The 69,639-nt window shown below is 49.5% G+C and overlaps 3 protein-coding genes and 1 pseudogene across 6 annotated transcripts; 2 read left to right on the top strand and 2 right to left on the bottom strand.

The window, feature by feature from the left end:
- Nucleotides 1–27,971: 27,971 nt before the first annotated feature.
- On the top strand, nucleotides 27,972–28,886 carry LOC118588616 (annotated as a pseudogene).
- Nucleotides 28,887–39,179: 10,293 nt separating this feature from the next.
- On the bottom strand, nucleotides 39,180–48,434 carry Il9r (interleukin 9 receptor). 2 transcript variants are annotated; one of them, XM_036194515.1, is made up of 9 exons: nucleotides 48,407–48,434; nucleotides 43,911–44,024; nucleotides 43,464–43,575; nucleotides 43,202–43,380; nucleotides 42,569–42,714; nucleotides 41,997–42,210; nucleotides 41,431–41,536; nucleotides 40,342–40,426; nucleotides 39,180–39,614 (listed from the first exon to the last, which is right to left on the bottom strand). In XM_036194515.1, exons 1-9 carry the CDS (start codon nucleotides 48,432–48,434, stop codon nucleotides 39,180–39,182), a joined length of 1,419 nt encoding a protein of 472 aa, XP_036050408.1. The 2 variants fall into 2 exon arrangements, with proteins under 2 accessions (XP_036050408.1, XP_036050409.1); XM_036194516.1 differs by having other exon boundaries at nucleotides 41,997–42,207.
- Nucleotides 48,435–51,892: 3,458 nt separating this feature from the next.
- Nucleotides 51,893–55,207, top strand: Snrnp25 (small nuclear ribonucleoprotein U11/U12 subunit 25). The gene is made up of 5 exons (XM_036197056.1): nucleotides 51,893–52,127; nucleotides 53,181–53,271; nucleotides 53,858–53,963; nucleotides 54,547–54,621; nucleotides 54,914–55,207. The coding sequence occupies exons 1-5, from the start codon at nucleotides 52,086–52,088 to the stop codon at nucleotides 54,969–54,971; spliced, it is 372 nt and encodes a 123-aa protein (XP_036052949.1). The 5' UTR covers nucleotides 51,893–52,085; the 3' UTR covers nucleotides 54,972–55,207.
- Nucleotides 55,208–55,937: 730 nt separating this feature from the next.
- Nucleotides 55,938–69,114, bottom strand: Rhbdf1 (rhomboid 5 homolog 1). Of its 3 annotated transcripts, none has more exons than XM_036197850.1 (19): nucleotides 68,818–69,114; nucleotides 62,336–62,476; nucleotides 62,136–62,266; nucleotides 61,775–61,876; nucleotides 61,133–61,346; nucleotides 60,599–60,808; nucleotides 60,392–60,514; nucleotides 60,162–60,319; nucleotides 59,442–59,699; nucleotides 59,252–59,363; nucleotides 59,057–59,131; nucleotides 58,811–58,972; nucleotides 58,112–58,212; nucleotides 57,924–57,987; nucleotides 57,467–57,561; nucleotides 57,178–57,253; nucleotides 57,009–57,109; nucleotides 56,746–56,899; nucleotides 55,938–56,566 (listed from the first exon to the last, which is right to left on the bottom strand). In XM_036197850.1, exons 2-19 carry the CDS (start codon nucleotides 62,450–62,452, stop codon nucleotides 56,147–56,149), a joined length of 2,673 nt encoding a protein of 890 aa, XP_036053743.1. In that variant the 5' UTR covers nucleotides 62,453–62,476; nucleotides 68,818–69,114; the 3' UTR covers nucleotides 55,938–56,146. The 3 variants fall into 3 exon arrangements, with proteins under 3 accessions (XP_036053743.1, XP_036053744.1, XP_036053745.1); XM_036197852.1 differs by having other exon boundaries at nucleotides 56,257–56,566; nucleotides 57,059–57,109; XM_036197851.1 differs by lacking the exon at nucleotides 61,775–61,876 and having other exon boundaries at nucleotides 68,818–69,113.
- Nucleotides 69,115–69,639: the final 525 nt, after the last annotated feature.

Genomic DNA, 69,639 nt, shown 5'->3' with positions numbered 1-69,639 from the left:
AAATGTTCTTAATTTAACCACTGCACCATCTCTTCAGCCTGTCAAGCAATCAATGTATGAGAAAAAAAAGATAAAATGGATAAAACATATTAAGTTATAGAACATTACATGTCCTATATAGTTATATATGAAACTCATTTTAGGATTCTTGGACAATAATACATGGTTTCTTCCTCTTCTTCCTCCTCCTCCATTACCTTTTTACACTCTTCCTGGGTTACCTTGAAGTTCCACATATGATTCCATAGGAAAGCAGGAACAAAATTTAATAGTGGAAAAAAAAAAAAAAACAAAAAAAAACACTGAATCTGGTGGAATAAAAGAAACCTGTAACACATGACTTGGTGAAAAAAGAAATTCTATTCCAAGAGAGAAGAGGCTCCAAAATCCACCTGGTGGGTTCCTTTTGTTCCCTGTCGCTGTGGTAAAATACCATGACGAAAGCACCTTAAGAGTCACTAGAATGACTTACAGGCTGTGGTCCAGCTAATCCAACGACAGTACCTATGAATGGAAGGTCCAAGAATCCAAAATTGTTCAGCCAGTCTTCAGTATACACTGGAATCCAGGAGAAATACACTCTCATGCCAGTGAAGGAATGAACTTGCTAACAAGGGCCAGAGCAAGCAGTCAAGAGCAAAACTTCCTCCTTCCATGCTCTTACATAGGCTTCCAGCAGAAGGTGTGGACCAGATTAGAGGTGGGTTTTCCCAGCTCAAATGATCTGGATTAAAGGTGTGCCTTCCTATCTCAAAGATCCAGATTAGAAACGGCTCTTCCGTTTTATATTAAGCAGAAATCCCTCACAGGTGTACACCTCCATTTCTGAGTTTTAGTTAATTCCAGATGGAGTCAAGTTGACAACCAAGAATAGCCATCAGGGGCGGGGCCTTACTTTAGCTCACAATCCCAGTCACAGCCCATCATTGAGGGGAAACCAAGGCAGCAGGAAGCGGAAGCATCTGGCCACACCCACAGTCAGGACAGAGAAAAAACGAAAGTGAGCATGCCTGTGCTTAGCTCAATTCTCCACTCTCGGGTCGTCCTGGGTTTCAAGCCCAGAGAATAAGGCCACCACAGTGGGTGGGTCCTCCCACATCAGTTAACATCCTTAAGACAGTCCTGAATAAACAACAAATCTACAAACCAAAAAAAAAAAAAAAAAAAAAAAGTATAGAGAGGAAAAAGTGAACAAAGTCAAAAAAAAAAGAAAGAAAGAAAGAAAAGGCTCTGCCTGGCTGGGAAATTTTTTTTTTTTATTTTATTTTTTTTTCCTTTTGAGACAGGGTTTCTCTGTGCAGCTTTGCGCCTTTCCTGGAACTCACTTGGTAGCCCAGGCTGGCCTCTAACTCACAGAGATCCTCCTGGCTCTACCTCCCGAGTGCTGGGATTAAAGGCGTGCGCCACCACCACCCAGCCATAAGTGAACTCTGTTTTTTGTTTGTTTGTTTGTTTGTTTGTTTGTTTTGTTTTGTTTTGTTTGTTTTTTTCTGGAGCTGAGGACCTAATCCAGGGCCTTGCACTTGCTAGGCAAGCGCTCTACCACTGAGCTAAATCCCCAACCCCGGGAAATTTATTTAAACTCACATTTTCTTTTTATATTCCCCTTTCTACATTTACCTAATTTTGGTTTTTTTTTAATTGCTATAACAGGTAAATCTTATTTCTTTTCCTTAAAAATAGGAAATCTGGCCGGAAGGCAATGGTGCACACCTCTAATTCCAGCACTCAGGAGGCAGAGGCAAGTGGATCTCCATGAGTTCGACACCAGCTAGGGCTACAGAGTGAGATCCAGGACAGGTACCAAAACTACACAGAGAAACCCTATCTCAGAAAAAAGAAAAAAATAGAAAATTTGTCTTTCCCTTTTTCTTCCACTCCAACACACTTTTTTCTGCTTCCTACGTTTTTCAGTTAAACATTTTTTCCAGTATTCTCTACCACTCTATCTTGCTTTGTTGAATCTATGTAATATTTCCATGTTTGTGCTAAAGATTTTTTTAAGAATTATTTTTTTAGTTTATGTGTTTGGGTATTTTGCCTGTGTACATGTCTGTGTGTCGCCATGCATACCTGGTGCCTAGGAGCCCAGAAAAGGCACTCCTGGGAACTAGAGGACCAGACAATTGGGAGCTGCAATGTGGATGCTAGGAGCCAAAGCTGGGCTTTGCAAGAGCGCCCTCCCTAGTCCAAGTAATTTTTAACTGAAACACTCTACACTAGTTTTCCCATTTTGTGGTTTCTGGTAACTAGCCACATATGGGGGCTAAAATCAGTAAATTATTTCCAGATCTTAGGTAAACTGCTGCTGTATCTATCATTTCATTTTCTCAGAACTGAGTGATACTGGAGACTGAGCCCTCAGGTGTAACCTGGTTAATAAAAAAATCCCCCAAATAAGACTGACAGAGATATCTTAAACCAACAGGTACACAAATCACACCACAGGGAAAAAGGTTTTTTAAAACCAAAAACATATAGAATTTGTTCAGTGAGATTGTACAAGAAAAGTTCTCAAATCTAGAAAAACAAGTGGAGACAAAAGAGGCATTTTAAAATGCCAAACAGACATGGCCAAAGAAGGTCCTCTGCATGATAGGCTATAATCAGATTCAAAAACACTAAACAGGTGATTTTTTTTTTCCTTCCCCTTCTCCCACCTTGATCTCTGGGGGCTGGAGGAGATACCCGGGAGCTGTTTTTCCCAGAATAAATACTTTCTCAAATAACAAAAATACTAAACAAAGAAACAATATTAAAAATTGTAAACAGAAACTCACCAAATCCCATGCAAAGCTGACACACCAGAATAATATCAGCTATTTTATCGGCAATGCTAAATAAAAGTCAGGAGAGTGTGAAGGATACATGCCAAAGACTGTGACATGTGACACAGTCATCTGGCAGAAGTCTCAAGTGAGGAATTACCTCCAGCAGATTGGTCTGTGGGTGTGTCTGGGGGGGCGGTGCCTCAATTATTCACTGATGTAGAAGGCCCAGCCCACTGTGGGAGGCACCATCCCTAGGCAGGTGGGCCTGGATTGTATAAGGAAGCTACTTAAGCTGGGCATGGTGGCATACACCTTTCATCTCAGCACTGGGGGAAGGGGGTGCAGAGGCAGGTGGAATTCTGTGAGTTTGAGGCCAGCCTGATCTACAAAGAGAGTTCTAGGACAGCTAGGGCTACACAGAGAGACCCTGAACCAAAGAACAAAGGAAGGAAGGAAGGAAGGAAGGAAGGAAGGAAGGAAGGAAGGAAGGAAGGAAGGAAGGAAAAAAAAACATGATCCTGTGAGTGAGCAGAAAGCCACTCAGCAAGCAGTGGCCCTCCATGGTTCCTGCCTTCAGTTCCTGTTTTAAGTTACTGCCCTGGCTTCCTGAATGACAGACTGTGCCCTGGACATGTAAGATAAAATAAGTCCTCTTCTCCCTAAACTCCATGGTGTTTGTCAGCAAAATGAAAAGGAAACTAGACTAAGGTTACCAGAGGGAATTCCACCATCATGGCAATTGAAGACAGGTCTATCGGGGGAAATCAGCCATATTTTTTTATTTGCTTTATTTCATAGTATAAGAGTTTTGGATGGATACCAAGTGCAAGCCTGGTGCCTCAGGAGGCCAGAAGATAGCATTGGCTCCCCTGGAATTGGAATTAAAGATAGCCACATACCACCATATGGACAGTCCTGGATCCTTAGCCAGAGCAACATGTGTTCTCCAGCCCCTCAGCCTTTAATCTTGATTTCTCACCATGTCAGTATGAGTGATTCCATTTTCTGAGTTTTCAGCTTGGTCCTTTGGAACCTAACAAGGGAGTTTAGTTCCAAACACTTGCCTCTTGGAATTTTTATCAGATGCCTCTAAAATCAAATGGTCTAGCCTCCTCTCCTGTCCTGTTCCTTCCCTTCCTTCCCCTCCTCCGGTTTTGCAGACCTAGGGGGAACCGTGACCAGCACTTCTCATTCTTTCTTCATCTGCCCATGACAGCTCTCACGACCCTTATGCAGAGACGACACATGGGAATGAAGACAAATGAGAAAATGTGAGAAAAGACAACTGAGCTCAACTGGCAGGTCCTTTTCTGCTTCCAAGTCTGCAAATGTAGCCACATTCAAGGCTTACAAGTGACTTTCAGTGCCTGGTTCTATGTCTGCTGACAATTACACGCCTGTTCCAGATGCCCTTGACAATGCTCTATGAGGAAACTGATGCCCGTCGAGGACTGTGCCATCTAAGCAAGCGGAACACCTGCTCCTCAGAGGCATTCGGCCTCTTCATTCCTGCATGAACTCTCACACACATACACGTATGCACGCCACAGATACTGGGAGCTTTTCTGTAAAATGTTTTCATGTGGACACCTGTTTGGGGGCTTTCTGATATCATCCCCGGCTTTGGGAGGTACTGGAAAGCTTACAGGACAAGACAATCAGATCTCTTCTTACAGGCTATGAGATATTGAAATGCTTAGTGCGTAAAGTGGCCAGATCCATAAAATATATAGCTGCCTTCTGTATTTTCCTCTAAGGGACACAAAAGCCCCAGCTCCGAGTAGCAGATGAAGAAGTACGGGGAGGAGCTCGTGCTTAGCCCGGCTTGGCACTCTCTTGTCTCTGTTTGAAATGTACACAGGGAATCATGTAGAAGGAAGAAGGGCCGGGACGAAAATATCAGGGTCTAGGATCTGCCTAAGGGTCTAGGACCCACAGGAACTTTGAAGTCAGTTTGTGTGGTTTTGCTTTATAAGGTATACAGAGTTTACCTATCCCAGATGCAAGCACGTCTGTAAATCTCTTCTGTTTGGCTCATGATTAACCTACGTGACTATCTGTACCCTCCAATCCATAGTCCACTCTGAAGAGTTTCATGTGAATGCAGACCAACTCAATCAGTTCCGGGTTTCCTCACCAGGTCAAGGGTTTCCTCGATTTCCCACCAGTCTCTGAGTTCATAAGCAGCGTCGTGTGGAGTGGGCTGTGAGTTTCTGGGTCTTTCTAGATAACATCTGGACATTTGCTGAATGCCTACTACTCCAAATGATCCTTGGCCATGGTGGAGTTAAGTAATCAACTTAGAAGACGAAGTGGTTGGTTTGGATCACAGTTTTAGAAGATTTTATCTATGGCTAGTTGACAATGTTGCTTTGGGCCTAAAAAGAGGCGATATATTCTGGCCGAGGACACATGGTAGAGCAAAGCCATTTACCTAACTGCCTGGACACACACACACACACACACACACACACACACACACACACACATGCTCTCACACACACACTCACAGGCATGCACACCACAGAAGAAGAGTAAAGGTGAGCAAGCTTAGTCTCACAATCCTCTTCTTCGACACACCCTCAGAGACCTAACATCCTCACACTAAGCAACATCTACTCAAGTGTGCCCCCTCCCGAGGTTGCCAAGGGCTGAGGTCAAGTCTTTAATATCTATGTGCCTTTGGAGGGAATTTCAGGTTCAATCTGCAGCTTCAAGCATGTCGCTGTGCGTGTGTGTGTGTGTGTGTGTGTGTGTGTGTGTGTGTGTGTGTATGTTCACTCTCCCAAACACACTTTCACCAGGCCTAACCTGTTTCCTGTCCAGTCTCACTCTTAAGAGGAAATTTTCTTTTTGTAGTCCTGGTGTTTGCTTTTTTATTTTTGCAGCATCACTGTGTAGCCCAGGCTGGCATCAAACCTGCAAGCCTCCTGCTTCTGCATCCCATGAACACCACCACACCTGCTAAAAGCAGAAAAATGTCTGACCTCAAATGTTGAGGTTTGTTTCTGATTTTTTTGCCCATACATGGCAAATTCCATTCCCTGCTTCACTGAGCCTGGCACTTCGGAGCCATACAAACTTCCCAGTTTCCCTGGAGCCATAAGGAAAGCAAAGGGCGGATTTGTTCTCACTCAGATGCCCCATAATCAATCCTCATGCCTGTGGTCTGTGCCAGCCCCTATTCAGCTGGGGAGTGTGGGGACTGTGCAGGTCCATCTCCTAAAGATCACTGATGTCTTTGTCTCTAACCATCACCCAGCTACATGATTTGCCGTGTCACATTTCAGACAGGAGGCAAGAGGGTGCTGAACCGGACCACACATGAGTTCTTGCCAATGCTTTTCATCCGCTTGGGCTCCCATCTCCTTGTTCTACTGCCTGGGTCTTCTCTTGAGACATTTGTGGCCCGCTTCCTGAATGGATAAAGCATTTAGGGAAAAAAAAAATCTGTGCATATATCAAACTCCGTTTCAGCTGTGGTTTTATGTATGGGGCAGTGAGTGAAGTGCCCACTATTGCGTGTGACATTTCCCATTGTCTCACTCGCTCGCTCGCACTCACAGGTTCCTAAGCGGCAGTGAAACCCACAGGCAAAGCAGCATTTGCCAGAGGGCCATGCACCATTCTAACCTGGCACCGGAGAGCCAGAGCTGAAAGTGTGAGGAGGAGGGAGAGGAGGAGGGAGAGAAGGAGCTCTCTGCCTTCACCCAAGGCTATATTGCCACACCATCTGGAGCCAGGAGGAGAATGGGGCTGAATAAATATAAGGTGTAAGTGTACAGAGCGGAAATGCATGAAATTGGCAGGGACTCATTCATCATCTCATAAATCTGTCTTTACAAAGTGAAATAAAAATCAAGCCAGTTTGAACAATATGGAGGGTGTGCAGCTCTTCCAAGAATAGCTAATGAAAGGGAGGGGGAGGGGAAGGCGGAACCCTACAGAAAATATGCAAATGTACGAAATTGGCAGATTCCGTTGACACTTTTGGGTGATTAGTATGCTGATTGGTGTGCCTTGGAAAGCACTAAAGAGGGATCATATTGTTTTATAAAAAAAAAAAATAATAATAATGAAACTAAATAAAGAGACCAGCTCTTCCTAATGAGAGGCTCCAGTGTGCAGCCAGCTGTGGATGGGTGAATGGGGGAAGAGTCCTGTGTGAATGCTTTCTACACCACAGAGCCTCCCGAGAAACAAGCCGGCACTCGATATTTATTTTATTTACTCATTCATTCATGCGTTCAACAAAGGCTGATGGCATCTACCCTCTGCCTAGCACTGTGCGGGATGCTCAGGACACAGAAAGACCCAGGTGCCTTCTCTGACCTTGATGAGCTCAGGAGATGCTCCATAGAGAATGTCTGTTGCATCCCACAGAATAACCACCACCCTGAGAGTCCCAGCCAAGTGATACGGATGCCCAGCAGAAGGGAGAGTTCACATGAAGACAGTGGAATATATTAGGGGTGATGGGCAGGGCCATGGAGAAGATTCACAGAGCATGACCTTCAAAGGAGCAGACTTGCACAGGGAGCTGCAGGCTAAGGGCATTTGAGGCGTGAGTAACAGAATACAAAAAGGCAGGAAGTCAGGAAAGTGCTTCCCATTTCCTGGGCATGGTGAGGTGCCTGTTGAGTATTCCTGAGAGTCTTAAGTGAGGGGCAACATCAGTTGTTTGGCAGTTGTTTCAGCCTTTGGGATATCTGGGTCTCTTTGGAGATAATGGTGACTATTATCACTACACATTTCTCAAAATCCCAGAGGCCAACTGAAAGAGAAAGCTACACACTCCCTCCACAATCTTGAGTAGGAGGAAATAGAGATGATTCAATTCACACATGAACCATTAAAAGAATAAAAGTTGGCACTGAAGCAAGGCCAGGGCAGGAAGAACTTCCTGTGACTTCCTGTTTGGGGGCGGAGGCATCAAGAGCCTCTGGGCAGATGTTCATGTGGACATCTCAGGGCACACACCACCCAGGAACTGCCATTTTCCGTGTTATCACCACAGAGGGGATCTGAGACCCCTCATGTCCCGGCATCTCATTCTCCGGCGATATTGATGGACCCTCCAGTATGTTGCAAGATAAACCCACCAGAGACCACCACACAAACATTCATAAAACCAAAAACAAAGTCTTTATTGCTGAGTAGCAGCTGCATAAGGAATATGCCCAAATCACACAGTCCCACGCTCTACAGTCCTTTGTTTTTTTCTGTACAAAAACCACATCCTGCTTATGACACTTGAGTTAGCAAGAAACAGCACTATAGAAACCAAACAGCAAGGTCAGTTCACTTATGGACTTTCCTGGAACTACGGACCAGGTCTTTGATGAACTAGTTTTTCATTCTCCTTTTGGCAGGTGTTCGGACCTGCATGCTGGGTCCTAAGGTCAGATGGTGCCTCCAACAGGGCATCAATTGTGCTAAGGTCTGAGGTCCTGTTACACTTGTTTTTCTGAGCCTGTGAGTTGCATCATTAAATTATTAATGATGGCCCACTGCAAACAGAATCTTCTCTAGCCATAGTGAGAGCGGCAGTAACCTATGGGCATAAACATATGAATGTAGAAGGCAATTTGACAATACATCTGTCCTGACTAGTTTTATGTCAACTTGATACAAGCTAGAGTCATTAGAGAAAAGGGGGCCTCTATTAAGAAAATGCCTCCAGAAGAGCAGGCTCTAGGCTAGCCTTTGGGGCATTTTCTTAATTAGTGATTGATGTGGGCGGGCTCAGCCCATTGTGTGTGAGGCCACCCTTGGGCAGGTGATCCTGGGTTCTATAAGAAAGCAATGCTGAGCAAGCCATGGGGAGCATTCCTCTGTGGCTTCTGCACCAGCTCCTGCCTCCAGGTTCCTACCCTCTTTGAGTTCCTGTCCTGACTTCCTTCAATGATGGACTACAGTGTGGAAACATAATCCAATTAAACCCTTTCCTCCCCAACTTGCTTTTTGGACATGGTGACTCATCACAGTAAGTAGGTTCCCCCTCGGGACTATGCCCTCCACAGCCCTGGGCTTTGACCAGGTTTATAGTGACAAGTACAGAGTCCCTCCTGTGCAGTGGGAAAAGCGGTTGGTTACCCCTGCAAAGGGTCATTGCACCAGTGGATACATCTTGGCTGGCAGATTGATACTGTGGTTCACAGAGTTCACCTGCTGAGTTTTCTCTCGCAGCAGGCTGGGTAGCTCCTCCATCACCAAATGCTAGCCAGCCACTGAATGCTAGCCAGCGGAGCTTCTTTATATCTTGCAACCAAAGTAGGTGATGTCTTTAGCAATAGGGCCTTATCATGAACTTCTGGTGGCAATCAAGAAGAATGGCAGGAGCCTGTGTTGCTCTGAAGGGCTTCTCTGGCCATCAGTTGGTAAGGAGGTGACCCACTCCTGGCCCTGGGACTTTTTTTTTCTTTTTTTTTTTCTTTTCTTTCTTTTTTTCTTTTTTTTTTTTAAATGCCTAAGTCTTGCAGGAACAGCATTATTCAGCCATGCAGCCACTCCATTCAAATTTTTTCATTTTCATTTTTTTTTTTTTGAGACAGAGTTTCTCTATGTATCCCTGGCTGTTCTAGAACTCACTCTGTAGACCAGGCTAGCCTCTGCCTTTCCAGTACTGGGATTAAAGATGTGCACCACCACCGCCCGGATTAATTTTTATTCTTTAATTGACTTATAGATGACCGGTTTCCATATGACTGAGACATCTGAAACCATGAATCAAGACAAATGTCCCCACGTCTAGGTTGCTTTCCTGTGGCATCTGTCACAACCACTCAAGAGTCTCACTAATCTACCTGAGAAAGCAATTCAGCTGTTCTGTGAAATCCAAGAGTACATGCCTACACTCAGCTATTCTCAGGTGATCATACTCCCTGATAGAAAATGGCAGAACGTTTGCATATAACCTAAATACATCTTCCTGTACATCTTTAATCATCTCTAGGTGACCTGGGATACCTAATAAAATGTAAATAGCTGTTATGCTGTGTTGTTGGGGGGTGATGGGGGGAAGTCTGTACATGTTGTATAGAGGTGTGCTTTTTCTTCAAGTGTTTCCATTATTGTGGGTAAATCTGGAGGGCTGACTGGAATCATGCCTTGTCTCGGCCAGGTGAGCAGCAGTGATGGTAAGCTGCAAGATAAAGCATGGTCCAATCATTTGTAAGGGAAGAGTGAACAAAAAGAACAGGTTCCAGGGTGAAGGCAGGGCCCTGGAAAACCTCCCAGAGAGAAGCAGAGAAGGCTCCCTGCCTGGGGCCTCAGTCTCCCCCGTGGAAAGGACATGGCAGCATTTCTCCTTTGCGGAGCTATATGAAGATGACATGAGAGAATGCACAGAGCAATGATTTCCGGGAAGGAGGCCAGCTCCATGCATAGCTGAACCCAGGGTGAGGTGGTCTCTCTGTGATGGGGCTAGTGGATGGTGGGAGGCTCAGGTGTAGAGCGGGCCACTGGGGAGGGAGCTCACCCACGCTGAATGCCTAGCTGTATTGTCATCAGTGCATACCTATCTCAGGAACCAGGCTTTCCAGGCCAGGAGAAACGCCAATGCTAGAAGACAGGCAGGCGGGAGGGAGCCTCCAGCCTCTGGGAACCCACCCAGGCTTAGCCAGCAGGGAACAAGCTGGAAACAGAGACGTGGTGCAGAGGTGATGTGGTTCTGGCCATGGGTGAGAGGTGATGATGGGGGGCTGAGGGTAGGGGTCCATAGTCGGGTCTCCCAGCCCCTTGTGGTCAGCAACGGATCCGTCGCGGGCACTGGCCTTTGTCCAGGTGTAGGAAGTCCAAATGCCTCTGAGATTCTCCAAATTCCCTCTGTACTGCCACGGGAATGCTCAGTTCTACATTTGCGTGTTATATCTGACACTGGAAAACGCAATCGCAGCGGAGTGGGAGGCCCGGATCGGGGCGGGCAGGGCTGGGACCGAGGCACCTGGCAGTGGCCAACGATGCCTGGCTCTGCGTGTAGAAAGAAAAAGGAGGGGTGGGCAGAAAACGCCATGAGCTAGAAAAATCAATTCCTTCGCTTAGCGAGAGGAGGAAGGCCGCCTAGGCAGTGGGGCGCTAAAGCAGCAGCGACACGCGCGTGCTGACGCCGGCCCACCGCGCCCAAGGCGACCGTGCGCGTGCGCTGCCCCCTGGTGGCGAGGTGGCTCGGCGCATGCAATGCGCAGCTCCTTTGTTCTGCGGCCGCTGTTGGGCTGTTGCAAGATTCCGCAGGGCCTGGGCAAGCAGGACCGGCTGGCTGCTGTGCTTAGAGCGAGTGCTTAGAGCCCGTTGAACCTGAGTTCCAATCCTCCCTCCGTGTTCGTTGGCTACAAGTCTTGACCTGCTCACCGGTCGGCTCGGAGCCTCGGTTTCAACAAGAATAAAATGGGGATGAAGAACACAGGCTTGTGGAGTAGGCAGGGAAATTGTGTTACAAGAAGCTGGTCGAAGCCATCGCGCCCCTTGCTCCACCTTACCTTTGTGAGGACTGCGAGGAAACCCATTCGCAAGGCCATTTGTGAGCCTGAGCATAGCATTTGAGAGGCTATCTGCAGGTGGGAGGCACAGGATCCCCCCAACCCACCCACTGCCAGCTCATTCTCATAACTCTCCCCTGCCTCTTCCCTCTTGCCTTGGATGTCAATTTAGTGAACAAAGAACACCGTTTGTCAATTGAGGATGCTCCTGGGACCTCACTGACACCTCCAAACACTGTTTCTAAGCAATGCCAAGCTCTTGAGAGGGCTCTACAAGAGTGACATATTTCTTCCTTGGCAAGCATCTTGGGAGGTGTATGGAGGTGAGCTTGCCTTCATCTCTTTCTAGAGACAGATCTGCCACTAATCCACCCTGGAACCATTATTTTCTTCTTTAGTTCAGTCACTTTAGGTTCCGTTCTGACATGGGAGGGTGGGAAGATGAGAGAGAGAAAAAAAAGGAAAGATAAAACAGAAAACAAAAAGGGGAAGAGAAGAGAGACAAAAGAGACCAGCCCCCCAGGGCTACCAGAGCAAAACACTCCAGGCCGAATCCCTGGCGGAAATGCATGTTCTGACCACTGAGGCTCAGAGTCCGGCATCCGCACAGGCAGACTGGGTCCTTCTGAAGCCTCTCTCCTCCGCTTGCTGATGGCATCAGCTCCCTGCGTCCAAGCATGTCTGCCCTGCCTCCTAGCACTGTGTACCAATCTCCCGTCTTCAAGAGAGCCTCGATAAACTCATTTTCATTTAACCGCCTTCCTGAAGGACTTGTCTCTAAATGCAATCACATTTTGAGATGCCCGCATAAGAATTTCAGCACAGTGCATTTTGTTTGGGGGGGGGGGGGGCACAACACAGCCTGTAACAGGAAGGGAATGGGGTAGAAGGTGGAGAGAAGAGCCAAAATTCATATGATCTAGTATTGCCTCTTGCTGACCCTTATATGCTGAGGACCAGGGACCAGAAATCTCTACCTGTCAATGTAACTAGGACCCTCAACATCAGGAAATTCCTAAAGAGTATTTGGATTTCATTCCATCTTGAAAATGATGTCCTGGGTCCATTCATGTTCTGACCCAACAGAGCTCACTTTCCACTGCATATTAACACTGCTGTCCACACACTGTCCAGATTCTTCTCTCACTGATGTTGGTGACCTGCCTGAGGCCCCCTGGTGACTGAGCTGGAGAAAATCATGGGCCCCTGTCCCCAGAGGAGGCCTGTCCACAATGCAGCGGAGAAAGCTAGGGTTTAGGTAGCCCTGGGTTTGAACTCAAGGTCTGCCGTCTAAAAGTTGTATGTGACTTTGAACATGGAGCTGCTCTTCTGTGGACCACTGTGTCTCCCTTTGTGAAACTGCCATCGCAATGCTTGCTTCTGAAGACTAGGTTAAGATTAAACTTAATGAAGTAGGACTGAAGAAATAGCTCCGTAAAGAGCACATGCTCTTTCTCAGAGGACCCAAGTTCAGTGTCCAGCACCCAATGGCCTGGAACACCAGCTCTGGGGGTCTGACGCCCTCTTCTGGCCTCTTCAGCACCTACACTCATATGTACATACACAGAAACACACACAAATACACATCATTAACAATAAAATAAATTTCTTTAAATTTAAAAAATAAATAAATCTAAATCAAATGAAATTACTTTTGACCCAAGAGCCTGGCACAGGAAGGCTTTCATAAGTGTCTGTCTGTGTGGTGACACCAGCCTCTGCAGATGGCATGGAGTTTGGAATTAATTTGAGCTCTAGTCACGGCTCTCTTTGCCACCCCCAGTGCTCACCAAGGAAACCAAATGCAGGCAGCCTTTTTAGAGTCACACTGGCAGTGGGTAGCAGTGGGTGGCAGTGGGTGGCAGTGGGTGGCAGTGGGTGGCAGTGGATGCGTTTGGGGCTTAAAGTCAAGGGTTTGAGAGTCACCAGCTTCCATTTCGCAGTTAGCTCCATACTTACAGGCAAGAGGATTCGTGTTCCTGCTTGACTTCCCCACAAGGGGGCAGCATGGGGCTGCAGCGGAGAAGGAAATAATTGTTTATCAAGTGTTCCTCAGGGCTGAGTGCTCTCTGGACTTTGGGCCTGCAGTAGGCAACCCCCAGAGGGCCGTACCCATGATTAACGTCACCACAGCCCATTCTACACTGGTAAGATTGCATCTTACTATGAACGGGCGAAACTGAGACTGGGCCAGGCAAATGCTCACACAAATTAGAGACTGAAATCTGAGATCTGAACCCAAGAATGTCCTGGTGAGTTTTCACTCTCTGTCAACAAGCCGCTTCTGAGCGCAGAACAGAGCTTCTCCGAGAACCACTCGGTCTCTGCCACATCAGAGGTCCCTGACTCAACTCCAACCCGAGGGGCTTTGGAAATGAGTGGAGGAGCAACAAGTCTGTGTGTGACACATACAAAAAACAGCAAGACTTTGGAAGGAATTGGTTCTAAAGAAGAAAACGTTGACCCAAATTCTTTGATTCTGAGTTAGGCCTTCACGGCATAGATCACGAGTTAGCTGGGAGAGTTCTATTCATTCATTCACTCACTCGCTCGCTCATTCACTTGATCCTCTGCTGACTCCTTAGCTTAGAGACAAGGTTTCTCTGTGCAGTTTTGGTGCCTGTCCTGGATCTTGCTCTGTAGTCCAGGTTGGCCTCTGTGCAGTTTTGGTGCCTGTCCTGGATCTTGCTCTGTAGTCCAGGTTGGCCTCTGTGCAGTTTTGGTGCCTGTCCTGGATCTTGCTCTGTAGTCCAGGTTGGCCTCGAACTCACAGAGATCTGCCTGCCTCTGCCTCCCAAGTGCTGGGATTAAAGGCGTGCGCCACCGCTGCCCAGCTGGCTTAGGTTATACTTACTAAACTTGTTAGTAGCACCATGCAGGGCACTAATGACAGGGCCTGGGGAAAAACAGAGGTTCCTGTCTTCGTGGAGCTTTCCCCTTGCAAGGGAGGGAGAGACACAGCAAATACACAGTGTCTGATCTGTCTCATGGCAGTGAATGCTGGAAATGGTATGGCAGAAGGGCAAAGGCACAAAGAGCCTCCATGGCCTGGGGGGACATTGTGGGGGGTGTCTGTGTCAGGGGCAAAGGTCAGCTCTGTCACCTTAGTCTCAGCAGAGACTGGGAAAAGTTCATGAGCTGGTCTCGGTGGGCTTGCTAGGCAAAGGGGTGGGGATGTGAATAAATATGAACAAATAACTATCAGACCAGATGGCGAGCCTTTGCAGTGCTGAGTGAGGACTTCAGATTTTATTCATGTAAGGCAGAAGCCACCAGAGAGGACCAAGGGCAGAGGAATCTGACTGTTGCTTTGAAAGGATAAAAATCATCAGCTTCGTGGTTACTGCAGCCAGGAGGCCCCAAATGCTGGTCCACACATGCGCATACGTGGGAGGTGTTCATGCTTTAGGAAGTATATGTGATGCTGATACATAGGCAGAAGAGGGAAATAAGGATGAGGCAAGGCTGGTCCTGAGCACTGAAGGGCATCCGCACTGTGGAGAGTGTTTCTGGTCTAGCCATGAGGAAGCACTGCCCATACTGACCGCAGTACTCGGAGAAATCAAGTTGGTACTGGATTCCAGTTCTGGCCTATATCTCCAGGCCATGCTAGGCAGGCTGCCAGGAGAGAAAAGGTATCATCAAGTCTTACTCAGCCGTGAGCCCCGCGCATGACAATAATGACTTGCTTGGCAAAGTAGATCCATCGGTGCAAGAGTGGCGATAGTGTCTTAGAGGTAACCAACGGTGTTCTTACTGGATTTAAAGTCTCCTCCGCAGCAAAGAACTGATCCCCAGTAGTGTATACCTGGCCGAGAACTTACTGCGGTCATTTTGCTGCCTGATACAGAATCTATCTTCTACATCCTAGTCTTCTCATTCATGATGGGTCCAGCTCACACGGCCCATCAGAAAAGCTTCTTTTTGTAGTGATGGAGGTTAGCAGAGAACCACAAATGATTGAAGAAAGAGACAAAGTGACTGCAGAGTGCTTGTCCCCAAGTGGGGCATCTATATCACACCCCTGACCCCTAAGATCCAGGCACCAGCATGGAAGAAGGGTGGAATTATTCTAAGAGCCAGAGACTGGGGGGGGACTTGACAGGCAATTACACTCACAGACTCCAAACGGCTGTGGTTGCCTATGCAGGAGCTACACAAGATCAGCCTAGAAGACACCTCCACGTGGATGGTGGGAGTCTCACAAGTCCTCACTCCTAGTTGGAAAACCACACATAGTTGACGCTGCCAGTGGAGAGAAAGTCAGCTTTGTTTGAGGGTATGGCCTGTGGCTTGTTGTCCATGCTACATGGACAGTCCTACATCCATACAAACATCCACATACATCCACATGCACGAAGGCAACCTTAACTGTACCCAGTAAGGTAGATGTGTGTTTGTGTGTGTGTGTGTGTGTGTGTATGAGAGAGAGAGAGAGAGAGAGAGAGAGAGAGAGAGAGAGAGAGAGAGAGAGGGGTGGGTGTGGGAGGGTGGGGGTGATGTGTGTGTGGTCTGTGTGGTGTATGTGGGGTGTGTGTGTGTGTGTGTGTGTGTGTGTGTGTGTGTGTGTGTGTGCAGATGGAGGTTGGGACACAGGAGAAGTTAGAGGGGAATAAAGGATATTTTGATCAAAATAAAATGCATTCTGTGTGAAGAAAAAACTAATAATAAGAGGTGGAAAATGGCTCAGTAGTTGAGAGCACTTCATGCTCTTCCAGAGGACCTGAGTTCAAATCCCAGCACCTGCATCAGGCGACTCACAACTGCCTGTAACTCCAGCTCCAGGGAATCCAATGCACATACACACACACACACACACACACATACACACACATAAATTAAGATGGTGAATCTTTGAGAAAATCTTATATAATAGTGAAAAATTAAATTTAGATTTAAAAATAGGAAGTTGCACACACTTCTGAGAAGAATGAATATTCTGCAGTGTCTATTTCTGTAAAAGCCACTTAATCCATTGTGTCCCTTAGCTCAGGTCTCTAACTGATTCTTGACACAGTTGCCAGTCTGTTGGAGAGAACGGGATGCTGAAGGCAACCGTTGCTGTTGTTCAGGGACCTCACTCGACGTGTTTATTAGCACACGTGTCCAGTGTGCATGTGTTCAGCATTGTGATCTTCATGACGCATTGCTCCCTGTTAGTATGATGTGGAATTCTTTATGACGTTTGAAAAGTTTTAGCTTAAAGTAGATTTTGTTAAATATTAGAACAGAGACACCTGCTCAACCCTGGTTCTGTTTGCTGGGGACACCTTGTCTGTCCTTCCATCCTAAGGTAATGTCTGTCTTTCCCTAAGGTAATGTCTGTCTTTCCCCTAAGGTAATGTCTGTCTTTCCCCTAAGGTAATGTCTGTCTTTCCCCTGAAGTAATATTTGTCTTTCCCCTAAGGTAATGTCTGTCTTTCCCCTAAGGTAATGTCTGTCTTTCCCCTGAAGTAATGTCTGTCTTTCCCCTGAGGTAATGTCTGTCTTTCCCCTAAGGTAATGTCTGTCTTTTACGGTGAGGCCCCATTCCCTGAAGGCAAATACATGGACCTAAACTACCCGTCTGTTTCTTTTCATAAGAGAATGGAGGCCATTACCATTCAGAGTGACTGTGGAAAGGTGTGTGTTTTAAAAACTTACTCATTCTTTCACAATTGCACACACACACACACACACACACACACACACACACACACACCATTCATTCTTTGACTATAGCCTCCAGCATTTCCTTTCTGATTATTTCCTTCCCACTCTCACTAGTCTGGTCTTTCTAAGTCTCTAGCATACTTTGATGTCCTCTCTTGTGTGTGGCCAACTGCATTTAATTTTGGTTGCCTGCATGAGCATGGGAAGGGGAGGGATTGTTTACGAGACTGAGAGCAATATCTCAGCAGCCACACATAGAAGAGGATGCTCTCCCTCCAGCAGGACTTTATGAGCCCCTGACTGTCCAGGATAGGACACTGAGGGCTCCAGTTTTGCACAGGCTTTTAGACGGTAGACACTGCTTTTGTGAGTTCATAGGTGAAAAGCCCTGACATGTCTGGGAGACAGTGTTTTACAGAGCTCCTTCCCATTCTTCTAATCCCCTTTTCAATATGTACCCTGAGCCTTGGAGAGCCTCATTTAGGGTCAAATATTCAGTGGTCACTTATTCTCAGTTCATTAACCAGTTATGAGTCTTTACACAAATTATGCATAGCCCACAGCAAACAGAAGCTTTTCTGACCTAAGCTGAGAGCAGCACCAATCTATGGGTATAAACATAAACATTCATAGGTCAGTCCATGTCCTTGTAGGCTGTTCTATAGTCCTGTGATCTTCCCATCCAACAGCTTTATACCAGGCTTACGGTACCAGGTATGAATTGCTTTTCTTTTCTTTTTTTTATTTTTTTTATTTTTTTGAGACAGGATTTCTCAGTGTAGCTGGATGTCTTGGTTTGTAGACCAGGCTAACCTCAAACTCATGGAGATCGACCTGCCTCTGCCTCCTGGGTGCTGGGATTAAAGGTGTGTACCACCACTTCCAGGCTGAATTCCTTCTCTGAATAGAGTTGAATTCCAGTCAGAAAGTGGTTGGTTACCCCCATAACCAACATACCACTCTGCACCAGTGGGCACATCTTGTCTGGCGGGCTGGTATTATAGCTAGCTCATTATAGTTGACAGTAAACAGCAGAAAGAGATATATGCAATGTGACCACAATAGGAAGACAGAGACAGACAGAGGTCCATGACACACCCCAACAAGGGATGTACCCATCCTGCCATTCTTTTGTTCTGTGTCTTCCATTCTTCATTCAGTCAGCAATCTTTCTAGTGTGATTTCTTCTTTGCTGTTTGCCCCAGAGATGTGTTTGTTTACCTTACTCTCTAGTCTAAATTATCCCTGCCAGAATCTTCTGCAAAGCCAGCGTACTGGTCTTGAGTTGGTTATCCTGTTGCTGTCATGGAAAGTTTGAGGGGTTTTTCCTTCAAACAATGCAGACAGTTTTGCTAGGCATAGTATTCTGGGTTGGCAGCATTGGCCTTACAGAATTTGAAATACATTCTTCCAAGCCCTTCTGGATTTTAGAGTTTCTGTGAAGAAATCTGTTATTCTGACAGGCTTGCTCTGTATGACATGGAGCCTTCAACGCTCTTTTTTGTTTTGTGTGTTTAGTGTTTTAGTAATGCATGAAGCTTTTCTGGGTTTGTCTATTTGATATTCTAAATACTGCTTCCACTTGGATGGATTTTTTTCCCTTAGATTTAGAGGATGGTCTATGATGTTATTGAAAATGTTTTCCATGCCTTTGGCATGAAATTCCTCTCCTCCTTTTATTCCTACAATTAGGATTGGCCTTTCCATAGTACTCCAAAGATCTCACCTGTTTCATTAATTAATTAATTATTAATTAATCTCGCCTTTTTAATTAATTTATCTTCGGCATAGTTGATGTTCCAATCTTCTGTCTTCTCTACAAGCCCTGATAATTGTATCTGCTATGTGGCTGACTCTGTTGGCAAGCCTCACCAATGACTTCTTACTTGACTTAACAAATGTTTTGCTTCCAGAATTAAATGCATTAGTTACTTTTCTGTTGGTATGATAAAACACTACAACCAAAAGCAGCTAGTAGAAGGAAGAGTTTATTTGGGCTAATAGTTCCAGAGAGAAAGTCCATAATCATGGAGGAGGAATGGCAGGTGGCCAGGGCAGGAAGCTAAGAGATCCCAGCTTCAATTGTAGGTGAACTGAGAATGGGGTGAGGTTATGAACCCTCAATACCCACCCCTAGTGATGCACTTCCTCCAACAAGGCTGTTTGGCCTCACCACACAGTGCCACCAACTGGGAACATCCAGCTATCTGAGCCTGTGGAGGACATTCTTCTTCAAATTTCTAATACAGCTCTGTAGGAAGCACGGCTTAGAGTAAGCATGACCACATCTGTTTTATAAGTACACAGTCCTCAGGGATCATCCATGATGCCTTCATAGCACAAAAAGAAGTGTGTTAGTTTGACGGCAAAATTAATCACATCAAAGTCTTTGAGGAGGCAAGGTGTTTCGAAGCCTTGATTGTGGTTTCTTCTCATACTCGCTGGGACAACTTAATTTGTGAAGACCCTTACTTCTAACCTCAATGTTTTGCCTTTTATTCTGGGAGGCGGGGTTGTTTTGTTTTTTGAGATAGGGTCTCACTGTGTAGCCTTGGCTGTCCTGGAACTCACTATGTAGACCAGGCTGGCCTCAAACTCAGAGATCCACCTGCCTCTGCCTGCTAAGTGCTGTGTGTGCCACCACACTCAGCTACTTCTATTTTATGAGCACACATCCCATAGCAAGTCTTAGCTTAACGTTACTTGCATGTGCAAAGAGGTCCTAATTAGGAGGCATTTGGAAGCCCAAGGTTGTGTTTTCTTCTTGTACTGATGAGGAAGGCTAGTGTGTGGGAAATCTCAGAAGCGGCCCCCATACATTCTGTTTTGCTAGCAAAGCTAGTTCTAAATGAATTCACTGTGTCAAAGGAAGCATTTTAGAACCTTTGAAAAGAACAAGGTGGTCTGTAGTGGTCTGAATGAGAATGGCCCCCAGGCTCATGTATTTGATGATTAGTCTCTGGGAAGTGAGGTTGTTTGAAAGGATTAGAAGGATTGGGTGTTGGAGGAAGTGTGTCACTAGGGGTGGACTTTGAGGTTTCAAAAGCTCATATCAGGCCCAGTCTCTCCGTGGATCAAGATGTAAAGCTTCCAGCTCCAGCACCATGCCTGCATGCATGCTACCAACCATACTCCCTGCTATGATGGTCATGGACTAACCCTCTGAAACTGTAAGCAAGCCCCCAATTAAAAGCTTTCTTTTAGAAAAGTTGCTATGGCCATGATGCCTTTCCACACCAATGAGCACTAAGACAGTGGTCAGAATCTGGAGAGTGGGTTTCCTTGCAGTCATTGATAGAGCCTCCTGTATCTCATCACGACACTCAACACTTCCTTCCTGATAAGCACCCATTCCTCGGCGACTCTAAGTCAATAATCTCTGGGTGAAGAGGGAACAGTTTCGTGCTGGGGCAAGAATGGCTTTCTGAAGCTGCAATGTGTGTATTCTTTATGCACAAATAAGAGAAAGTAGGGGGGCAAAGAGATTGCTCAATGGTTAAGAGCACTGGCTGCTCTTGCAAAGGACCTGGGTTCAGTTCCCAGCATCCCATGGTGGTTCACAACCATCTGGAACTGCAGTTTCAGGGGATCTGACTCCCTCTTCTGACCATTGAGGGCACCAGGAACACATGAGGTGCACAGATATACATGCAGATAAAATACTCACATAAAGTAAATAAATCCTTCAAAAGGAACAAGAGAGAAAGGATGCCACATGTTCATCAAAGTCTGTGTAATTATGTGAAAGGAAGAATGTGAGGAAAGTGGGTGCTCAGGAGCCACATATGACGCTCAGAGAACTTAGCCTGTGACGAACCTTTTGTGTAGCCTGAATGCCTCTTTTCCAGGCATGTATCCCCCTAGTACTTATAAATGAAAGAAAGCATGCTAAAGCATGGAAAATTCATGATTAAAATTCAGTATTTTCTTAGGTTAACACATGTCTATGATACGTTCTTGCCACACTCCCCTCTTCTCTTCTTCTCCTCTTCCTCCCCTCTCCCTCCCCCTCCTCCCAACAAGTCCTCATCCTACTTTTTGTTTTACTCTGTAGCTCCACGATGTCCCAATGGAGCACTGTGACATCATAAAGGAGCACTGTAATGTCAAAATGGAGCCTTGTGATGTCAAGATTCAGCAAAGTGGTGTCACCACCTAGCATTGTGATGTGACAATTCAGCTTAGTAATTGCACAAAGGCCTCATCATGACACCTCGAAATGCTCCTTAACATCACAGTGCTTCAGGGCTGGAGAGATGGCTCAGAGGTTAAGAGCATTGACTGCTCTTCCAGAGGTCCTGAGTTCAATTCCTAGCAACCCCATAGTGGCTCACAACCATCTATAATGTGATCAAATTCCTTATTCTGTTATACATAGAAAATAAAATACATGAATAAATAAACCTAAATTAAAAAAAAAAAAAGTCAGGCAGTGGTGGTGCACAACTTTAATCCTAGCACTTAGGAGGCAGAAATAGGTGGATATCTGTGAGTTTGAGGACAGCCTGGTCTACAAAGCAAGTTCCAGGACAGCTAAGACTGTTACACAGAGAAACCCTGTCTCAAAAAAAAAAAAAAAAAAAAGTGTTTCATGGCTGCCCTGGAACATCACAAATTTTGACATCATGATTCTAAGTTCTAAGTTTTTTTCATCATTATACTTAGCTATAACACCCAAAAAAAATGAATTGTGACATCACCATGCTTCTTTTGTTGCTACCACAATGCTACATTATGACATCATAATGCTATATTTTTACATCACAAGCTCTATTGTAACAATACTGAATTTGACATCCTGGTGCCCCATTACATCACAATGCTCTACTGATAAGAACTCATGCCCCATTGTGACATCACAATACTGAACTGTTACATCATGATATTCCCTTGTGACATACAATGTTGATTTTTGATATCACAGTGTCACATTGAGACATCATAGTGCCCTCATGTGCCACACTGTGATATCAAAATACTCCATAGTAGCTGGGCAGTAGTGGCGCACACCTTTAATGCCAGCACTTGGGAGGCAGAGGCAGGCGGATCTCAGAGAGTTTAAGGTCCACTCCAAGACAGCCAGGAATGTTATATAGAGAAACCTTGTCTTGAAACAAAACAAAACACTCCATGGTGACAGCTCTCATGAATGACAGTGATGGTGTCCCCAGTCCCCAGTCACCCAGGCTGCACTCGCCAGCCTGCCTAACTGCTGAAGTGGACAAAAAGGACCTACCAGGCACCAATCATCTGGCCCAAACTCCCCCAGCTGCCCAGCTCCAGCTGCTGATAGGGGAGGGCTCCACCAGGCCCAACCACCCAGCCTACACTTCCCAGTTGTGGTGTTCTGAATGCAAATAGCCCCCATAGACTCCACTCATAGGGAGTGGCATTATTGGAGGTGTGGCCTTGTTGCCAGAAGTGTGTCACTGGAGGGTGGGCTTTGAGGTTTCAGAAGCTCAAGCCAGGCCTAGTTCCTCTCTCTCTCTTCCTGCTGCCTGAGGATCCAGATGGAGAACTCTCAGCTCCTTCTCCTGCATCATGTCTGTACCACCATGCTTCCTGCCTTTATGATAATGGACTAAACCTCTGAACTGTAAGCCAGCCCCAACTAAATGTTTTCCTTTTAAAGAGTTGCTGTAATCATGGTGTTTCTTCACAGCAACAGAAACCCTAACTAAGACACCAGTCTGCCCAGCTCCTGCTACATACAGGATGCTGCCAGGCCCAGCTCCTAGTGCTGGCCTGTAAGGGTTCCCTAACCAAGAAAGCCTCTCCACAGTTCCTCCACAGGCAAGCCATCTCCAGACCACCAGCAACAGGTTCACACTCTCCATTAATCAACTAACTGTAAATATACAAATCTCAGTGCAGAAACAAGTCTTCTCAAAAATCACCAACCCCATGCTAAGGGACCTGGAAGGACCTGGAAGAACTTCTAGATGAAGAATTAATAGGAATGATTGATTACAATTATGTTCAAACAACATAAAGAAGATGGGGGGGGTGCACTGAGGCTGGAAAGGTGGCTCAGTGGTTAAGAACACTGGCTGCTTTTCCAGAGGACCAGGTTTGATTCCCAGAACCCACATGGTGATTCACAATTGTGTGTAACTCCAGTTCCAGCAGATCTGATGCCCTCTACTGTCCTCTGCAGGCACCAGATGTACACATGGTTCACGGGCATATACATAAGGTAAAATAAATAAATATCTTTTTAAAGGTTAGGAGATGAAAATGAGTAGGTTACCCAAGTGGTTACAGTACAGTTGTAACACCCCTTAACAACCTGAGACAATTTCACAATTTTTGCAGAGAGAGACAGTGGGAGTGCAGGAGAGAGGTGAGGAGATGTTCCTGGGTCCATCCTGGATGCTGTAACTAAGTCTACAATCAACTACATGCACCAAAAAAAAAAAAAAAAAAAAAAAAATGGGGTCTACTGCCTTCACACGACACTTGGATACTGGCAAGGTCTGTCCTGCATTGGACTCTCTTTTGGTACCCAGTCTGCCAGCACCTCACTGTCCTCAGATGGAGGAGAGTGAGACAGGGTTGAGAGGCCCTGTAAAGATGCTGCTCCCCACCCTCATAACCTAGTTCCTCCTCACCATCACCTTCATCACCCACGGTCACGTTAGAGTTTGGACTTCAGCATAAGGACTCCGGACTAAGATAAGCATGGGTGTGCTCCTCTGCTCCTTTCCGTCACGGGTGCAGTTCTTCTCCCCAAAACTGAGTCCACAGCAGAGAGCTTTTCAATAACAGTGTCTTTGTTTTATTTATCTTGAAGGGGACAGAAAGGGAGAAAATTCTTGGGCTAAATGGGAAATTTGCATTTGCCAACATCTTCGTCAGAGATATTTTCCATTGTAAAAATCACGATTTCAATCATTAGATACACTACTGGTGGGCCTTTCTATTCATACACAATTAGATATTTTGTACTCTCCTATCTCCCAATCCATTGCTAACTTCACTATTATTATTGCCATTCCACTGTTTTGTAGTCAGTAGGTAGATCTAAAACAATTACATATTGAATTCTTTTTTTTTGTTTGTTGGTTGGTTGTTTGGTTGGTTGGTTGGTTGGTTGGTTGGTTTTTTTCAAGACAGGGTTTCTCCGTGTAGTTTTGGTGCCTCTCCTGGATCTGCCTTTGTAGCCCAGGCTGGCCTCAAACTCACAGAGATCTGTCTGGCTCTGCCTCCCCAGTGCTGGCATTAAAGGTGTGCGCCACCACCGCCCAGCCAAATTCTTTTTTTTTTTTTAAAGATTTATTTATTGATTATGTATACAGTGTTCTGTCTGCATGCCAGAAGAGGGCACCAGATCTCATTACAGGTGGTTGTGAGCCACCATGTGGTTGCTGCGAATTGAACTCAGGACCTCTGGAAGAGCAGCCAGTGCTCTTAACCACTGAGCCATCTCTCCAGCCCCTATATATTGAATTCTGACATGGGCTGCAACTCCTTCAACTTTATATACCTGTACATTAATATTCTATTTATTCTAAACTGTCACAGAAGGGCTGGATCCTCAAAACTTTATGCTAGTTATACTGAGATGATCAGTAGGACATCCCAGGCCCTTTTCCCACCATGGAAATGAAAATATACAGGATGAATTTCATTTTTTAAAGTGCCAGAAGAATTGAGAGGGTATAGATGAAATGCTGCAGGCAGTCACTGGCTGCTGAACAAGGGACAAGCCCCGGGTAGGTTTCCCCACCCTGAGCGTCAGGCCTAAACGTATTGTTTGGGACAATAACAGAGGTCACGAATCCTAGAGGGGGTTGTGGTGTATGCAAGGAGGTGAAGGAGGAAGAGGGAGAGGTGGAAGTGATGTAAATACAGTGGACTCATGTGTGAAATTCCCAAAAACGTAAATTTAAAAAATGAAATGAACAAGGCAAAGCACCCCAGAGCCAGGAACGGCGTCGAAAGTTCCTTACATTTGTGCACTAGTCTCCTCTTCTAGCGAGCGGACAGAGGTTCCCCCTCGCAGCTCCTTCCTTGGAACAGAAATAGGGGTGTGACGTGCAGTCAGTACCCTGGACTTGGGGACTGTGGGAGGACTTGTTTCTGTCCCTCACAATTGAGTCCCTGAACGAGGTTGGAGGCTTCAGGGCCAAGAGCTCAGACCTCAAGAGGCTGCATTACCACAGTGGAACACTAGAGGGAGACAGAGATCATGCGCTGAATATTTAAAAGCCTTTAAAAAAAGGGGGGGGGGATGTAAAGAAGACCCAACTTCACCAAGAATTTGTAGGTCCCCAAAATCTCTTGCATGATTTGTAAATGGATTCCCTTGTGTAAAGGACAATAAAGACTGTTTGTTAAACCAGAGATGTCCAAATATCAACAAAAAGTTACTAGCCTTTAATTATATGCACATACACGTGTGCACACGACTTATCCTGAGCTGAACGGAAGCAAGAAAATAACCATCCAGAAACTTAACCCATACACATTAATGTGACAAAACAGTTAAAATACCTAAACAAATAAAAAGAATCGCAATTGCCAGCAAGGAACACCACTTTATATAACTGGAATAAAAAAGCATTCTATTGCGCAAGCCAAGAACATCTAGGGCTTACTTCTTACAAATGTTATTTAGGGTATTTAAATATTAGAATAACAAGTGTTTTGATTGACTACATACACCAATATAAAGTGGAGATTTTTACACGTATTAATTTTACATATATAAGTGTTTTGCCTGCCTGTATGTCTGCGAACCACAGGCAACGCCTGGGGCCCACAGAGATCAGAAGAGGGTGTCTGGTCCCTGAAACTGGAGTTACGGACAGTTGTGAGCTGCTATGTAGGTGATAAGAACCAAACCTGGGTCCTCTGCCAGAGCAGCAAGCTCTTTTAACCATTGAGCCATATTTCCATCCTCATGATTTGATTTTTAGATATTGTCTACCTCCTAAAATGAGGTTGGTTTTTTTTTTATTAGATTTCATTTTTAAAGTGATTTAAGTAGGAAAAAGAAAAAGAAACACATTAAGTTATGGATTACCTGACTAAGAATTCAGAATAATCATTCTGAGATGCACAATAAATTTAAAAAAGAAATAGACGTTGGGCAGTGGTGACGCACACCTTTAAACCTGGCACTCAGGAGGCAGAGCAGGTAGATCTTGAAGTTCAAGGCCAGCCTAGTCTACAGAGCGAGCTCCAGGACAGTCAGGGCTACACAGAAAAACCCAGTCTCTAAAAGAAAAAAGAAAACAAAGACAGCATTACAAAGAGCCAAAGTAACTACTGCACTGGAAATCCAGGACTGAACTGAGAAGTTCCGGCTCCGCAGCTGCCAACATTTAAAGCATCAAGGCAGAGAGGAGATGGGAACCTGGAGGACCCTAGTCCCGCCATGACATCCATAAGTGAAGAACTACAAAATTACGGGACTGTGTGCTCACTTCAGCAGCAGGTATACTAAAACTGGAATGACGCAGAGAATGTACATGCACATTCACGGAGCATGCTCTACTTTTTGAAAAGTCCATATGAAAATCCACAATCTTGAAACTCAAGTAAAAGATGTAATTAGAGGCGACAGGAGACCACAGGGACATGAAAGTATGTTGAGGGAGGATACTTGGGGTTAAAGGTTTCAATAGGGAGGGGCTGGAGGGATGGGGAGTGGAGCGGGCAAGGAATGGGACGCTGAAACTATTATAAGCTATTTTTTTTAAAAAAATACAGTATCAAAAATGAGTTTGAACACAGGTACCCTGCACTGAGTGGACAATAGGGCCCCCAGAAGACACTGGTTATTAAGTGAAAATCCATGTCGGACACAGGATACCTCCCTACCAACCCCAACCATTGGGCAGGGAGACCCCAGAGGCACTCAAAACAATACACACTGTTGCCATTGCTCGAGCTTGCCCACCATAACCGAATGATGAGACCCTGTTGCTGAGATACCATACACCTTGATTGATTACAGGACACAGAGAAAGCCCTCCCTGCTGGAAGCCCTCCCTGCAGCTGGCTTCCACAGTGCTGGAAGGGGCTGTGCAGGCTGCAGGGAGAGAAAAGACATCAATGGTCTCCCCCAGGGCTGGATCCCGGATGCTACAATACCAGCCTGCTAGGTATGACTTGCCCATGGGGCAATGGTGGCATTCTGGTTACTTGCACTTAAGGCCTGCTTCACAGTAGGGATCTGGTACTGCAAATCTCATCAAAAGCCTATGGCTGGGAAATCGTGTTTGCTGGGGGAACCTTCTGGTGGTGTTTCACTGAATGGTCACCCTGTCAAATTCCCTCGTAGATGTTTATGTGTGTACTCATATATTGCTGTCAACCAAAGGTAGGGGTTAACGTAGAGACTTGTAGCTAATCAGAGTGCTGAGAATAGTGACTGAGTGTGAGTGCTACGCCCGACCTCCCCTGAACCAAGCCTCAGGAAGAAGGAGGGACTGGGCAGAACGTAACAGCCGGATGAGGAGTGCGGCTACACGCCGCCTCTGCTCATGGCACGGCTGTTGTGCCGGGAGCCTGGCTGGTCCGAGGCTTTCTCAGAGGCCCTGATATAAGGACATGGAAACCAGAGTTCTGTGTCCTCTCCAAGGGTCAACTTGGCAAGGTCTGGTGTGGGGCTGAGGACAGGGTCTGAAGGAGTTAAGGTTTCGATTCGTGGGAACCTGATGTTCTCCCTGAAGAGACTAGAGTAATCAGTCCCAAGACGGCTGGGTGCTCAGTCTATGGCACACTTGAGAAATCCTGTGTCCCTTCATACAATATTGCTTGATTGGCTATATGTGGACTTCATCCCATTGTAGGATAGCTTTCTGCTGACTCTCTATCATTTTCCCCCCTGCAAACCATGTACAAGATGCTGTACTTCTTAATAACCTGTTCTCGGGAGCCATCGGCTTGTGCAAGATCCCACATGTTCCTGTCTTGTTTATTTCTCATCCCCTGGTCCCCCCTTCCCAGAACCCTGTCACTGAAGGACCACCTGCTGCTGCTCCATGTCACCACTGCACACACCAATTCATAGTAGCCTTGTTTGTCTGCACAAGGTTTTCACAGGATCAAGGAAGTCAAAATGCCAGCGGGGGCTTCTTCTTCAGAAGACACCAAGTGGCAGACGACGTCTGTGCTGCAGGAGAGCCTGGAGGATGGGGGCACAGAATTAGGAGGCCATGGTGGCTTCCATGGAAGATTTGGCAGTAGTCTTCGGGGCTGCGGTCATGGTCAATGCTGGGACTGCAGTTGAGGCTGCAGGGCTCCTGGGAGTAAAGCCAAGGAGGGCAGGAGTGGATCTCTGTCACCAAGCTGGAGCACTTGGTGGAGAACATAAAAACCAAATCCCTGGAGATCTACCTATTCTCCCTCTCCATTAAGGAATCCAAGATCATTGACTTTTTCCTGGGAGCATCCCTAACAGATGAGGTTCTAAAGATCATGCCAATGCAGAAGCAGACTCAGGCTGGCCAGCAGAACAGGTTCAAGGCTTTTGTCACTATTGGGGACTACAATGGTCATGTTGGTCTTGGTGTTAAGTGCTCCAAGGAAGTAGCCATCCGAGGGGCCATCATCTTGGCCAAGCTGTCCATTGTCCCTGTGTGGAGAGGCTACTGAGGAAACAAGATTGGCAAGCCCCACACTGTGCCGTGCAAAGTGACAGGCCACTGTGGCTCTGTGTTGGTGCGTCTCATCCCTGCCCCCAAAGGCACTGGCATCATCTCTGCTCCTGTGCCTAAGAAGTTACTGATGATGGCCGGTATTGATGACTGCTACACATCAGCCAGGGGCTGCACTGCCACCCTGGGCAACTTTGCCAAGGCCACCTTTGATGCCATCTCTAAGGCCTACAGCTACCTGACCCTTGACCCCTGACCTCTAGAAAGAGACTGTGTTCACTATGTCTCCTCATGAGGAATTCACTGACCATCTTGTGAAAACCCACTCTAGAGTCTCTGTTCAGAGGACCCAGGCTCCAGCTGTGGCCACCACATAAGGGTTTTTTGGTTGGTTGGTTGGTTGGTTGGTTGGTTGGTTGGTTGGTTGGTTTTTTGGCTTTCTTCAAGACAGGGTTTCTCTGTGTACCCTTGACTGTCCTGGAATTCACTCTGTAGACCGGCTGGCCTCAAATTCAGAGATCCACTTGCTACTGCCTCCCAAGTGCCACCACAGCCCGGCCACATAAGGGTTTTTATACAAGAAAAACAAAGAGAATTAAGTCAGTTAAAAAAAAAAAATCCTGCCAGGCATGGTAGCCCATGCTTTTGTCTCAAAAACAAAACAAAACAAAAAGCAAGCAAACAAAAAAGACCTGTATCTGAAAAGAAACACTGGGAGAGGAGTGGAATTGGGGGTGTGTAAGAGGAGAGATGGGGAAAGAAATTGGGAAGAGGAGAGGGAGAGGAAACTTTGGTTGGGATATAAAAATAAAAAATAAACAAAAATCCCAGCAGGGAAGGAGGAGGAGGCCTGTACTGGCAGCTGGTACTGTTGGGAAAGAGAGAGTCATTTCTTTGTGGATGTGGTTCTGAGAGGTGGCCCATGCCACAGTCAGCACTAAATGAACTCAGGGAGATATTAATAATAAATACCAAACAGAGGCATGAAATTAGGAGGGAGGCAGGTTGGGGGTCCAATGGGGAGTTAGGGGGTTAGTGGGGAGTTGCTATAATCAAATATATTGTCTATATGGATGAAATTTTCACAGGATAAATAAAAATTGCTTAATTATAGTAATTCCAGAAAGGAAGAGGGAAAAGGGGTCAGGAATTCTAGGGAAAACAAAAACAAAAAAACAGTGGTTTAAACTTCCACAAATTTTAAGAATGGTGTAGACACACTGCAGAGCGTAGGGACCGCCAGTGAAATAAAGTCATGACACTCTGCAAACAAACTGTCCACAGCCAGGAGGTCCCACAGCGAGTGCACAGAATGGAAACGTCACTAAGAGACCGAATGTAAAGAGCAGAGAGAAGGGAGCAAGCATCTGTTTAATACCCACGGGCAGTGCAAACCAGGGTGCCCACAGCTTGAAGTCTACAATATGCTTTATCTTCCTATATCCTGGCCACTGGCATCACAGCAGTGATGTGTCCTATCTACAGTGACGCCATCCCGTGACAGCCGAGAACTTCATCCTCTGGTTAAAGTCCTCTCTCTCTCTCTCTCTCTCTCTCTCTCTCTCTCTCTCTCTCTCTCTCTCTCTCTGTGTCTGTGTGTGTGTGTGTATGTGTGTGTCTGTCTGTCTGTCTGTCTCCTTTCTCTCTTGTTCTCGCTCTCTCTCTGGCTTCCCTCTGAATTGTTTGCTCGCCATCATAACATGAGTACACCATCGTTTCTGATATGAAAACCATTGTTTAGCTTCTCTGCTCAGAGAATAAAGGATCTCCCTTCAGGGCTGAGGAACAGACTCTATGACTTGACTGTCTGAGATGGGCCACCCTGCTGTGGGTTTTCATTTCATTCATGTATTTCATTACTTCATTTTCAACCAAAAATAATATTTTACCAAGTATATTAAAATTAGAAATTTATACCTCCAAACAAATGATAAAAAGAAGATGGGGAAATAACACAACATCATCTTGGAATATATTCATGAGTTTTGTGTAATTGGGCAGATTTCTTGCAGTGTGTGTGCGTGGGTGTTTTTCTTCTCTGTGCGACTGCACTCTATGAGCAGCATGCCTGGTGCCGGTAGAGACCAAAAGGAGGCTCAGGGTCTCCTGGGACTGCAGTTCCAGACTGTTAGGAGCCACCGTGTGGGTGTCCATAAGCAAAGCAGCAGCCTGTGCTCCTAACTGTGAGCCATCTCTCCAGTCCTCTTTTTAATGCTTTAGTGTGTGTGTGTGTGTGTGTGTGTGTGTGTGTGTGTGTGTCCCCACACTCTACCCAATGAGCCATCTTGCTGGCCTGGGACACATCAAGCCCCTCTCTCTGACTGTGACTTGTGGAACTGTAGATATAATATGCCTCTGCCTCATTTCATATCTGTCTTTAAATTAGCTACAGATAATTGATCTCCTTGAATTTCTTCAGATTTTAGATTAGTTTTAGTTATGTGGGAGGGGGGACACGGGGGGGGGTGTTTTGAATGAGAATGGCCCACACAGACTCATACACATGGGTGATTAGTCACTAGGGCATAGAACTGTTTGGGAAGGATTAGGAAGTGTGGCCTTGTTGGAGTAGGTGTGGCCTTTTTGAAGGAAGTGTATCACTGAGGTTGGCTTTGAGATTTCAAAAGTTCTCTCTCTGCCTGCTGCCTGCAGATCAGGATGTAAAGCTCTCAGCTGCTGCTCCAGCACCATGCCTGTCTGCTTCCTGCCATGATGATCATGGACTAAACCTATAAACCAGTGGTTCTCAACCTATGGGTTGAGACCCCTTTGTGGGTCAAATGACCCTTTCATGGGGGTCATCTAAGAGCATCAGAAAACACAGGTGTTTACATTATGAGTCCCAACAATAGCAAAATTATAGTTATGACGTAGCAATGAAAATAATTTTATGGTTGGGGGTCACCATAACATGAGGGACTGTACTAAAGAGTTGCAGCATTAGGAAGGTTGAGAACCCCTGCTCTAGACTGTAAGCAAGCCCCTAATTAAATGCTCTCCTTCCTAAGTGTTGCCTTGGTCTTTTCACAGCAATGGAACAATAACTAAGGCGGAAGTGGTATGCACACATGAGTGCAAACCCCACAGAGGCAGAAGCATCAGATCTCCCTGGGGCAGGACACAGGAAGTTGTTAGCAGACGATGTGGGTGATAGGAATCAAACCTGTGTCCTCTGCAAGAGCAGTACGTTCTCTTAACTGCGGAACCATCTCGCCAGTGCAAGGCTCTTGAATTTTTATTTTCTCCATCTCATTTCCCATTTCTTCTCCATTATTCCTTACTGACACGTTGTCTGTACAATTAATTCCTGCTTGTTTCTATTTACTGTTTATTTCCTGGTTTAGAGTCTTCATTTTATTCAGTTTCCTGTGTTTCAGCTCCTTGAGCATCTTTCAAATGGCTATTTGTAATTCTATAAGTAATCCATGAACCTTACTGTTCTCCTGGTCAGTCTCTAGTGTTTCCTTGTCCACGCTGCTGTTCGGTCGTTTCTTGACTCTCTGCTTCTGTGGATGCTGTGTTGACTCTCCGCTTCTGTGGATGCTGTGTTGACTCTCCGCTTCTGTGGATGCTGTGTTGACTCTCTGCTTCTGTGGATGCTGTGTTGACTCTCTGCTTCTGTGGATGCTGTGTTGACTCTCTGCTTCTGTGGATGCTGTGTTGACTCTCCGCTTCTGTGGATGCTGTGTTGACTCTCTGCTTCTATGGATGCTGTGTTGTCTTCCATCAACATTTGTGCTTTTGAAAACTGATCAGCAGGACCTCTCCTATGGACAGTTAAGGAAAATAAGGAAATTTCTCATTTGGAAATTTCTCAAAGCATTAAGAATGGAATGCCAGTCGGGTGGAGGTGGCACACGCCTCTGATCCCAGCACTCGGGAGGCAGAGCCAGGTGGATCACTATGAGTTCAAGGCCAGCCTGGGCTACAGAGCAAGATCCAGGACAGGGAACCAAAACTACACAGAGAAACCCTGTCTCAAAAATAATAATAATAATAATAATAATAATAATAATAAATAACCAAAGCAATGGAACTGTAGAGTTGGCTCAATGGTTGAGAACACTTACTGCTCTTGCAGAGGACCTGGGTTCTATTCCCAGCACCCAGACGGTGGTTCCCAGCCATCTGACAGGAGGGTCTGATTCCCTCTTCCGACCTCTGTGACACACATACACACACAAGCATGCAGGAAAAACACTTATACACAGAAAATCAATTTAAAAAAATTTTTTGAGACAGGATTTCTTTGTGTAGCCCTAGCTGCCCTCAAACTCATCAATCCATCTGCCTCTACCTCCCAAGTGCTGGCATCAAAGGTGTGCACCACCACCTGGCTAGAAGCAACATTTTGAAGAGAAGTGCTAATAAAGTGGGCGCAGAGTGTTCTAGGCACCAGATGATCATTATGTAAGGCAGGTGTTGAGTGGCTAGAGTTAGCTTTTGTTTAACCATTTATATACTCTAAACATGCTGCATCTAGAAATTTTTCAATATTTGTTTAATCTCAAAACAAGTTATTTGACCCCCTTTTCTCTGGGTTACTTACCTTCATCCAGTGTTCATCTAGTCTAGACACTGTTGGAGTCTCTCATATCTGTTCTCAGCTCACCCAAAATCTGCCAGTCATCTCTTCTTATCTTGTGCTGGGGCAGAGGCAGCCGCCCCCCCCCCCGCCCCACCCCAGAAAGCCACAGCTGTGTGTGAGTCCCTCCCCTTCCACTGCTCCTGAGGAAAGAGAAGCTCAGAGATTTCTCCTCGTTTACACAAGGCCGCACCCATCCCAGCCTACTGAGTGGGATGATTTGAGGCTCCAGTGTCTTTCAGACATGTCTCCTAATTATGCCCAAGACTATTCTCAAGAACAGAGCATAGAACATCCCTTCCTGAGGTAGGAAGACCTGCAACAGCGGCCTTAACAGGTCCCACTGAAGGGTGAGCACAATGGTCAAAACTCCCTTCGTGGCGGACATAAGCAAGGCCTGGTTGCTAACCAGAGCAAAAGTACCACTGCTAATAGAACCAAAAATGGAAAATATGTTAGCAAAAAGCTCACGTCTGGCCAGTGTAGCTTTGACAGGCCATGTTTGGAGAAGAAAACAGCCACAGCAGCGTTTGCAATGTACTCTTCCTCTAAAATGGAATTTTGGGAATCTATAACAGGACCCCAGTCCCTTTAGCTAATAATTTGAACAATGTGTCTTTGGGATCACCTTCCACCCAAGCATTTCTGTAGACAAGAGATTCAGAAACAGGGGAGACTTCTCAGCCTGCCGTCAGCACACCAGGTCTTTCCTGTGCCCAGATAAACAACTGTAATAAATGTGGGACATTTGCTACACACCCATTATCAGTTCACCAAAACTCAGATGGAGGGGATTAGAGAGATGGCTCAGAAGTTACACTCGCTGCTCTTGCAGAGGACTAGGGTTTGATTCCCAGCACCCACATAGTTGTGGTGAAATATTGTGCACCCAAAAAAACTTACCTGGGGATCAAAAGACAGAGCCAGCCATTAGATTAGACATAGAGGCCAGACAGTGATGGCAAACACCCTTAATCCTATCACTCAGGAGGCAGAGATCCACCTGGATCTTTGTAAATTCAAGGCCACACTGGGAACAGAGCCAAGCATGGTGGCACACACCTTTAATCCCAAGATTCATGTTACACATAATGGTTCACAACTGTCTGTAACTCCAGTTCCAGGGGGCCTGACAACCTCTTCTGGCCTCCTTAGGCACTACATGATCATGGTGTACAGACATACATGCAGGCAGAACACCCACACACATAAAAATAAAAAATTAATGATGATGTGGATTTTCCAAGATACGGATACTCAGAAAATCCAATACACATGCAAAGAAAGCAGGGAAGCTTTTATTAATGGATCTAATCTAAATAATTGCAAGAATATTTGTATTGCAAAGGATACTTATCAATGTAACAAAATCTATAACAACTTTGACTACAGCTCAAATCCTACTAAATATCAGTACACTGATTTTTCAAAGAACCTCTAAAGAAAAAAATCTGTCATCAACCATCAAAACTTATTATTTTATAATGTGCTCACACTCAGAGTCAGCCTTGCAAGAGAGTAGACTGTGGCAAAGCTTTTGTTTCAAAGTTCAAACCTACTAAGAGTTCAAACTAGACAGAACTGGACAAATACAGGGTATATGGCCAAGTCTCTGACTGGTGTCAGCGCTTACAAGACAGCAGAGAATTCACACACGGAGAAACCCTACAGAGGAAAAGAATGTGGCAAAGTCATTAGTCATGGCTCAACCCTTACTCAATATCAGAGAATTTATATGAAGAGAAGCCACACAGATGCAAAGGATGTGATAACTTTTTACCTGCTGGACAAGCCTTAGACAACAGAGTTCACATGGGAGAGAAACCCTATGAATGTAATGAGTGTGCAAAGTATTTGCTCACATTCATAACATCACAAACTACAGGTGTAAAAAATGTGGAAAACCTTTAACCACAGTTCAAGCCTTAGAAAATACTAGAAAACTCACCTAGTGAGAAACCCTACAAATTTGAAGAATTTGGCAATTTTTTTTATTTTTATGTTTTATTTTACTGTGTGTGGTGTGTGTGTATGTGTATGTGTGTGTACGTTTTGAGCACACACCACATGTATCTGGATGATGGTGAGGCCAGAAAAGGAAGGCAGATGTCTTGGAGCTTGAGTTACAGACAGTTTGTGAGCTACCCGATATGGGTGCTGGGAATCAAACTCAGGTCCTCTGGAAGAACAGCAACTGTTCTTAACCACTGAGCCATCTCTACAGCCTATGGCAAAGGCTTTTAATATTGTTCATGCTTTACTAAACACCAGAGAATCCACACAAGAGAGAGACTCCACAGATGTAAAGAATGTGAAAATCTAGTCAGATGGTAATGATGCAGGCCTCTAAACCCAGCACCTGGGAGACAGAGGCAGGTGGATGTCTGAGTTCAAGGCCAACCTGGTCTACAGAGCAAGTTCCAGGACAGTCAAGGCTACACAGAGAAACCCTGTCTCAAAAAGAGAGAGTGTGAAAATCCTTTAGCTAGTGTTCAGTCCTTAGAGTTCACACTGGAGGAAACCCCACAAATGTTAGGAATGTGGCAAGTGTTCAAGTTTTACAAAACATCACAAGATTTGTCCTGGAGAGGACCCCTACAAACGTGAGGAATATAGCAACACCTTTAATAAAAATGTAAACCTTCTGACATCAGAGTTCATTCTGGAAAGAATTCTTATAGCTATACTGACTGTCAAGGCCTCTTTGGTACTGGAGAGATGAATCCTTGGCTTAGAGACACCAGCTGCTCTTCCAGAGGACCAGGATTTGATTCCCAGCGCCCACATAGTGCCTCACCTTAGGAGACCTGATGCCCTCTTCTGGCCTTTGAGGGCATTGCAAAAACATGGTGCACACACATGCATGCAGACAAAGCATCCATTCACAAAACATTTTTTAAGGAAAAAAAATAAAAAGACTTTAGTTTCAAATGCACACACGAAAGAAAAGCAAATATATATTTATAAAACAAAATACTTATTCAAAGATGTAGGGAGTATGGAGAGCCTTTGCTCACACTTCAGACCTTAAGCGAATTGCTACTGGAGATGAAAAGCATACATGCAGGAATATGGACACTTTGTTACAATACTAACAAGGGCCTCACTTGCTGGATAAGCACTCTACCTGAGAGCCACATCCCTAGCCCAGAAAAACCTTTACTGCTTAAACTTTTCCAGCTACCATGAGTTGCCATGGAAATAGATCATCACAGACTTCTAAAATGACCTAACTGTGTTATGTATCTCAGGTTTCTCGATATACTCGCTCTTGGACCCTGGAGGAAAACACTCTCACATAGATCTTTATAACCAAACAAGATCCATTCCTGAGACTTTGTCATCTCTATATGACAGAGACCGGACAGTGGATTCTGAAATGCTTTGTTAAGATTATGTGCATTTTCATTAAATAAAAACGAATCTTTCCTCTTTGGGGTTTTTTGTTTGTTTGGTTTGTCTTTGTTGTTTGTTTTTTGTTTTTGTTCTGGTTTGGGAATATCTTGTTTTTGTTGTTGTTTGGTTTGGCTTGGGTTTTTTTTTTTTTTTTTAATTTGACTTTGTTTTTTTTTTTTGTTTTTTTTTTTTTTTTTTTTTTTTTTTTTTTTTTTTTTTTTTTTTTTTTTTTTGCTTTTTCAAGACAGGGTTTATTTGTGTAGCCCCAGCTGTCCTGGAACTTGCTCCATGGACCAGCCTGGCCTCGAACTCAGAGATGCCCCTCCCCTGCTTCCCGAGTGCTGGGATTAAAGGTGTGCTCCCTATGCCTAGCAAAGTGAATCTTTCTAATGAGCTGTTACTTTTGTATTTTGAATGGATTGCCACAGACATTAAGCTCTTCCATCTTTCTTTAAGATTCTAAGTAACAGATGTTAATCACACACACAGGCATGTGATGGCTGCCTAGCAACCATTGCCAGGGTTAGTTAGTATACCCGGAAATAACTGGTAACAATTACTTTCATCAACTACATCCTGCTTCTTTTTGTAAGAACTGCCATGGTCATGTAGTGATATTATAGGAATGTAATAAAAATTCCCAGAGTCCAGAATCTTAAACAGCTTTTTGTGAAATTAGTCTTTAATTGTTTTCACAGGTCATTCCATGACCTACAAAACACACAAACTTCAGTTCGAGGCCAGCCTGATCTACAGAGCGAGTTCCAAGACAGCCAGAGCTACACAGGTAAACTCTGTCTCAAAAAAAAAAACAAAAAAACAAAACAAAACAAAAAAAAAACAAAAACAAAAACAAAAAAAATAAAAAGAAGAAAAGAATGGTAAAGATCAGAATAGTATTTATTAGGTGTATACACTGTGTCTCTACAAAAAGGGTAATTATTGAAATGAAAGATAAATTTAAAAATCAAATTTAAAAGATAAATTTTAAATCTCCTCTTAGAAATTTTTATTCCACTGAAGTACTTATACTAAATAACTTGATCCTTGTTTTAAATCTCTGCATGCCAGCACAGGTAAGACGGGGAACTGACCTGGAGGGGGACTCCAGCTCTCTCAGTTCTAAGTAGACCATCATGCCATGGATGAGCCTGTGAGCCATCTGGGGTCAGCGTTGTGAGCCCTCCCAGAACACCAGCTCTGACCCCACAATGCTGCACTGTGCCTCCCTACTCATCATGCCTACCTGCTCACCGTGCCTACCATGCCGTAGTTTGGCTATCCCTTTCACACTGTTCTGGCCTCAGACATCACCATTGTTTCCATGCTTACCCTTTAAAAAAAACCTCAAAGTATCAGGAGGACTCCTGATGGGTCAGTGCCTTAAGGCCCCAAATCTGTACAAACGCGTCCACCTGCTCAGCCTAAGTTTCTGCCCACTGGATCACAATCTAAGGTAGACTCTGCCAGCCCCTGGGGTAGCATCTAGTCTCAGTATGGAAGAGGTTGCTCAGAAGGAAGTAAATGTGAAGCAAGACTTGAAACCAACCCTTCCCCCAAGGGGAGCATGGCCTTCTTGGCATCTCCGGTCCAGACCCCTGAACTTCAGAGCAGAGAGAAGACGAATCTATAGTATTAGCCACCTGGTCCCTGGCACTCTAGGAAAATAACAGTCAGATTCTGTCTACCCATCATTCCCTCTGGACCGCAGTAGGGGTATCGGTGCCCCTCACAGGCCACAGCTGCTGAGGAACAGTCACCTCCATCTCCGTGAAGCGGCCCTCACTTCAGTTTCCCTTCTCAGCAGAAGGTTGGGGACAGGAGGGAGTGTGGAGTTTGAAAGAGAATGTCCCCACAGGCTCAGACATTTGAACACTTGGTCCTCACTAAGTGGTTGGAGCGGGTGTGGAACCTTCGGGAGGTGGAGCCTTGCTTGGCGAATGAAAGGTCACTTCAGTTCACTCTGCTTCGTGGTTTTGGTGAAGATGGGAGCTCTCGGCTGCCTGCCACTCACTCTGCACCGTGATGTATTCCTATCCCTCTGGAACCTTAAACCAAAATAAATTCTTCTGGAAGTCACTTTTGATTGTGGTGTTTTATCACAGCGTCAGAAAAGTAATTCATACAGATGGGTAAGACTTCTTTGAACCATTCAGTGAGGCCCCACCCTGCTGGCCTTGGAGACGGACAACCCTACTTGCTCAAAGGTCCACCATTTTCCCCAACCCCAGCCACCCATAGTCTGGAACAGTCAAAAACATCACTTTCAGTCTTAGTGGGGAAGGCACCTCGGGAAGGGACAGAAAAAGGACACACTTCACCTGTTCATGTTGTCTCAGCGACGTCCCCTTGGCCCAGGCTAACCCTGTCATGCCCTCTTTTCAGGACTGGGACAAAGCCAGAAAGAGGAGAGAGGGAAGCCTGATGCTGAGATACTGAGTGTGGAGGCCTCTGCGCCACAGGGCAGAGCAGAGCAGTGAGGAACAGCCTGCTGCTTCCATCCACACAGCCTCTGACCAATGCACAGCTGCCTCCTCTCTGGAGTTCCATGCCCGCCCAAGGGTCAGTCCCAGAATCTTTAGTTCACCTCCCAAAACAGAAATGGTGCATCCAGCTAAGACTGGCTGAGGCTGAGGCTGGTGCCGTCCGAAGGTAAAGAGAGGAAAATGCTCACATCCCTCCATAGGTGTCAGGCCCTGCTGGACACCGGAAGGGCCACAGGCTGGGCCTGTGTGAGCTCCGGGCTCTGGGTGTGTTCTGACAAAGCTGAGGGGTGGCCCTCCTCACAACAGTCCAGGATGCAATAGTCGCTGGCGCCTCCTTCTGAGTCTAGAGGAGGGGGCCTGACAGAGCCCATAGGGGCCCAGACCTCCTGGGGCAGGTAGGCAGATGGCTGTCCTTCCAACTCCAGACAGCCTGATGGCAGCACATGCTCTAAGCTTGGGGGCCCTGGGAAGCCAGGGCCTGTGCCTTCCCACTCCAGGCTGGAAAACTGCGCAGGGCATGCTGGGCTGTAGGTGAGCGTTGTGATGGCCTCCCAGATGCTGGACTCTGAGCCTCCTGATGGAGTGCTGACACCATGCTGTCTTGGTTGTGGTCCGGCTCTACGGCCCCCCGTCCAGGTCTGCATCAGAGCAGGGGTAGGAGAAAGGCTCAGGCAGCATGTTTGGGACCCAGTCTGGGAGCAGCCCGGCCCAGATCTTCTCCAGGAAGCTCTAACATGCACTCCCAGAGCCAAGCAGTGCCTGTGCCCAACGCACTGTACCCTCCTCCCACGTGTGAAATGCTGAGGTTTTTTAGACCCCTCAATGCCCCCCTCAGCTGAGGCCACGGGCTTATGGCAGCCTGAACCAGGTGCCAAAAGAAATGGAAAGATGTGACAGGTACCAAAAGACAAAACAAAGCCATGCCAGAATGCTCTCCGGGGCCACTCAACAGAGACAGATACGGGTACCCCCCTAAATGCAGCGACACACAAATCTAGAGACACAGTCTGGAGCCTCCGTGGAGCAACTGGAGGGGTGAGCCTCCCAAAGAATGCTGTCTCCCAGGGGGACTAGGAGCCTCCACAAAATGCCTCCTGTATCTGTCTCAGTCCATCACTGCCGTGCTCTGGAAAGCTGATCCCATCCCATAAATACAGCAAAATATGTGCCCATTGGAGATGGGGTACAAATGTAAGTAGACTACATACACAAAAGAGGCTCAGAGTATAGACAAGGCCCCCCACGCTTGCTAATGCTCCCTAGTCTAAGAAGCCCAAACTGCTCACACAAGGCAGACTTCTAGGCCGCATCTGCCCCTGTAGTGCCACACTTGACCCCGCCTCCCTGACACTCCCCAGCACACACCTGGAAGTCTCCATTGTACACACTGTAGAGAGGATGGAAAAAGGCTGCTGGGGAGGGGACATTCTGGTAGACGATTCTCTTCACCCTGTGTGGAGACCCACAGAGGTTTCCTAGTGAGATCTGAGCTTGCTTTACCCAGCAGGGCTGTACAAGGGAATGATTTGACCATGTGCATGGTTACCAAGTATGTGGAAAGGTCTGCTCTTGGCTGTGCAGTGTGCTTCAATCTAGCAAGGGGGAGGTCTTTTGCCTCACCCCTTGGCATTGTTATAAAAAGTCCTTTTGAAGAGACAGAAGGGGCCAGTGGATTTTAATCCAGGTCCTCCCGAAGCTATCCTGTGTTTCTGTCTGTCTCCTCTCTGTTATCTATCTAAAAGTTTCTTATTCCTCTCTTCTCCTTATAGGAACCCTTTTAAAAGGTGGGAGCTGGCCTCCCACAGATGGTGTCCTGAACAGGGACTTAGGTTCAGGGACCCCCATAACCCTGAAGCCAAAATAGAAAAGTCAGGACCAAAGGGACCCAGATAGAAGCCTTTCCCAATGTGACACTCCAGAAAGCTTAAGGTCACTGCCAAGACTGGAACTCCTTTCTCCCTACAGATGCCAGCCTGCTCCATCCAAACCTGGCCTCCAAGGGCTACTAGGCACAGCAACGCATGCCTATCATTTCATCCTAGCCTCCATAAATAAATAAAACCTCTGGACAAATCCCAGAACAGGAGCCCATGTGGATCACTGTAGCCTCTCTGGTTAACGCCCATATTTACACCATGGCCTGTGTCCTTTGCAGAATGATCTCCAATAGTGGGTTCAGGGCCTGGAAGCAACCAGCTGTGTCCTCTCAGATGAAGCCGATAGCTCCAGGGATAACATCTGTGCCATCAACAGGCAGCTGTGGTTCCCCAGTCTCACACACACGTACTAATATACGTGCACCCCAGCACACTTACATGCATACCCCACAATTCTCTCTCTCTCTCTCTCTCTCTCTCTCTCTCTCTCTCTCTCTCTCTCTCTCTCTCACACACACACACACACACACACACACACACACACACACACACACACACACATGCATGGCCTACCAACCTGGGTGACAGCTTGAACAGAAGGTGGATAAGGCCGGTCAGCAGAAGAAAGACGGATACAGTGACCATGATGCTAGTCGACCATGGCCAGGATGGGAGCAGGAGACCTGGGGGCAGAAAGAGTTCATGGCTGTCAGCAGCCTCAGTACCAGGATGTTCCCCTCAGTCCACATGGCAAAAAAAAAAGCCACCCTTAGTTCTCTGAGTCAAATCAGAAGGGGTCTACAATGGGCCTTGGGGTTGTGTCACACCTCTGGTGTTCCTGGGGTGATCTCATCTGTACCCCTCTCTTCCCATCTCCCATACAGCTGATGGTCATCACCAAACATAGGTCAGCCCAACACTCACAAAGGAAACCCAGGTCTTGTCCAGCCTCAGACAGAAGTATCAGCCAGTGTGCAGTCCTGGACACCCTTGCTCCTAACGGTGGCCATTAGCTATGAATCCTCACACATCTCAGAAACAAGGGGAGGGCTGTAGGTTGATGAAATAGAGGAAAGGCAGAAGGACCCAAGGAACAGAGATTCGGCCCGGGCTGTGACAAGGCAGCCACCACCCAGCACCTACCCTGTCTCCATCTCCGGGGAGAAGGGAAGGACACTAGCTGGCTCCACTCACTCCAGTGGCTCTTATAATATTCCCCCTCTTCCAGGTCCTCATCCTCCTCTGACAAAGTCATCTGGACGCGCAGTCTGGCCTCATAGATGGAACCAGGATTCAGTTCGACGGCTTCAAGGCTGAGCCAGGTCACTCCAACAATATGGTCCTTGTGCCGGGCCTCCTGCAGGGTTGGGGGTATTTGACTGAGTGCAGGGCTCCAAAGAATGGACACACATGTACCAACAAGCCTACTTGCACATATTTATACACATCTATGGGTACACACTCACCACATTTATGCACTCTCTCCAGTATACATTCACCCATATAAGCATAAAGCAAAGACACACTCACACACATACAAACACACATGTACAAACAGGCACACTCACACACTATGTTCATAGATACACACACACAAGCATAAGCTTGTGTGTAGACAGCACACACATGCACATCTAACTCTGACTCCATCGGTTCTCACCACTGACTCTAGCCAGTCCCAAGAGAGAGACCTCAGGGAGCTACCACCCTGTTACCTCCCAGGTCTCTTCCTGCTTCTTGAAGGCCAGCTCATAGCTGAGGAGTGTGCTCCAGGGCTCCAGAGCAAGATTGATGCTCCAAGTCAGGACACAATGCTCGGAGCTGACATTGCTCTGCAGATCTGAGGGAGGGTCCAGCTTAACTGAAACAAGAAGGGGCCCAGTGAGGCTGCGACTGCCATTGGGTCCCTCAGCATGGCCAGAACTGGGACCAAGAACATGGCCAAGAAGTCATGGTCAAGGCTCCTTCAGGCCAGGGACCTCATTTGAAGACTTATTTAGGAAAGCCACTTGGGGAAAGGCAGTCAATGACTTCCTTAAGTCCTGGCAGCAAGGTGATTTCCTTCACAATTGGCTGCTGGAAGTTCTCCCTGGTGCCCTCCTGGAGTCATTTCTGCTCTGACTAAAGTGCATTTCCAGTAGCTCAGACTATCGTGTCTAACCCCACCTGGCCATGTCTTTCCATTCTTTGCCGGAACCCTGGCCCTGCGGCCGCCATTACACCCCCTCTCCAGGGTCCATCTGCTTCAAGTCCTGCTTGGCAAGGATTCTCAGGCAGAGCCAAAGGCTCAAGGCCACAACCTCAGAGCCAAGTAGCAAGGCCACTGCTGGCAGGGCTGTCCCTCTCACCATGTCTCCGAGGCAGGAACTGTGAGTCCACCAAGCTGACCTGCTCCTGCCCCATGATGCAACGGTGCAAAGTGATGGTGAAGTTATCTGTCGGCACCAACACCTCCTCAGGAGGCAGCGTGAGGGTACACACACTGTCCCAGAAGGTGCACCTGTGCCTGATGTCCGTCATCTGGTTACTGGAAAGGCTGAGTGTTAGCATGGATGTTGCCACCACAGGGACCCTGTACCCTCTCCAAGCAGCCTGGTCCTCCATCCTCACCTGGTAAAGAGGAGCCAGGCCCTGGGTTCCAGGCCCAGCTCTGGAGTCGACCAGTAGCAGTCAATCCTGAAAAGACTGTTGCTGAGGCAGGTGAATGTCCCAGCCTTCGGCCCTGGGGATGGGGATGGTGAGAGAGCACACAATAGGGCCTCAAGACAGAGCTGAGGTAGGTGGGGAGGATCTAACCAGACAGACTCCAGAGAAAGTCCCAAGAGAATGTGTCAGGGGCAGAATAAGACCCTGGGAATGGCTGGGTTTTGACCATGGTACCAGGACCAGTCAGACCTCAGAGCTTTGTGGGGTGGGAGATAGTGGGACACTAGAGGACAGGTTCCAGCAATGTTTGGGCCCATGGTTTTCTCTGGGTTGTCACAGATGACAACTTGTCCCCAACTCCCCTAACTCTCTATCTGGCCACCTCAGGGAGATATGGTGCCCAACACTCACCTGCTCCGCGCTCTGGGATGGAGACTCCCCAGCAGACACAAGAGTTGACACAGGTGTAGACCAGGAACCAGGGGCCCAGGACCTGTTTCACTGCCATCCTCTCCAAGGGCCAACCTGCAAAAGACTCAACTGCAGGGCCTGTGCTGGGCACCCCATGGGAGGCTTCCCCTGTGCTAGGCAACCCCTGTGGGAGACGACCCCTGTGGGAGGCGACCCCTGTGGGAAGCACCCCCTGTGGGAGGAGTCCGATGGGAGGCTCCCCATAAGAGGCCTGCTTCCCACAGCAGGTGCCCTTACCATGTGCTGTGGACAGGACTGGGCACAGCACTCCAGCTTCACTGGTTAACTGAAGCTTAGAAAAGCCACTTGATCTAACCAAGGACTGGTGCCTTCAGCACTGAGTTGTCCCCTCAGACTCTGATCTCCTGGATCCTAGGCTCTGACAGCAGCATGTCTACACTACCTGCTGTCCCTCTGAGCCTGGTACCCTAGGCTCTGCAATACCTGCACTTTCTGTCTTGTTTGTTTGTTTGTTTGTTTGTTTGTTTGTATTGAGACGAGGTTTCTCTGTGTAGCCCTGGCTGCCCTGGAACTCACTCTTTAGACCAGGCTGGCCTCGAACTCACAGAGATCCTCCAGCCTCTGCCTCTTGAGTGCTGGGATGCTGGGATTAAAGGCATGTACCACCACCCCAGCTTTGTCTAGGTTCTCATGACTCTCCATTCACAATTCAGAAGTGGAGCCACATAGAGGACCAGGGCTCTTCTCAGGGTCACAGGACAAGTCTCTGTGCATTGTCTTACTTGTTACTCCCGAAATAGACTTCTCCCAGACTTCTGCCCTGGGAACACAGGGAAGATAGCAGATATCTAGATAACAGACAGCTCTTCCCAAACCATATGTCATATAGTGTTCTCAGCTGTCCCATAAAGGGAAGCCCCTGAGAAGAGCAAGACCTGGAGCCCTGGGACCCCCCAGGAGCCAGAAGTGGATAGAGACAAGAAGCTACCTCTCAGGAAGTGCCTGGTTATGTGACTCTACTGAGGCCCTGTCACCCCTTTTACATCTACAGATGGCTCACTGATAGCCCCTGAGCAGGAAGCAGGGCCACCCTGGTTATACAAGCCTGATTAGTGATAAGGAAGAAGGAAACATACATGCTCAGAGACCACTGCACTGGCCTTCCAGGAGCCGCACCCCCTCAGCAGGCAGCACCCGGACCCACCCACCCAGTAGCCCATCTGCACAACCCCAAGACAGACTTCTATTAACTCCAACCCATCACCCAGCAGTCTGCCTGTCCGTCTGTACCTCTAGACAAACCCAGTAAGGTTTTGTCCTCCTCTGGGATGGCGCATGCAACCTGGGTCACCAAGGACATGAAAACTAAGCTCCCGGGAAGTGTGTGTCTCCTCCCATCGTGAACATTGGCGAAGTGGGGACAAGCTACATATTCTCAAATGCTCCGAGGGTCTGTGAGAGCAGGATCCTAGACTCACAGAACCTGGGGGGACGATCAGCACTGCCCCCGCTTCCAGCTGAGAACTGACACAGACCTCAGGGACAACTTGCCACCCCTGGAGAGGATCAGCCCTTTGCAGCCTCGGGTTGACCTGTGAGCAGATGGCTTGAGAGGAGGGATGAGAGTGACTTCTAGCCCAGTGTACCCTGTTTTTAGCCAGGGACAGAGGCAGGTGCACCAGAGTTGGAAATGGCCCAGTGCAATGTAGCTATTGTGTGGGTGGGGAACATTTCCTCTGCACAGGGAACCTCCATCTGTACTGGGTGACTTGGGGAGGGTGGGGTCACCACCCTTCTAATGATGGGACAACAGAGACCCAGAGAAACCAGAGACTAACCCAGCATGTGACTCTTGGACCCCTGTTTTAGGAAGGGGTCCCACAAACTGCCACACCATCCATGAACTTTCTGAGTGCAATGTGTGGGTCCTAGGGCTTGACCTCACCGACAAGGCCAAAGTCTTGGACATCACAAGCCTCTCTCTCCCTGCAGCTCTACCAGTGCATGTTAGAATACATCACTGGCAGGGCTTCCTTCCTTGACAGAGAGACCATGGGCCAGGTGCTTAGGACAGAGGGGGGCAACTGAACTCTCACTGATCCTTGAAAAGGAGCTGGGCTCAGATCAAAAATGTCTGACCATAACCCATACATACCAGGCTACAGAACCTGTGAGAACCTGGAGAAACCAACACCCACCATCTTGGAATGGATGCTCCAGGGCATACGATCCTGCTGTGGAGCCCCCACCACTGCCCAGCACAGCCCTTCACATCAGGTGTGAGGATATAGCCCTAGCCTCCCAGCCTCTCCAAAAAAATGATAATACTAATAACAATAACAGCAACAACAATACAGTTGTGGTCAAGAACAGGGCTCGGTAAATACTCTATAAGGAGCCACAGCTAAGCCCTACTCTCTCTCTCTCTCTCTCTCTCTCTCTCTCTCTCTCTCTGTGTGTGTGTGTGTGTGTGTGTGTGTGTGTGTGTGTGTGTGTATGCACTCATGAGGTACTGTAATACTCTACCACTGAACTGCATGCATTCTAGGTTATATTTCCCCCCGAGACAGGGTTTCTCTGGCTGTCCTGGAACTCACTTTGTAAAGCAAGCTAGCCTTGAAACTCACAGAGATCTGCCTTCCTCTGCCTCCTGAGTCCTGGGATTAGAGGTTTGCCCCACCACTGCCATCAGCAAGTGCCCTAAACCACTAAACCATCTCTCCATCTCTTCTTTTCTTCTTTCTTTTCTCCCTTGTACTGGGTATTGAACCCAGGGCCTTGTGCATGCTAGGCATGCACCTACCAACTCTGTCTTCCCAGGGCTGGGGGAACTCCCTATTCTCCTGCCCACGCACAAAGCCCACAGAAATGGAGGCGAATGGAAGGAAGCTGCTCTTGAAGTGAACCTCGTCCAGCAGTGTCTTCTCTCTGGAGGGAAGCAGCAGCAGGAGCCGGTGGCATATGTGCTGTGCCAGGAAACGGGGCTGGAGGTGGACACAGGATCCAGCTTTCCCTTGGGAACACCCCCACACACACCAGGGTTAGGACCTCCTCTGTGACCAGGGGGATCCCAGAGCCTGCTGTGCACAGAGTGTGTGGGGACACTGATGATGCTGGCCAAGTGGGAACAGCAAGAACTGGAAGGATGGCGCCAGCAGCCCAAGTGGGTGAAAGCCAAGTGACAGACCGAAAGGAGTCGAGATGAGGGGCAAAGAAGGAAGCCCCCCAGAAGCACCCTCCCACATGCTTCCCACAGGAAGGACAGCTAGTGGAGCAGATATCCACAACACACTTGGCTGGGCTCAGACAAGGCTAGATCCAGAAGTGGTGGGTGTTACCAGGGAAGGAAAGAAGGGTGCGGCTCTGAATAGCACCGGGAAGCTGGTGGGGAGGTGGCCAGGGAGCTTCTCCTGGCATCCTTACTCCGTCCCTCTTAAAGCGCTTGTCCACCTTCCAGCCTCGCTTCCTTGCCTGATGGGACAACTGTGTCCAGGCTCGGCTAGCTGTGTCTCTCAGCACCCGAACAAGAGGTCCTGGCTAAGGCAGGGCTCAAGCAGATGTACTGACACTGTGCACTTGAAGGGGGGGTGGGTGGGAGGAAATGGTGCCCGCTACTCCCACTGCCTTGGTGAGGAAGTGCCTCCTATGCCCTGCACTAGCAGGGGCCTCCCCGAAGCCACCTGCAGGCAAGGCTGACTAAACCAGATGGGTGAGGTCCTGATGATGCCTGTCTCTTGCACCAGCCCAACTCCTTATCAAAAATGCCCTCCCATGTCCCTACCAAAGCCACCCTGCCCCTGGGGGTACCCAGGACTTTTCACCAGCATGGGAGTCATGGGTTATAGTTCACTCCTAGGAGGCTGAGCCCTGACCAAGAGTAAGCAGAGAGCATCAGTGTCCTGGGAAGATCAAGTTAGGGAAGAAAGGGGGAGTCCCAGCAAAACAGCCTCCTGAAGCCCTGTAACCCAGAAATAGAATGCTGCTCACCCACACACCACACGCCCTCCTCTCCCCACTCCCAAGCCCACCGAGCTAAGTTTCTGGAACTCCACCCACATACACTGCCTCCCAAAGCCTCTTCTACCATGAAGCTTTCCAAAGATCTGGGGGTTTAGAGGGAATTTACCAAGCGTGGGCCTACACTGTTAGGTTTTGTTCCCCAGCAAAAGTCAGCTCAATCAGAGAAGCAGACTTTTTTCCACAATCAGCAATACGTCCTGACAAACTCGCTGTCCTTCGCTCTGTTGCTCCAGGGCATGGACACACTTTCATCACCCCCACCCTAGCCCTGAACACTGCAGTCTGTCATTTCATAATTATCTCTGCAAAGATGCTACCTCTGGCAGACGGTTGAGGCCAGCGCACTAGGCAACGTCAAAGGAGGGTGTCACCCCCATCACCGGGATCACAGTACCTCTCTGCCTCCTGAAGCTCACATTAATTTGAGAAGAGGGGAGCCCTAAACACGGACTCACCTTCTGAGGTGCATCTTCTCAGGGCCATAGAGAGTCGCAGGCAACCCCAGCCAGGAGGTAACTTTACTGCCAACTGTCCTGTGTGAACTGCAAAGCCCCTTACCTGATCTAGGAGATAAGTCTCAGCAGGCGGACACGGGCCACCCACATCTGAAACCACAAGCACATCACAGAGCTACTGTCCTCCATGGAGCTGAGAGATGCCTGCCGCCTCCTGTTGCAAGCCAGAGAATGGTGAGGAGGGATAAGACGTCACTCCATGGCACCAAGCACAGCCAGACGGGGATGGTGGACATTTGTCTAACGACTGACCGAGTGTGCACTGTCCTCCCAGGAGCACACAGGAGCACACAGGCAGCAAGGACGTGGTACAGAGCGGGCTTGAGCAGAAGCCCTTCTAGGTTTTTCCCCTTCGAGGTTTTTTGAGACAGCACTGGCAGTGAGTGTGAGTGCTAAACATAAGTAAAAACTCAGTCAAGAGAAACAAACAAGACAGACGGTTGGTGGGGCACACCTTTAATCCCAGCACTCCGGAGGTAGAGGAAGGCCTGGTCTACAAAGAGTGTTGCAGGGCAAACAGGGTTGTTACACAGAGAAACCTGTCTTGAAAAACGATGGATGGATGGACGGATGGATGCATGGATGCATGGATGCATGGATGCATGGATGCATGGATGCATGGATAGATAGACAGAGATTTTGAAATGGGAGATCTTTACCTCTCCCTTATGGATGCCCATGTGAGCACAGACACTTCTGTATATTTTTATTAAGTTTTTGTTTTTTATTTTTATTTGTTTCTTGAGACAAGATCTCTCTATTATATGGGTCTGGCTGTCCCAGAACTCATTACTAGAAGCAGGTGGCCTCAAACTCACAGAGATCCACTGGCCTCTGCCTCCTGAGTTGCTGGGATGAAAGGTGTGCACCACCACATTTGATTTTGTGGGGTTTTTGTGTTTGTTTTGGTTTGGGTTGGGTTTATGTATATGGATATTTGCCTGTAGATATGTCTCTGCACCACATGTGTGCCTGGTGCCCTCGGAATTCAATCAAAAGAAGTTGGACCACTGGTTGTAAGCTACCATGTGGGTGCTGAGAATCAAACCAGAATCCTCTGGAAGACCAGCCAAGGCTCTTAACCACTGAGCCATCTCTCTAGTCCCCCAAGCATGGTTGTTTTTGTTTTTTAAGCTTACACAAGATTATTAGATATACAAACATAGCTAGAAACTCCACCCTGAATACAGTGAGCCAGGCATGGTGAGTCATGCCTGGAACCCCAGCACCTGGGAGCTAGTCAAGAGGCTCAGAAGGGCAACATCATCTTCTACAGAGTGAGTTTAAGACCCGCCTAGGCTATGTGAGACCCTGTCCCAAAAATAAGAAGGAAGGAGTTGGGGGAAAGGGAGTAAGTCATTACATGAAGCACTAACTGAAATGGATCTTCTGGAGTTCTGCTCTGAGCCTTCTGTCTGTTGACCAAATGGATCGATATCATCTCTTCATTTCCTCCTCTACTATTCATTGCTTAATAATAATGGAATTTTTATATTTTTATGTTAAAAGATGGCATATTCATCTGTATCAGCCAGGGGCTCTAGAGGAACAGAACCAATAGAACTGAGACATATTAAAGGGAGTGTAGTAGATTGGTTTACCCAATACAGTCTGGGTATCCAACAACGGCTGCCTGCACAATGGAGAGGCTGAGAACCCAGTAGGTGCTCAGTCCTCAGGGCTGGATGCCTCAGCAGTTCTAAGGCCAAGAGAATTCTTGGAGAACCACTTGTCTTCAATCGATGTTAGAAGCCGAAAAGGCTGAGTTCCGGTGTCACTGGAGGACAGCGGGAATCATGACATCAACAGAATAGATGAACTTGTGAACAAAACACAAAAGCAAGCAGCAGGCAAAAAGCAAAACCTTTGCCCTCAGACCACTTTATATCAATGTCTAAGCTGCCACCAGAAGGTGTGACTCACATTCCAGGTGAGTCTTCCCATTTCAATTAATGTAACCGAGAAAATCCCAGAAACCAAAATGGCCGAGTAGTTAAGGCGTCAGACTCGTGAAAATTCACCACAGGCATGCCCAAACATTGACCTAATCTAAATACCTCACAGATAAACCAGACTTGCCTCACAGGTGAGTCTCTGTCCTGTTGACAATCAATATTAATCATTACAAGTCCACCCTTGTCAACTCGACACCCAAACACATATCCTTACATCACGCTTAATTTCCAAGGGAAGACAAGTTCATAATTCTGCCTCATGTAACTATCCCAGGACAACCACAAACACACTATCCTTCCCTCAAAGTAGGTCAGAGTCTCTTTAATGCTTTCAGTATCCCAAAAGGCATATATAATAATAAATATTCACAAGACTTAGTAACTGATACGATGCTGCTTCACAATTGTGTGTTGATGTGAACTTATCAGATACAGATACAGATATGAGGCAGATACAGATAGAAGGACACGAAAATTATGGTGGTATAGGAAGGAAAACATGGGAAAGAAAAGAGGCCATTCATTTCAAGATCTGGTTTTCCCTTTCTGATGATAAAGACAACTAATAAAGCTAAAATGCTGAAACAGCATGTGCTTGAGAGGCTGAAACGAAACTGTCAAAGACGGGAAAGAAATTGTGCTTCTTTGTTTGTGTTTGGTTTTTCAAGACCGAGTTTTTCTGTCTAACAGCCCTGACTGTCCTGGAACTCTCCCTGTACACCAGGCTGGCCTCGAACTCACAGAGAACCAACTGGTTCTCCTCCCGAGTGCTGGGATTAAAGGCGTGTGCTACCACCGCCGCCTGGCCTTTTTTTTTTTTTTTTAAATTATCTGTTTATTATACTGGTGTTTTGCTTGCATGCTCGCATTTGTGTGACAGTGTCAGAGCTCTAGAGTTACAGACAGTCGTGAGCTGCCATGTAAGTGCTGGGAATTGAACCCAGGTCCTCTAGGAGAGCAGCCAGTGCTCTTAACCGCTGAGCCATCTCGCCAGCCCCTCTCGCTAGCTTTTAAGTGGACCTTTCTGGCCACTTTTTGGAATGGAGCCTGAGGAGGAATCCCTGAGTGACTGAGACCTGGCTAGGGCAGAGGCGCTCGGGTAGCAAAGGCTGGCCCCGAGCAGCAGGAGGCACCCATCTTTGTGAGTGACGCTGTGCTTGGGGGACTTGGGGGACGGGTGTTTTGGGTGAAGCAGTGGCAATCAATGCTGACCCTCCCTGACGACCAGCCCAGGTAGAAGGGCAGTCTGACTGCAGCTCGACCACACAGGACCCGACAGAGTTCTACAATTGCAGACCCGAAGAACTGCGTACAGCTCCGGCGCCACCCGCACCCGCACCAGACCCGTCCTACCCGGCCAATAGACTGCGGTCTGCAAGCTCCCAGCCACCCCAGCGCTCTCGCACGTCTCATTGGTCACTGAAGCCACAGAGTGCACCAATGACCGAGCTGCCTCGCCAGGGGCGTGGCGCAACCACTGCGCACGCGCCGGAAGGCAGAGTGGGCTGGAGAAGCGACCGAAAAGCAAGAGGCTCCCCCGGTAGCTGGCAGCCCTGGAGGACCCGGAGCCTGCGGATCGGCCGGAAGTGCCTGAGGACGATGAGGATGATGAGGAGGCACTGCCGCATTCCGAAGCCGTGGACGTGTTCCAAGAAGGTCTCGCCATGGTGGTGCAAGACCCGCTGCTCTGCGACCTTCCGATCCAGGTGTGCCACAGGGCTCTGGGGTGTGGGTGGGCACCGGTGGTCCCACCAGCGAAAGACACTTCTGCGCATAAGCGGAAAGTTTGGGGTGAGGGGCCCCAAAACACTCCCTCAAAGGCGTGAGAAGTTAGGATTAAACAAACACTAAGATTTTAACTCACGAGCATTGTGACCGGCCTTTTCCATTTGCCTCAAGCATCAGTATGCGTGGGCATAGTAATTCTCTAATGTATTTTTTAACCTTGCCAGTCAAGGGTGTTTAACGTCTGTGTGCGCACAGAACTGGGGATCACACTCGGAGGCTTTCGAATGCTAAACAAGTGCTCTACCACGGAGTTACACCACTTTCTCAACTTGTACTTCCCTCCGTGTCTTATTAAAACATCTCTTCGGCCGGGCGGTGGTGGCGCACGCCTTTAATCCCAGCACTCGGGAGGCAGAGCCAGGCGGATCTCTGTGAGTTCGAGGCCAGCCTGGGCTACCAAGTGAGTTCCAGGAAAGGCGCAAAGCTACACAGGGAAACCCTGTCTCGAAAACAACAACAACAACAACAAAAAATCTCTTGTGTCACCAGGTAGTGGTAGCGTACACCTTTAGTTCCAGCGTTTTGGAGGCGGAGGCAGGCGGATCTGTATAAGTTCAAGGCCTGCCTGACCCCCTTAGAGCTCCAGACCAGCCAGGGTAACTAACATAGTGAGTCCCTGCCTCAAAATAAACAAACAATCAATATGTATTTTGTCATCACTGTTTTTTGGTAGCTGGTAAATTTTGCACCCCTGTCCTGCCTCAACCTAGTCCTGAGGCACCAGGCTTGAGGCCCTTGATAGAGGCTCTCAGAATTGTTAGGCCCGATGCTCTTCCCTTGTGCAGCTCCGTCTCCATCCTGTTCTTATGCTCCCTTGGGGGACTTATAGAAAATCCTAACTCATAGTAGGCGAGAACCCTGTATCTTTGCCCTTCGTAATACAGGGCACCACTTGGGGGCACTGTCAGCTTGGTTCTCGTTGTTGTGTGGGTGTTGGGTCAGCATCTCCACCTCCCTTTGGTCTTTCCTAGGTCACTTTAGAAGAGGTCAACTCTCAGATCGCACTGGAATATGGCCAAGCAATGACAGTCCGAGTGTGCAAGATGGATGGAGAGGTAATGCGTAAGTACCACTGTCTTAGCTACTTTCTCTTGCTGTAGAGACAGCGTGATCAAGGCGACATATAGAAGAAAATGTTTGTGGGGGCTAGACTCCATGTTCCAGAGGGCTAGAGTCCATGACCATCATGGCAGGGAGTGTGGTAGCAGGCAGGCAGGCAGGCAGGCAGTCCTGGAGCAGTAACTGAGAGCTTACATTCTGATCCACAGGCATGAGACAGACCTAACTGCAATGGTGTGGGCTTCTGAAACCTCAAAGCTCACCCCCTGTAACACACCCCCTCCAACAAGGCCACACCAGATGTTCCCAAACCACTCCACTGAGAACCAAACATTCAAATATATGAGCCTGTGGGGGGGCCACTGTCATTCAGACCACAACCGCCCTTCTCTCTTTGAGCCTGAGCTTCCACAGCAGCAAGGTGCTAGCAGAGCTAGTCTGAAAAGCTCGGACCATGCCTGGGTGTGTTGGGACAGCCACACAGCCACCCTGCCCAACAGAGCAGAGCCCTGGGTTTCTCTCCCATTGCCTGGGGCTTTGTGTGTGGATTCCCACATGGCTCTTCTCCCATATGTGTCCATGGTTACAGCTGTGGTCGTCGTACAGAATGCCACGGTCCTGGACCTGAAGAAGGCTATCCAGAGATACATGCAGCTCAAGCAGGAGCGCGAAGGAGGCATTCAGCACATCAGCTGGTGAGTGAGGCAAAAGTGCCTTCTCTGTATCATTCCTGGGGTTGTGTAGGGCACTTGAGGAGACGACTTCCGGCTCCTCTTGTGTACACCACCAATGCTCTACTACCAAGTAGTGATGCTGAGACAGTCCTGTGTCATGAGAGCTTTCAGGTTGGGTAATTCTGTGCCTGAAGGTCCTGCCCTAGTTGTCCTTTCTAAACATACCCTCTCACTGATGTCCCCCTACCCACACAGCTGGATATCTTCATTTGGAGACATCTGACACTGGAGTGTCTCCCTAGTTATAGACGGCATACCTGTCAGTGGCCCCCTTCCCTCCTCACCAAGGTGCTGCTCCCTCCTACTGATCAAGTGTCTTGTTATCTGACTCTCTGTGTATCACCTATTTCATTAGCAAGATGTGTTCGGTACCTCCCACCACTGCCTCGGGCCTACCATATACATCATGTAGGGAAAACGTCCAAAAAGGGAATATATCTGTCCTGGGGGCCATAGGCTGTGTGCAGCAAGCCTCTACCATCTCAGCTGCTCAGCTCACCCTCCTGGGGATAGCTTGTGTATCACTTAAGTCCCTTCCTTGCAGGTCGTACGTGTGGCGGACATACCATCTGACCTCAGCTGGGGAGAAGCTCACAGAGGACAGGAAGAAGCTCAGAGAGTAAGTCTAGTCTACCTCCTGAGCTGTGGGTCTGTGATCCATCGGTGCCCTGTGCTCCACCAAGGGGCTGTGACAGGAAGGTCCCTGGCTGGACTGACTGTCCTGTGGGCATTTCCTTGGGGCCTCCCCCTTAACGCAGGGTGGAGAAACAAGCCCGCTCTTCTCCCAGCAGAAGGAAACGGGGTATGGAGGATGAGGAAGGTGATGGGAAGCCTTATCTGATTGCTCCTGACCCCTCTTGAACCCAGGTGATCCTTCTGTACATCAGGCACTGTACCTTTCTCTTTTTCAGTTACGGTATCCGGAATCGAGACGAGGTTTCCTTTATCAAAAAGCTTAGGCAAAAGTGACACCCAGACAGAACGATCTAACCTTTCCCAGCAAGCTGGCCCCTCCCCTTGTCCTCACAGGAAAGGGTGTTGAGGTAGCTGCATCCCTGGGTTGCCCTGGACGGAGCTGTCAACGTGAGCCCTGAAGCCCTCGGAACATGGAAAGTTCCTCTGTCCCTCACTTTTCCTGTGAACTCAGCCTGCAGAGCCTACATGATGGTGGGGCTGGCCTCCAGAATAAACCTGTTTGCTTTGTATCTGGAGAAATCAGAAAGCCATTCCATGTGGGTGAGGTTGATCTGTCCCATACCAGAGGGAAGTGAGGGCAGACACTGGTCTCAGAGGCCACACCTAAGCCCTGGGACCGCACTGCTTAGCTCTCTTGCCATGGCCTCCCAGCATGGAATACTACAAGCTGAGCTGTCTCTGCTGTGGGGAAACAGGAGCCTGCATCCCAGGGCCTAGGTAGGACCTAGCAGGTGATGGGGGGGGGGGGCCTCAGGCCTCCACCTACAGGTTCCTTATAGCCATGTTTCTTCCAGGCTCAGTGGAAAGAGACAGCATAGTGAGGAATGAGTTACAGGGGTGGGAAGGTACTCCCTACTGCGGAGATAGAGCAGCACCAGGTCCCCCAGGTCCATGTCGCAATACTGGCCACTAGCCCCACTACAAAACTTCAGAGAGAGGTGACAGCCAGTCATGTCTCTGACTTAGGGCAGTGGTTCTCAACCTTAATGCTGCGACCCTTTAATACAGCTCCTCATGCTGTGGTGACCCCCAACCATAAAATTATTTTCATTGCTACTTCAAAACTGTAATTTTGCTACTGTTATGAGTTGTAATGTAAATATTTTTGGAGATGGAGGTTTGACAGAGGGGTCACAACCCACAGGTTGAGATCCACTGACACCGGGCATTGTATGTCCAAGGTCTTCGTGGCCTCTCCCCACAGCCCCAGCCAGAAATCAGGAAAGGCAACAGCTCTGGTTAAGTTAGTGGCAGCTAAAACGCTCCCAGTTCATTTATTGGCCACCTGAAGTGGTCGTCGGGGGTCTAGTTAGAAGGTTATCATGGGAACTCATGTAAATAAATGTCCAGCAGTATAGGGGTTCAACAGGGACGAGCAAGGCACAAGAGGTCAGTGTTCAGGGAGCACCATCTGTTCAGCCCTGGGAGGCGTGGTGCCCACAGCTGCTTCAGTGGAGCTGAGCATCCAGCTCGTACTTCTCGCAGAACTTGTCCGTGAAAGGGATGCAAGTGAGAAACTCGCACCATTCACAGCGGACCGGGTAGAAGTAGAAGAGTACCACCAGGCCGGCCAGCAGGCCCAGGAAGACTGCCTGGAAGACGATGATCTGGCACCGCTTGCGGTACAGGTCAAACTTGCCAAAGCTGATGTAAGGCAAGAAGGCAAAGGAAAGGAAGAGGCCACTGATGAAGCCTGAGATGTGGGCGAAGTTGTCGATCCAGGGCAGCAGCCCGAAGGCAAAGAGGAAGAGCACCAGGGCTAAGAGCTTGAAGAAGGCACGCCAGGGTCGAGCCAGGATCTGCCAGCTCTGGAACAACTCCACAAAGAGGCAGGCCAAGATACCAAACTGCGAGCCGGCTGGACCTACCTGGTGTCGGGGGTCGGAAGCTGTGAGCTAGTGGGGCAGCAGCATCTACCTCCCCTTCCCGAAGCTCAGGCCCTCATCTTCCCCTCCCGCCTCTCAGAGCATACTTGATCTCAACACAGATGGGGTCACGCCAGCCACAGGCACACATAGAGGGGCCCCACCCCGGGAAGCCACCTTACTTCTGCTCGGTATGGCAGGAAGATGGCACTGGCTAGGTTGCCCGTGACACCACTCAGCAGGTAAATGATGGCTATGCGGTGCCAGCCTGCCAGCTTTTCCAGGTCCCGCAGGACTGTCATCTGGAAGCAGACGGATACCAAACAGTGCAGGATCCTGTGGGCAGTGAGGGGCACTCAGCGGGAAGGTGACTGCTCTTTCACCTCTAGCCCGCCTCTCGTGGGGAATGAGGCCACCCCCACCCCCAGGCCCCAGTCCCACTTGCCCAGCGTGCAGGAAGAGGGACAGCCACAGGCGGTAGAACTGGTCAGGCACCTCGGGATTGAGGAAAGGCAGGAGGCCACAGACGTCATCCATGCAGTGCACCTGCGCAAAGTGGCCAGTCAGCCTCCACAGTGGCCGGGGGCAAAGAGGGGCATGCCCTCAAAGCCTACCTGCGAGCAGAGTGTGGCCTCCTCATGGAAGTAGCCCCTCATGAAGTCACAGTACTCCCGGGAGGTGATCTCACACCTAGAGGGTCATGCCAGGGTTTGGAGGGTGCCCAGCCTTGTAGATGGAGGCTGCTGAGGTCTACAGGTACCTCCTGTCCAATCTACCCCGTGAGATTTCAGCCCCACCCACCTTCACTGGCCCAGTCTTACTCCCTGACACTGGAATCAGGTTATTCAGGCTTTAGTGAGGGAGAAAAGTGCTGCCCCAAGCCAGCTGTGCGTGAGCACCCACCTGCCTTTGGTGCCAATGCAGCAGGGCCGGCCTGTTATGACACAGTCCATGTGAGGGTGGTTAGTGTGGTTCCCGGCACTGTTTTTGGTGCAGATCTAAGAAAGAAAAACAAGTGGGTCGGGGTCATTACCACACACACCCAACTCTGGCCTAATACCCTTATTGGAGACCGAGACAAAGACAAGACTCGGAAACCAGGCCTCCCTTGATTCAAGCAGGTAACACCCAAAGCCTGAGCTGAGCCACCTGCACACTAGAATCATGCTTTTTGGCCTCTCAAGTCCTCACGCCACTCTCTTGCTCTGACTCCTTGCTCGCAGAGGCAAGCCCTGTCGGACAGGCTGGGCAAAAGCTAGGGCAATGCGGAAGATGTGGGTGACCCAGCAGTGAGAGTCTGCAGCACCGTTGAGGGTAGGGTGTGGCCTCCCCCACTCCACAAGTGTGAGACCCAGCTCACCGGCCACTTGGTGATATCTTCTGGCCACTCGTGGGGATCCTCAGAAGAAGGCTCGTCACACACCCTGCATGGGCCCACATGGTTAGAGCCATTGTCCCATGGTAATGTCACCCTTCTGCCCCAAACAAGGAATCTTCCACACCCCTCACACATACCAAAGCCTTTTAGAGGGTAGTCAATATGCTCACCTGGGGTCCTGGTGGCAGACAGAACCAAACTGCCTCTTGTTGCCTGCGAGGTCTGGAGCACTGGGATGAATGGGCCACTTCACCCATACTGCCAGTGTGGACTGTGGGGACACAGGGTCAGCCCTAGTCAGATCCCACGCTCTGCCCAGTTCAGAGCAATGTGCTGGCTCAGTCGAAATCAAAGGCAAGGCCTCATGAGTGCCTCCTGCCTCCACACAGCTGTTAGGTTAAAACCCCAGAAACACACGGGGGTGTATCACAAGGTGCCCAAATGGCACAGTAGAGGCACAGAGACAGCCTCTATCCTCAAGTAGGGAAATGGCATCAGCTATGGTACCACAGTTTGCACGAGTCTTTTGTATTATTCTTTCCTTTTGAGACCATGGAGTGTAGCCCAGGCTGGCCTGGAACTTAGCCATCCTCCTCCTTCAGCTTCCTAACTACTGCGCTTTTGGGCATGCACCATCCAATAAGGCAGTATCCAAGATATAACGCCAAATGGGTGCTGAAAGAGCAGGCCCAAACCAAGACCAAACTAAAGTCAAATGACCGTCTTCCACAGGGCCTGAGAGGGAGGTGCGAGAATGAGGGGTCTGGGGAGGTACCACACTGACAAAAGCCAGAGTAAAGAACTCCGTGACGCCTAAATCTGAAGATAAGCGTGAACAGCGCAGACAGAGCGGGGCGCAGGGGACCCACCGAGCACTCCTCCTTGGAAGTCTGCACACAGCCAGACCGGTCGTTGCGTACACAGCAAGCTGAGTGCTTTTCGCGCTCTCGGGCAGCAAGGATGAAGCTATGCACCTGTGGGTCCTGGCGCATGCAGGGTGAAAACTTGGCACCCAGGTGAATGAGGGCCTCCTGTGAAGAGGGAGACAGCAGCTGTGGCCTCATGCCTAGAACTGATGGGACACCTCCAAGCTCCTCCTCCAGCCTTGTCCTCACCGAGCTGGGGCCAATCCAGAAGTTCTCCTGCTGAACGTATTTGACATTCTCATAGACGCCCCGTTTCCGAAGTACCTGGAAGGTAGGGAGTGAGATCAGATCAAATCTGGAGGCCTCCATCCTCCCAGAGCCGGGCCAAAGAGTCCAGAGCCTGGACTCCAGTTATCTGGGTGCAGGGAGAGTTGCTGGGCTCACCGAGTCTACTGTCTCATGCTGCGAGAAGCCCACAGGCGCAATACCATAGATGCACACAGCCAGAATGGTGACCAGTGAGTGCACGAAGGTAAGCCAGTAAGTGAAGAAGGGCCTGTGAGACAGAGGTGTCAGGAACATCCATGCCTTGGCTTCCTAACCTCAGCCCAGCCTCAATCCCAACACAGCCTACCTATGGTCGTCCATGTCCTCGATCTGCCGCTTGACATAGCTATCAATACGTTTCCGGTAGGTGCGGTTGGTGAGCCTTCCCACCATCCCCAAACCATAGGGCCGCTTTTCCCGGGCGAAGAGCTTGCGTACTGGCACAGCGATGCGCTGACCCCTCCTGGGTCCGGCCGCACTGACCACCTCCTGGCGAAGCCGCACCTTGGGCTGCGGGGCTAACGTGCTACCTTCCTTCTGCTTCCGCCAGCCTCGCTCCAGGGGCCTGGAGGGAGCAGCACGTTCACTTCCTGCTCAGAACCTACAACTGCCTTCCCTCTGGCAGCACCAGAGCACTGCTCCGGGTCTCTGCTGCCCTCCCAGGGGTGGAGACCCCCAGCAAGTCACCTCTCTTCCTTCTCCTCCTTACCAGTAAGCTCCTGACAGCTTGGAGCTTGGAGGGAATGGGGAGCCTCAAGACTGAGGCTGTATATCTCAACAGTGTTAACTAGGCCATGATCTTCCTCTCATCTAGACTCTAGCCCCTGGGCTCTGCAATTTCTGTAGCTGGGCATCGAAGTCTAGTGTTGTGCCTGCCCCTGGGTCCTCATACCCACAGTGGTCAGGCTAGAGTCCCAGTTCCCTGGTCAGTCCAAGCTATGACTACCGCAGCATGGCCCCCAAGGGCCCAGCTGCTCCCAAGGAGGCAGACTCTCCCTCTGACCCCTCCCCCACTGCCTGTACTCACAGCATCAAGTGGCTTCGCTCAAGCTCACTGCGGTCCAGGGCCCCACCCGTGAGGTCAGCCTGCTCTGGGGCTTTGTCCCAGTCCTTGAGTGCCGCCTCTGATGGGGACTCAAACACCTCATCTGGGTATGTGGACAGCTCCTCATGGAGGACACCTTCCTGAGCAAATATGTGAGGTCAGGGTGGATCCAGAGACAGAGGAGATGGGGCGACACCCCAGGCTCTTCTTACCCGGGCGAAGAAAGACGTATCCAACTCATCAGGGAAGTCCACCATGTCTTCCTCCAGGAAGCTGGCAGGCGTGAAGCTTCGGCGCTGCCCCCGTCGTAACGTGCCGTCCCGAATAGACCGACCCTGAGGACAAGGAGGTGACCTTAGGACCTGGCAGTGGAAGCAGGCCCAGCTCCCACACTTCCAGGCCCGGCCCCCTACACCTGCCTTCACCAGTGCGGCAGCAGCCCGGAAGCTCATCTTGGCCACTGATTCCCGTTTGCGCCGCCGAGGGAGCCGATTAAAACCTGAGCGGGAGCTGGAGAAGGAGCAGAGGGAGGCAGCACCCGGTGTGACAGGCGTGTGGGGGGCACTCAGGCCATCAGCAGTGTCGTCGGCCATGCGGAAGGCCCGGCCGCGGGCCAGAGGGTCTATGATCTGGTGGAGAAGATGCTAGATCAGTATACAGACCCAGGCAAGCCTTCCACGGAAAGCATAAATGCTCCCTATACGCTAAGCCTCACTCTCGTCCACGACACCTAGAGAGGTTCCTCTCCCTTGACGTTTGCTATCCTGAATCTGAACTGGTACAGCCTTACGGCTTTTCCTCCTAGACTCCCTCTCTGGGACTATCTCAGGAGCCTTTCTAAGACACTGTGGCTGCTTTCCCAGCCACAGGCTCGGAGGAATACTCTCTCCCCCAGCCCTAACCCCACCACCTAGAGGAGCAGAATGAGGCGGCAGCAGGAGGAGGCACCACACCTTCTGCATGCCCAGCTGGCATGGCCCCACATAGAGTGGAGGTGGCGTCTCGGTGCTGGTCATCGACACGTTGTCCTGGCTGGGCAGGTCCAGTTCCCGAATGACCTGTGGCTTTAGCTTCCCATATCGCTGGCTGCAGTGACGGATGCTCTTCCGCTGCCACTTCTGGGTGCTGTCGCTGTCCTTGCTCACTCCAAACCAGTCTGCTGTCCCCCTGGCATGGGAAGGACTCAGCAAAGGGAAGCCATGTCTCCTGTCCCCCTACCCCAGGCAGGGAGCCTCAAAGGACCGGGTCTAGTTGGCAACATCTAACTATAAGGACAAGGCAGTTCCAACTCTGGCCACCCCAAGTTCCACTACAGCCTTCTGCATGCCTGTCAGCAGAAAGTTCCCATAGGCCCTCACCAAACCCTGAATCCAGAGAGAAACCTCAGGCAGCCACCACCACCCCAGGGCACTACAGCACTCAGCCACAGGAGCTGTAGGGTGGTCATGGTCTTTGGACATGCAAATCAAAAACACAGCCAGACCCTGCCATGAACAACCAGGGAATGTCAAGTCAAGCACTCCAACAGCTCCAAGAGGCTACATAACATGCACGTGCCAGAAATCACCAACACACTCAAGACCTGCATGAGGTACCTGAGCAAGGACCAAGAGAGAGACTGGCGCTGTGGGAGGGCCTTGCAAGCAGCCCGGGGCCCCAGAAGAGGCAGAGTGTGGACACGCCCAAAGCGTACCTGTCTGTGAGGGGCCAGGGCATTAGGGTGGGGAGAAAGGAGGGTGCATGCCCAGGGAACAGAGTGGCGGGTTGAGTGCCAGCCATAGGTCCCCAGAACAGGAGGATGATGCAGTGTTGCTGGGATTGAGATGGAGGAGGAAGCTGAGAGGGAAGTCATCTTTGCCCCATTACCATCCCCAGTACCTAAAGGGGATTCTGTATGCCCACCCCCAGACCCCCGCCCTAGCCCCAGCCTATGGAACAGCCAGGATGGTGCGGTACCTGCGGATGGTCTGTGTGATGGATGTCTGACGCTGTAGCACCATCCTCCGAGGCTCGTGGTGTGGTGATGGGACACGGGCTGTCTCCGCTGGCATACTCACACTCCGCAAGAAAGCCTGCCGTCGCAGGGGCTAGACGACAGGGGTATGGTGAGGAGCCTGGCCAGGGAGTTCCCCCAGCCCCTGGTGGCCAGAACCTACCTGCAGGAAGCTGGGCTCTTCTGCTGCTGGGGGCACCACAGCTGGGATGTCTAACTTGAGCCATGGGGGCTTCTTGCGTTGCAGACTGCTAGTACTGTCCCTTCGGGCCTCACTCATGGTTCCGGATGCGGTGAGACAGGCCTGGGGACGGAGGGTTATGTTGAGTGACACCCTGGCAAGTCTCCAAGGACACCATGGACCCAAACCTAGAAGAAGCAGTGCCAGCCCAACAGAGGTGCTCACAGCTCCTGCCATGTGCTGGCATACTCTGTGCCTGATCTCACCATAGACAGGTCCCCACAATAGAAATCCACAGGACAGCTGGGTGGTGGTGGTGCACACCTTTAATCCCAGCACTCAAGGAGGCAGAGGCAGGTGGATCTCTGTGAGTTCAAGGCCAGCCTGGGCTACAAAGTGAGTTCCAGGACAGACAGGGCTGTGTAACAAGAGAGAGAGAGAGAGAGAGAGAGAGAGAGAGAGAGAGAGAGAGAGAGAGAGAAATCCGTAGAACAACACTACATGCGCCTACTATGAGCAAGACGAGATGCTTGGCACACACTGGTAGAGGCTTCCACCCTCTTGAACTTAAAACCTACGTAACAGTAGCCTTATAAATAAGGAAGTGCTCTGCGTGTGGGCAGAAAGCAGATTACAGGTGCTTGGCAGTGGGTAGTGACAATTCCCCAGCAGCTGGAAGAAGTTGGAAACCACACAGATAGCATGTAGGGTTGTGCACACACAGGAGCAGCAGGACAAAGTCTAGGAGCACAGGGCACTAGCCCATCTGTCCCAGGCCATCTTAACCACCATGACCTCCACTCCCACACTTGTGGGGATTTGTGATCAATAAATTCCACAGAAGACTCCCCACATTTAGAGAAAGATGACTTCCTGGGGCTTCAGAGCAATAGCCAGGGCACCAGACTCCTGTGTCCAAAGGACTTTAGAAAGAGAAATCCCTTAGAGCAGGTAATTCCAGTACTAAGGAGACAAAGGCAGATGCCAGGGGTACACAGTGAGACCACGTCTAAAAACAAAACAAAAATACCTTGGAGCAGAAACTACCAAGAATGACCACAAGGTGGCGCCAATTGCCAAAAAAGGCCATGAAGTTGCTAGGCAGGGACAGGTTGGGGAAAACTAAATACCTAAGGCCCTAAACTATCACACAAGTGGGCCAGATAGCTCAGAAGGGGAAAGTGCTTGGTGTTCAAGCCTGAGTTCAATCCCTAGAAACCACAAAAAAAGGGGGAAAATGAATTCACAAAGTTGTCCTTTCAGTCTGTGTGCGCGTGCGTGTGCGTGCCTGCGTGCGTGTGTGTGTGTGCGCGTGCGTGTGTGTGTGTGCGCGTGCGTGCGTGCGTGCCTGCGTGCGTGTGTGTGTGTGTGTGTGTGTGTTGCATGCCTTTAATCCCAGCCCTTGGGAGGCAGAGGCAGGCCTCTGTGAGTTCAAGGCTAGCCTGGTCTATACAGTGAGTTTTCCAGGACAGCCAGGGCTACATAGTGAGACCCTGTCTCAAAATGTTCTATCTATTTGAGCCAGGCATACTGTTGCACATCCTTAATCTTAGCACTTGGGAGGCAGAAACAGGCAGATATCTGTGTTTTTGAGGTCAGCCAAGTTCCAGCCAGTGCAGAAAGGCCCAGCTCAAGACTGTCGGGCAAGTCTTGACCTCTGTGGGACTCAGTTCCCCCTTTACAAGGACAATCACAGCAGATATACACCCGACCCTGCTCCAAGTGATGGGCCTCACAAGTCTGGAAAGCGAAGAGGAAAGCAGGCTGAGGACGCAGGGTAGGGCTCCCTGAGGTAGGCCTCAAGGCTGAGGACGCAGGCAAGGGCTCCCTGAGGTAGGCCTCAGAGGGCAGAAGACACAAAATCCTAGACCTTCTAATCTAGGACCTGAACAGACCTGTGTAACCCACCTGCTGATGCTTCAATTCAGGGCCCTCCCTCTCCATGTCTGGAGGAGATAGAGGCTCCATTCTCATTATAAACAATCAAGGAAAAGGAGGCCTGGAAGACGGTGAACCCCAAGGCTCACTGGGCCCTGTGAGGCCCACTGGGTATGGGACAGGTCCAGACAGGATGGAAGATACCTCACGTGTCCTGCCTCTGGTCCATCTGAGCTGCCACTCAGGAGCTCCAGAAAGGAACACGATCAGGAGTGGTCCCAGAACCACAGAGAATGCAGAGTGCTGGCGACTGGCCTTCCCAACAAGCTGGGTACCTGTGCCCAGCACTTCTACATGGCATTGAACTGGTGCTCTTCTCAGGAACACAAGCTGCCATTTCCAACAGCTACTAATCTCCACAGCTCCACCTCCCTGATCAAAGACTGTCTTCCCCCCCCTTTCTCCTGTATCGCAGCCAGTCCTGCAGCACGCTTTCTGCTGGCCTCCAGGACTGTCTGTCCACTGGTGCTGTCCACAGGGTGGCAAGCACCAGTTCTCCTGAGTTGGGCTGTGGGGCTCTGGTAGGAGCGTCATGACCCTTCAGCAGGGCCTGGAGACAACAGCTGAGCAGCCTGGGTGAGTGTGAATGGGAAAAGCACGAGCTGAGAGGCCTGTGACCCGGCACTGGGAGCCTGAGCCAACAACTAGCTTCTGCCCGAACATCTGGGTCTCCCGGGGTCCCCTTCTACAAACCTCCCATGCTGCAGAGAAGGGAAACACAAGAGAACCACACACACACAACTCTAGGCCTGCAGTTTGGGCAAAGGACGCCCACCCTGCCCTAGTACTGTGTTCCAAACTTGCCCCACCCGATGCTCTCTTCCTAACAGGGCCTCAAGCTAGTGGGATTCACAAGGCCTGGGGGAGGGGCATACCAGGCCAGACAAAGAGTCTAGGCCAAGGAGCAGCACACTGCCGGCCCACAGTGGCTCAGTGTCTAGATCTCCCCCAGGCACACAGTGGGCTCTTGTTTCCTGACAGCCCTTTCTCTCTCCTCTCCTGGCCTCAGTGCAGTGGGAAACCATGGAGAGAGAGGCTGACTGCCTGGGGTCACACACCATGAGTCACCCCAGAAGCATAAGGAGCCGCCCAAAAGGAACTAGAGTAAGTGGGAAGTGTCAGAAGGCAAGGGCAGTGGCTGGAGGTGGGATGGAGTCAGGTCAGGCTGCAGAGCCTTGTCAGGGCTCTAAGCAGCTCGAGCGAGATTCCAGTTGAGGGTGAGGGACAGGGTGGACCAGGGAGCTGCAGAAGTGGCACACATCAGAATCCACTGATTGTCCGTGAACATGGTGTGAAGAGATAGGGGTCGATCTTGCTGTGAGACAACTAGGACCCCTTGGGCTAGCCCTGTTCTTCAGAACAGTTAGAGCCAGGAAGCCAGAAGGCAGGTAGGGCAACATGAGCCAAAACTCTATACCCACACCACCACTGTCTCCACCACTTACAAGCATGAGCATGCCTGGACTTTTTTCTTGACTCTTCGAACTGGGGTCTCATGCAGACCATTCTGGCCTCAGATTCACTATGGAGTTAGAGGACTGCCTTGAACTGATGCTCCTCCTGCCTCCACCTCCTAAGTGCCGAGATTACAGATGTGCACCACCACACCTGGCAAGCCTCCACTTCCTCATCTGAAAGGGGTTGGTGAAAGCGCTTGGCACACAGTAGGTGCTCAATAAGTGTCAACTGAGTCAACAGCTGCCTGAGTGGGAAGAAGGCAGCCAAAGCTGAGGTATAGCTGGGTAAGGTGTTACACACCTATAATGCCAGCACTCGGCTCAGGAAGGAAGATTCTGAGTTTGAAGCCAGGCTAGGCTACCCCATGAAACCCTGTCTCAAACAAGAAACAAGAGAGCAAAGCTGCAGGTGGGAGCTACAGGTGTGAGAAGGACCTGAGGATTTGTGCCCTGCGAAGGTAGAGTGTAGGAAGGTACAGCCATAAGGCACAGACATCCAAGACACATGCCCAAAGCTGGGTGAAGCTGCATCCTCTGTGTGGGCTACAACTGCCTCACACTCTGGCATCCCCACTTGAAACTGGTCTTCTCTCTGATCTAATATCCGGCCTCAAACTGCCCCTGGGGGAGGGACTCCCAGCTTTCTATAGCCTCTGTGCTAAGCCCATCACCACATGCCACTGGGGCTCTCCGGCCTCTCTTTGTCTCATCTGTAAATGGCATCACATTGAGTGTTGGCTGGGCCCATTGTGAACCATAAGGAACTCTGTGACCTCCGCTCTGGCTCCTCCATTTTCACGTAGGAAACCTGTTTCAGCATGGGGCAGGACAGGCCTCTGCAGTGTCCTCCCTCATCTCCAGGACACACTAGATTTCTCCCCTCCCCTTCACCTGCCAGCATCTCAGAGAAGCACACACACACAGACGGGGCAGCAGAACAAGGGATTCTGTGGGAAACTCCTAGGCCCTAGGGGTGCAGGAAGCCCTGGGACCCAAGAGAACAAGGGATTGTGGAGCACATGGGAGGCCCGGGGACAGCCACCAGCCATAGCTCAAAAGCACACATAGCCCAGGGATCTCTGATGGCCAGCCAAAATCCCTGATCCAGTTGGGGCTCATTGGGGAAAGGGGACCTGACCAAGCCACTCAGACATAAAGGGGCTTGGAGTAAGAAGTTAGCTGTAAATCAGACCCTGGGTTAGTGCCCACTAAGTCAGACCCTTCTGGTCCCAGTCTGCAGTCCAGCTGAGTCACTGAATGGAGCAGGGAGGCACAGAGTTCTCCAGAAACTCCAACATTCTACAACTCAGAAACCCCTCTCAGGAACCACAGGAAGCAGGACAAGACTGGAGAGGCTTTGGGAGGGTAAACTGAGCCTGCAAGAACAGCTTCAGTCATCAAAAGCCAAAGACACCTGCCTCAGACCTGATCCTAACTAACCCTGTTGACTGCATGGCAGGAAGGAGCCACGTCCATTTTACAGATTAACTCAGAGAGGCCATTCACTGTCTGAGGTCACAGGACCTCAAGGGAGTTCAGCACCTCGGCCAGGTCTGCCAGGGAACTGGGAGGGATCCAGCGGCTGCAGAGCATCTGGGGCTGAGGCAGGCTCCTGTGACTCTCTAGGTGACCCCGTCCTCAGGTGAGGGAGGAGGGAGTCACCCCTAAACACAACAAACTCAAAAAAATGGTCAGAAGGCCAAGAATCTGATCCTGTGGCAGAATGTCCTATGACAGTGAGGTGAGGGAGATATTCACATTCCGGAAACGGGTACCGTGAGGAGCTTAGAGGGATGGGGCTAGGGTGAGAGGAGGGAAGGGCTCTGACGGTCCTTTAAATGGAGACCTAAACCAGAGCCACTAGACCAGCTCCCCAAGGGAACCAAGGCTGGCTCACCCAAGTAGACTTCCCAGAAGGGCTCCTGCAGAGGAGCTGGCCAGCCATGGAGGCTGCCTGGAGGTCTGTGGAGGGTGCCAGAACCGGTACCTTCAGTCTGGCCTTGCCCTCTTAGCAGATCTCTAAAGGACCCAGCTTGCCCAGAATGACCCTGGCAGCAGAGAACTCAGCCTCTGGAACCTCTTAGGAACCAGCCAGCTGCTGAGTTCCCTTCCCCAGCATCCTCCAGGCTTAAGGGCGGGGGCAAGGGGCTGAGGCTCGCCCCGTGGAGGTGGGGAGCACCTAGCCTGGGACTGCCCCGGCTTCTAGCTGGTCTAAACCTGAAAAGCCAGTTTCATCCTAGAATCTTCTCCCTGCTTCAACAGGAAGTGGGGAGGGGGGGCTTTCCCTGGACAGAGCTGGGGGCCTCCAGATCCAGGCCCCGCCCACGCAGACACACTACCCCAAGAGGCACACGGAGCAGGAACTCTGATCGGGACAAACTGAGCGGAAAGAAAGTCTAGGGGGAGTCCCCTGACCATTCTCCACCCAGCTCTACAAGCATGCTCCCAGCAGGACAGACAGGCCCTCTCGCCTATCCCTGAGCACCTAGGGTCACCCCACCGCGCCCAGGCCTACTTCCAGAACCCGACTGTGGCCTCGGGCTCGCCCTCCGGGTCACTGCACAGGGCGGGAGCTGTCTTTGGAGGCAGTTCCCGGGTTTGCTGTGGCGAACCGGGCTGAAACGGGCCGAGCAGGCCCAGCCGAGCTCCCCAGCCCGCAGCTGCTGCTGTTCCTCCTGTGAGCGGGGAGGACACGGACCCAGTGGCCCGAAGTCGCGCGCTCTGCGCAGAGTTTCAGATGCCACCCTTGGGGGGCAGGGGGCAAGGAGGGCATGGGGGAGGGGGCTGGCAGCCGAGGCGCCGCTCCGGGCCGCTGCGGCCCGAGGACCTCCGGCCCCGGGGACCCGGTGGGGCCGGTGCCCGGCTTGCCCCGCCCGCCAGGCCGCGCCGATCCGACCACGGGCTATTTCTGTGGGGCGCCGGGCTGGAATCCGGGCCGCGCCGCCTCCGCAGCCGCTCGGGAAAAACTCCGCGCACCTCCTGGCAGCGATCGGCGGACACTTGCGCCAGAACGCAAGCCCTGCACCGGCCCGCCCTGAGCCCCGCGCCAAGAGCCCGGCCGCCACTCACCGCCGCGGGGTCCTCGGAGGGGTCTGCACCGGCTGCCGCCGCCGGCCGGGAGGGCGCCCGCGCCTAGTCCCTGCCTGCGCCGCCCGCGCGCCGGCCCGGCCCGTCCGCCTGGGAATGCCACGGGCCGAGGGGCGTGCGCGCCGGGGGCGGGCCCGGACGAGGGGCGGCCGCCTGACTCAGGGCTGAGGAATGTGCGCCGCCCGCCCCGGGCGCCTCCTCCGGGAAGACCGCCGGCTGCGCTCTGCCAGCCGTCCCGCAGAGACACCTGTGGCTGGGAGTCGGGCTCGCCGGTGGCTGCGTGATCAACGTCAGTCCTGGGCTCGCCTTTCCCTGACTCCTAGGTTGGCTTTCCCCGACTCCTAGGTTGGCTTTCCCCTTGTGTTGTCCCTAACTGCTTGGGAAGGGAGGGAGGGGAGCTCCAGAGCAAGGAAGTGGGAGTGGGAGGCACCTAAAGGTTGGACGCCCCTTTGGAAGGCAGGCACTGGTAAATCACTGAGACTCCGGAAGCTCTCGCTTCCCTCGTGCACATACTCCTGACCCTTCATAGTAAACAATCGTGCATTCAGCCCCTCACACACTTGTTTACACAGACACGTGCGCACACATGCACTTCAAATCACTTTCATAGGCTCATACTCTTGCCCTAATGTATTTACACATGTGCACACTAACACTCATACACTGTGTCGCAGCAACCCCAGGTCAGCAATTATCCCTTCCCCTACTTCTTTCCCAGCAGGTACAAGGGCCGGACTGTACCTGCCACCCCTTAAGCCATTTTGCAGAGTGACAGCAGCATTCTGTCCGACCATTTGTATGTCC

This window comes from Onychomys torridus, chromosome 8, assembly GCF_903995425.1.
Source record: "Onychomys torridus chromosome 8, mOncTor1.1, whole genome shotgun sequence".
Taxonomy (NCBI): domain Eukaryota; kingdom Metazoa; phylum Chordata; class Mammalia; order Rodentia; family Cricetidae; genus Onychomys; species Onychomys torridus.
This window is presented reverse-complemented; position numbering and strand designations above follow the sequence as displayed.

Bases quoted from the DNA above. Each gene is read 5' to 3' on its own strand.
- Rhbdf1 (XM_036197850.1), bottom strand. From the start codon at position 62,452: ATGAGTGAGGCCCGAAGGGACAGTACTAGCAGTCTGCAACGCAAGAAG. The intron at 60,320-60,391 runs GTAAGAAGAGCC...ATATTTGCTCAG, and splicing joins ATACGTCTTTCTTCGCCCGG to GAAGGTGTCCTCCATGAGGA. The intron at 58,973-59,056 runs GTGAGGACAAGG...CCCTCTTCACAG, and splicing joins TCTGGATTGGCCCCAGCTCG to GAGGCCCTCATTCACCTGGG.
- Il9r (XM_036194515.1), bottom strand. From the start codon at position 48,434: ATGGCCCTGAGAAGATGCACCTCAGAAG. The intron at 43,576-43,910 runs GTGAGTGTTGGG...CCCCATCCCCAG, and splicing joins CATCCCAGAGCGCGGAGCAG to GGCCGAAGGCTGGGACATTC. The intron at 41,537-41,996 runs GTAGGTGCTGGG...TTCTGCCCCCAG, and splicing joins TCCCCGGAGATGGAGACAGG to GTCTCCTGCTCCCATCCTGG.
- Snrnp25 (XM_036197056.1), top strand. From the start codon at position 52,086: ATGGTGGTGCAAGACCCGCTGCTCTGCGACCTTCCGATCCAG. The intron at 53,272-53,857 runs GTAAGTACCACT...CCATGGTTACAG, and splicing joins GATGGATGGAGAGGTAATGC to CTGTGGTCGTCGTACAGAAT. The intron at 53,964-54,546 runs GTGAGTGAGGCA...CCTTCCTTGCAG, and splicing joins GGCATTCAGCACATCAGCTG to GTCGTACGTGTGGCGGACAT.